We start from the raw sequence: 70189 nt of genomic DNA on the forward strand, positions 1-70189 counted from the left end.
GTTGTTACAAGGGAAATTTTGTATTTGCTGCCATCTGATCTCTTGTGCTCCACAGTCCAGTGATTTCATTTAACAGTTGGGAGGAAATGAAGAGTGTTTGGCACTTACAGCCAAGAAGATACTAACCAAAAGAATTAGGAGGGCAAGCCTCAGGGGCCAGAGATGCTGTGTATGGACTTGGTCCATTCCTGTTTTCAAGAGGACGTGATCAATTTTAAGTCTTACCAGTTCATGATTATTTTTTAGCCAAAAATAAATCTTTGCTAGGCTACATAAAGAAATTGCGTATCTATTTGTGCCTTCCAAATGTTTCTCCTCCCCGTTGCCATCTCAAACGAGTAGAGGAGTAGTCTGCTGAGAAAACGGAAACATCTGGATGTCAGGCACTACCAGACACGCAGAGCAGCTCACGCCGGGCCCTCACGAACGGCTGGAGAGAAGCAGGGAGCTGGAGAGCTGCACGCCTGGCAAGGTCAGACCCGGAGCCCCACGTGTCGGTGGGGAGCCCCTGCGCTCCGGGGCGCTCCGTGGAGCCGGTGCTGGGGTGCAGCCCAGCAGCCAGGCAGCGCGGGAGCAGCGCGCCTTGCTTGGGAGCTGCAGCGTTGGATGCAGCGCAGCAGCATGCGGCGGGGCCGGGGGCAGCGTGCAGCTGCACTGCTGCGGTCAGCTAGGGCAGCACATGCTCCAGCTGCGTCACAGAGGCAGCGTGAAAAGGTCTTGCTGTCTCACAACACCCTCTTGCTGCCTCCCAATACCCACTTGCTGGTTTTGCTTTTCTTCCCCCTTAGCCTTCTTGTCTGCCACATCAAGGCCTCTTCAATTTTCATGTGGAAAAAGGGAAAACCTGCGTGAGGCTGATTCTCTGTCGCTTTTTGTACGCAGAGAGGCAGGCTGGGAGGAAGGTGGAGGCTAAATACTTGAACTTTGTTGCTTTTCTCTTATTTCAGGAATCAGCACATGTGTCTACACTGCGCAAGCTGAAACCCAAAGCTGGGTGTCGCAGCACTCAAGGCTGCACTTTAAATCAACATATTTAACAGGAGAAGTCTCGGGTGCTGTTTTTCCTCTGCTTTTGGGCCCCTTCTGCCCCAGCTCAAGCAAGTCTGTTCTGAATTTGCCATTTTTATCTTGTTTCTCATACTGCTGGTTGAAGGAGACACCACCCGGGTGTTAAATTGCCTACTTGCTGCTGGGATTGATATTGTTGCTGCTGTTTGCTAAGCAAAATATGTAATTTTTACTCTTCCTTTGCTTTGGTCTCTTGAGAGCTGTTTCGGCATGCTGGAGTTGGTTTTGGTCGGTCTTGGTGTGGCTTGGGTGTCATTGGCACCTCCACAGTTGCAGTGGAGAGACCTTTTCTTGCCCTGTCCTTGTCGAGAAGGGTTGCTAACTTGCTTGCAGCTCATGGCTTGCATGTGAATCAGCAAGCTGAGGTGTGGAATTGGGGTGCCCACCAACCAGTGTGCCATTCCTGGTCTTGGTGTATTGGAGGCTGTTGCCATCCTTAATCCAGGAAGGCCGTAGTAAAGGAGGAAGAGGGAATTTTCGGTAGTACCCTGTTTTCATCAGTGTGTGGCTATTGATGGGAAACTAGCCATTCCTTGAACATCCTGGCTAAACAAAATGCTTTGCAGATAGACAGCTGTGGTGCTGGAAAACAGTGGTTTGGAGTTTACATAGGTATTTCCAATGTTTTGGGGGTTTATTTGGGGGTTGGGGGTTGATGATGATGTTTTCTTCAGTCTCTGACCACTCAGGAAAGAGTTAAAAAGCAGAATCTCCTTCATCTCCCAAGGTCATCCTACAGAAACAAAGTATTTCCTGTTCCCATGCAAGGGAACAAGTTTAAAACCTTGGACACTGGGGGTGGCCCAGACTCGTGGGCAAGTGTTTGGCAGGGCCCACCAGCCAGGGAGAGATGAAGGGAGCATCAGCAGGGTAGAGAAGATGTACACGGGAGCAAACCCAGAGAGTGAAAGGAACCAAGCAGCAACTGATGAGAACTGAAAGGAAAATCTGAATCTTAGTATTCCTGGGCAGATACAGAGGAGAAGGGCTGCTGATGAGCTTCTTTTCTTCCCCTCTTGTCCTCTGGCAGAATTCAGCAGAGAGCTTCGGGATGACTGTGGAGAGTTAATCTGTGAGTTCACATTGTGCCTCCTCCCCACAGTTTCGATCTGACTCCCGTGTTGTCACTTTGGTCTGAGCTGCTGCTGGAGTAGCTGCCTTGCTGCTGCCTGCGCGGTCACCAGCGCTGCTTCCCCCAAAGCCAGGTGATTCACCCTGTCCCTCTGTCACTTCTTTCACGAAAGGGCCTAGTAGATACAAGGAGCCTGTGAAAGGGCCTCTGGTTGGCGACTGCATTGTGTTTGTTTGACCTTAGGGTGAGAAGGGGACTCCAAAGCAGTCTGTTTCTGCAACCTTATGTCCAGATCCCTTCTCGTTCTGCCCCTCATCCTCCTTTTGTCCATCTGTATCCCAAGAAAAAGAGAAACCAATGGTGGGACAGAAGTTGTAGTAAAGCCATTGGGGGGCATCATGTGGGGAAGTGTAACTAATGCTGTGGAATCCAAAGGGAATAAAGGAGTCCCTGGGCATCCCTCTCCCATTGCCCACGTAAATGGTGTCAGAGATGCTGCACTGGTGTCGGAAGAAGCCCTCTCCTTGCATGATGTTTTCCGTAGAAAGAGTTCTTAAAATCAGGCTTTCGTGCATCTCCCACAGCATCGTCTGAGATTTCATTCTGGGGAAGTGTGGAGATAGGGGTTATGCTTGGGATGCCTGATGCCTTCCCAGGATAGCCCCTTCCTTCTCCACTGGCAAAGACTGTCTCAGGCTTTGGACTTCTTGAGATTTAGGTGTAGGCTGACTTCTTTTTACACTTTCAGGCAATGCAACTAATTTGGAGAACTATTTCAGCTGGGAAAATGTTACACCCATGTTAACATTTATTTTAAAAAAAGGAAAAAAAAAAAAAAAAAAAGTATCACTACCTTAGGGGTTTGGCACAGGGCTCTGAGGTTTGGCACGGAAACATTCCTGGAGTCAGAGGTGTTTTTTTGCCATCCCCACAGAAACTCTGCCCGATTTGGCTCAGTGACGAGGCTCGGAAAGTCACTCTTCCTGCACGTGCAGCAGAACTCGTTAGCAGCCCCGCTCTGCCTCTGAACGCTCTTCCCTCGCTGTGCTGTGCTCCTACACCCGCTGATCCCTCTGCATCCTCCTGGGTTTGGAGCTGTGGCACCAGCGTTTCCAGAGGAGGGCCTGCATTTCCTGTGCTTTCACTACCTCACCTTATGTCTCCATCATTAAATCTCTCCACTTCCTAAGAGCAAAGCTTGCTGCTTTTCCCGGACACCTGCTTTTCCCTTATTTCCACCTAGTTTCATCCTTTCTATCTAGCAGAGGGCACAAAGCTGCTTCTGTGAATCTCGAAGCTTGTGACTGAGCCAGGGGATCGCTTATGTATTTCCACTCACGAAGAGAGCACAGAGAGGCTTCCCATAGCATCAAAGATGTAATCCCATAGCCATGTCCCTCCGAGAGTCCTAGAAAACACAAGTTCCCCTTTGGGCTTCCAAGTGCAGGCAAAGTGCTGCTGCCAGTCACAGGGAGTGCTGATGTTACTGCAACCTCGTGGAAAGTTTTTCTGTCTGTATTGTTTCATTTTCAATTACTGAATCAATCTAACCTGGAAAAATCTTGTAGGCAAATAGCCTCCTCATTGACAGAATCAAAGCTTTAAATAACAGCGTTTTCATTTTTATGGCTAGCAATAAACTCCTCCCTTGAATATTGTGTTTAGTTTTCCCTTGTGAAAACCAGCCTCGCTGGCTCCTTGCTCTTCTCTAGGAGCTCAACACAGCACGACCCAAAGCTTTAGCCTCCTTCATGGAGCAAAAATAAACATTTTTCCTTTACAAGGGAAAAGAACAGTATTTCTTTGTTACTGTTCCATGTCATATCACATCATCTTGCAAAGCATGATGGAAAGGGATGTGTGACTCACTCGCTTTTTTAGGGCCTTCAGACACAAAATACTCAGCTTGCATTACAGGGCCCTTTAAGGAGAGGTTTCCCTATCAGAAAGATAGGGAGAAACTGCTTCTGTGGGCTCCGCTTGGAGACCTGGCGAGTCCTGGGATCCCTAGGGCTCTTGCCACCAGTAACATAAAGCTTATGAGAATGTGGGTGCCTGTTGTCCCCCCTCTGCCTCCCTGAAGTATGGAATGGTGGAGTCTTCCTTGGTTAATGAAGCCTTTTCTCTTTTATTTATTTATTTTTTTTAATTTTCCTTCAAAATTAAATTAGCTGTAGAAGGATTACAGCATATTTAGTTCTCTAACAGCCTCATTGCGCTTTTATGATTGTGCGGCTGCCTGGGGAAAGGACGTTGGGGACTGGGTGATTTGCACGTGTTGCTGCAGAGCTGTTAAATTTCTTAACAACATTCTTAAACTAAGACCTAATTCGATTTGCACATGGCCTCTAAGGCAGAGGCATTCAGGGCAGTTCCGAATATTTGGTCTGTAGAGTTTACTGCTGAGCACAGGAACACAGGGGAAGGGAGCGAATGAGAGCAGGGTTGTTGCTGTGGGGTTTTTCTTGGTGGCTTTGCTTGGATGTGGTCACTGCAATGTGCTTAATTGTCTGCTTTGAGCTGTAGCTGAGAGGCGGCAGGTACCCGTGTGCTGGGCGGCATCTTCCCTGTTGGGAAGGAAGGGAATGGAGGCGGGGGGGTTGCAGAGCAGCAGGTCGGTGCAGAGGCTGAGCTGTCTAGTGGGGTGATGCTCTGCTCCTCCCCGAGGCGTCAGTGAGAAGGGAATTCAGAGGAGATTGCGTGGAGCGCTCTGAAATCTAGTGTACAAAAACACCCTGAAACCAGAGCAGCTGCAGGGGCCGATTTGGACCCACTCTGAATGTCCCACGTGAGGTTCTGACCTGTTTTTGTCTGTTTTGGAGATACAACTTGTGTTTCTGTTTTCCACTGTGTATTAGAAAGGGAAGATGCTCCTATACCTCACCTCAGAAGGAACTGTATTTATTCGAGTTAATCTGAAGGAGGGGGCAGCTGAATGAACGTGCATGCAGGGCCGCCACGCTTGCGTTTGTACCCGCGCAAGGGTTACGTTTCCGTCTGATTTGTCCCAGGCTAATCCCAGAGCTCTCTGCAAACTGTAAGGGCTCCCGCAGCCCTTTCTCCCACATGTGCTTTTGTGCATGCTCGTGCACTTGTTCAGCTCCAAGCATTCTGGGATGGTTTGTGAATGGAGAACAGAAACTGTCTGAGCAGCCGAGATAGCAGGGAGGAAAGTGGTGATCTCGAGTGCCAGAGCCAGCCTCCTTCACGGGGAAGAGCCACGTGGGATCCCTGGTAACCCAATGTGGCCCAGCTCGAGCTGAAGGAGACTGCCCTTCAGTGCCATTTAATGCTGCAGTGTTAGGATTGAACCCACATGGACACCGAGAAGTAACGGGTCGCCATAAACCCCCTCTGGCCCCTGGGCAGGTGGGTTTCCCGTGACTCGGTGCCAGGCCGGCGCAAGGGAAGGAGGCTGGTTCTTCAGCTCTCCGTTTTATTGACACTGGCTCGTGCTTTTCCCTCCCTGGTGTTCGGATGGATGCTGAGGGAGAGGCAGAGCTGGTTTGACAGATCCACACTTGTGTTACAATCCAGTTCCTGGAGCACTGAACGTTTTCAGCCACGTGGAAACCTTTCAATGTTGTAAACCGTGCTCAAAAGGGCAGCAGTCCTTCCGGATGCTCTTAGCTGTGCACATGTATATGGACTTTAGGGCAGGATGGCACCAGATTAAGGTTTTGTATGTGTGTGAGAGTGGATCTCATGAATTTCATACAAAAAAGGTAGAAAAAAGACCCAGAGCTGAGCCCATTTCTTCCTCTCGGGTATAAAGGGGTCCCTAATCTGTGAATGAGTCACTGAGTAAATACAGGTTTGTTTTAATAAGATGAACTGGTCAAGCACAATATTTATATTGCAAAGGCCAGCCCATATATTCTGAAAAGGTAGTACTGCAGTTGTTTAATAGTAGGTTTCTTACACGGTGAATATGTCAGCTTCAAACTAAGAGTTATCAAATATTGCTGAAAAATGCATAAGATTATGTTTGATTGTATGGCAATCTGCATCCCCATGAAGAGAGCAGAATTAAAGTGACATATCTATTATGAACTTTCAAATGTTATTCCATTACTAGAAAGCCTGAATGTCACATTAATTTGGATTGCTGCATTTTAAATAATTCATTTAGGAGAGTAGGAAAAAAATCTAAGTCTTTCAGTCTCAGCTTAGAATTGCATTTTCAGGGTCAAATTGTGGGTGAATCCAAGCAAAACTTGGAAACTTCATGGTGTCTACCTGAGGTTACCCTGGTCAAGCCTCACTCAAAAGCTCCTGGAAGTTGGCAGCTTCCAGAGGCAGCAGCGAAGTCTTGGCGCTGGCAGTGGGACCTGAAGCCTAATGAAACGCAGATGTTTGATACAGAGGCTCTGCGTATGGGCAGGCTTGCCCAAGAGTCTCTGTCAAACCAAGGAGCGTGGGGACAGTGACTGGTGACAGCCTACATCTAGGAAAGAGCAGTTAGGCTTTTTAAATCTTCTTTTGTGCATAGTTTTCGTGCGTAATGAAGGATTTATCTTGAAACCTGTCTTGCTCATCAAGAAAACAGCAGTGCAGTGTGTGAAAGGTAATGTTTAAAGCTGATGCCAAACCTGTGCAGCCTTGAGAAATAGGGGACACACAAAAGCCATCTGGAAAAGTGTCAAAGAGCAATTAAAGCCTCTGGGACAAGCTGGAAGAAGAGAGAAGACTGGTCAACAGTGCAGACCCAAAAGAGCAAGATAAGGTTGCTGTACTCAGGGAAGGTGGCAGGGCCTTTTGCAGGAGGATTAAAAGTGCCAGAGGACCATGGGAAAAATGTTATGTACCAAGAAGGGGCTCAAGGTGATAGCACGGAGCGGAGGGAAAACAGAACAGAGATTTCTCAGAGGCTAAGAAGTCATTTCTACCAAAAAAAAGGCGGGGGGGGCATTAAAGTGATCACTGAGCAGATGGTCACAATGCACAGCAATAAAAAAGTTCATAAACAGCTACTCTGGTGAGTCTGACACCAGCAAAGTCTGAGCAGATGCAAATACAAGGCCAAGAGAAGAGCACTGAAAGGATTGATGGCCCAGTGCTCATAGCACTGCATCAGTTAAGAAAAGGTTAACAGAGAATTGGTCCATTTAGGAGAATGGAAAGCAGAGAACAAGGGCAGTGATGTGGCAATCAGCACAAATGTTGGAAGAAATATGCAGAAATATGCCTGGTAATAAATCCAGGCCATTCTGCAAAAACATGTGCAAAATGCAGGAAAATGTGCATGCTGAGTGAGAAAAGGGATTGCTTGCATGACGAGGAGGAGGTTTTCTGGAGTATAAGTGATGTTCATATCAAAACATCACTGCTGCAGTTTTTTTTGACCTGCTGACATCAAACTCTCCATGGAGACCATCCAAGTGCCAGAAGGACCCTGAAGAAAGGTGCAGGGATGGTGTCGTGGAACACCTCAGTCACCTATGTGCAAAACGCCGCAGTAGTTGCCGATGAGAGGAGCACAGAATTTGGGAAAGGCAGAAAATCTGGTGTACAGAGGTATGAAGCTCTGCAACCTCTCTGTATAAGCTTCTTTTCAAAACAAAGACAGATTAAAGAAACCAAACAAAACAAAGCCATGGGCTGCAGGATGAGCAGAAAGGACTTGGAGAAGAATGCCCAAAGATACCGCAGTTCATCCAAAGTCAACAAGTCTTTTGCCATCGCTGAGCAGCAGCGCAGGTTCTACTTGGTAACGATAAGTACACTCGACAGTGCATGCTCCATCTGCCAAGACACAGTCTGAAGGTCTGGATCAGGCATTTCACATCCGTGATGACACCATCTGTGTCTCCAGGCGTATGAGGCCAGAGGTGAATCAGGAAGTAACAACAAGGCTGTGAGGAGGCTGCAGGTTATGGAAGGAACCAAAACTTCACATCATTCTCCATTTTTCCACCATAAAGATGGGCTCCTTCAGAAATGCTTTTACCCCTGCACAAAGCTTCATTGCAGAGTCAGGAAGATTGAGCAGCCCCAGGAAGCTGGCCCTGATTTGGAGCAGTGACCTTGCTGGTACCATCTCATGTGCTCTCTTTTTGTCCCCTTCCATTTGGTGCAATGTTCAGTGTGGGACGATGGGATTGTCTGGTTAGAATGGAACAGACTGCAAGTTTCTCGGAAGTGGCCACGCTTGGGAGCAAAAGAGCTGCAAATGTTGCTCAGTGCCCAAATACGTATCTGCTGGTAGGTTTCCAAGAACCGCTGCAACCAGAAAAGGGCCACAGCTCAAGAATAAGGAAGTCCTCTGCTGTGCTGAAATTAAATGACATTCAGGGTGGGCCATCTACCCTCAGAAACCATCAAAACTGGGTTTTGACAAGCATGGATTTTATACTGTAAAGAATTTGCTTATAAATCGAATCTGCAAGGATGAGCCCTAAATGGTTGCTGGCCAGAAAAAGGAGACCTTTAAGATCCTGTGTAGCTGAGTGACCCTGAGCTGCCCTGTGTCTCTGTGCCTGACCAGTCCCTGTCAGTCACATCCCAGTTGGAAATGATAGAAACTGTATTACAGGAAGAGATGATACAAAAAGATGAAAAAATACAGACTCATCAAGAGCACCTACCCCAGAGATCCGACTGCCCAGCCAGGAGGAGGAAAATGAGAAAAGGTTCAGGAGTTGGAAATAATTCACATAATTCACAAAATTATTATGCTATCAGTTCAGAGTCTGAGCCCTCTGTAGCTGGTATGGACACAGCAAAGCAGTAGGACTGGCTGCAGATCCCTGGGAACCTGGCAGAAATATATGTACCACTGTTTGTGGGCAACCTGGAGGCTTATGTTATTTTGTCTGTGAAGAGTTGCTATCTAAACAGGATTTTATGTAAGGTAGAAAAGGTGAAATGGCTTCCAAAAAATGATATAGTTTGATATAGAACAGCATTTCTTAATCTGTGGTCTATGAGACATCAGGAGGTTGGCTGCAAAACAATTTAAATTTATTATTTTTTTAGCCCCCACACATAGATTCCCACACATTCAGCTAGTGGAAATTGCCTAAAATTTAGTAGCATCCTCCAAGCGCTCTCAAGGGTATGTTTATTTCCAAGGAAGCTCTTGCGCCTCTATCAGCCCGTTCAGCTATTTTGGGAGCAATTACACCCTCCCTCTCCAAATGACTTTGTTCTGATGTGACCCGCGCAGTGACGAAACGCAGTGACACATGTGAGCGCATTGGCAAGGGCGTGTTGCCAGTACCTCAAGTGTTATTTCATACATGTAGGGGATGGGGGAATCTGATTCAAAAGTGGACATTCTGCCTGATGCCAGGGCAGCGTGGGATCCAGGTGCTGCTAAACCCGGATCGGAGAGGGTAGGTGTCAGGTTTTGCCTCCTGAATAGAAGGAATGTTTTCTTAGTTCATTTTGCACATAGATTCCTTTTTTTTTAGTTAAAAGGTTCAGCTGGAGATGGTTCTCGCTTGTCAAGCAGGCACCGTTTGCCACGTTTCAGCATCGTGCGTTCAGTACTGCGGTGACGGGGTCTCCACGCTCGGAAAATCCAGCACCAGCGGCCTCCAGCGAGACCAGAGGGATGCGTTTGGCCTTTGGAGGCTCCCTGTGCTGTTTGTGTGCCACCTGGTAAGCTGAGCGTTTATGTGAAGTCAGATTTCCTTCTTGGAAATTTACTTTTGGGTAGAAATCATTGCCATAAACATCAAGCTCGTCAACTTTTGCATGTCTGTGATGGCCATGGCAGGGGAAGCAAAGTCACCTCAAGACCAGCAGCACCGTTAATTTAGCTCTAGAAAGAGGCTGTTACTCGTCTGTTAGGAGGAGGAGCTGAATCAAAGGTCATCTACTTGAGACTCTGAATTGCCAAGGGATTTTTTGGCTATATCGGGTCAATGTATACACAGCAAAGCAATAACTGCAGATGGAGCTTAACATGCTGTCTGGTGATCAGAGGAGGTAGGTTGTGAGGCTCGATTGCTGGTCAAGCTCTATGGGATCTTTGCAGGAAAAGCAATGGCAACTTGACTGTCATTTGGAAGCAGTGAAATGGTGCAGAGTTGAGGAGAAAGAAAAAAACAGGGGCCTCCTGCAGTAAATAACAGAAGGTGATTCTGTTATATCAGTAGTGAAGACTAAAATGTAAGGACTTGGTAATGTAAACGCAGGAGCTTTGTGTTGCTGTGCAGATGAGGTTGCTGCAGGGATCTGGTTGCAGGTCCCGAAACTAAGATCGGATCCTTAGCCACATCTCGGGTGGGATCAGGGGAAGCCATAGCTCTGTTCCTGTGTTTGCTGTAAATCCCTATGTGCGCCGGGAACAAAACGGTCTGGTGCCGCTCGATTCCCAGCCCTGGCGAGGCTTGCTTGTCCCTGCTGTGAGGACAGGGGGAAGCTGTAAGAACATGAGAAGCGGGAGCCTGCCGCAGGCGCGTGGAGCGCTGTGCTCCGTGTGTTGCTGCAGGACAAGCCCCTGGCCTGGGAGTTGCATGGGAGGAGCTGCACGTCCTTCCTGCGCTGGGACACGGCGTCCGGTTCCGTCCCCAGTGCTCCCTTCCTCCTGCGCGGGGCTGGCGCTGGCTCCTCTCCCGCGCGTGGCTTTGCCGGTGTCGGAGGGCTGGGCACTGCGTCCGCTGTGTCCGGGGTGCTTCTGACCCCTAGTGTAAGGTGGCAAGAGGGATTAATGATTTCTGGGCAGCTCTAGCGATGGAGGCAGCAAGGGGCTTTTTAAAGGGTTAATATCTGTGCGCCTTGAGGGCATCTCTGTGCGTGCCACCGCTTGTGCCACAAAAGCCGAGGGCTGTTGGAGCCACAGGAGAGGGAAGGACGAGTGATGGCTGCGAGATGTGGCCGGGAGACACTGAGGTGTTAGGTTCAAGGGCACCTATCCTGCAGGACAGGTGAAGGCAGGGTTGGTACTGCTGTATCGTACTGGAATGCTGTGGCTCCCCTCTTACAAGAAATATTAAATCAGGCAGGGGCAACTATGTGCAAGAAAAGGCTACTGAGATGCTGAAAGAGTGAAGATCCCGTGGAAAGTGAAGGGCTTGCGAGGGCTGGGCTTGTTCAGCCAGGTAATCTGGGATGGAGGAGGAGAGATGATTCCTGCCCATAAATAGAGCAGAAGTCTAAACACAGACAGGCAGGAGAGAAAGTTAAACTACTGGATGATGTTGGAATAAAAGCTAACAAGTTTAGTTGGGGTATGTAGGGGTATACATAAACTTGAGTAAAAACTGGAAGCAGATGGCTGCTCCAGGGTGCCTCAGCTGCTGGGCAGAGGGGTTCTGAGTAAAAGCCCTGGCTCTTTCCTCCCCAGGCATACAATAAAAGCATTTTTTGCCCTCCCCTGAGAAGGGTGAGCGATGTCCCAGGTGTTCCCAGCAGACACATGCCCAGAAGCAGTCTGCATTCATTTGTAGGTCTGCAAGGTCTCCTCCTTTGCCTCTGTGATGGGGATGCCGCTCGTGAGCCTGAGGTTGGCACCCTCTCTCCCGACGCCTCGCCTCCTCAGAGCTGAGCAAGGTGCTGTTTGGAGGAGGTGCAGCCCTGGCTCTTGCGGTGCCTCGCGGAGGCAGGGCTTCGGCACGGCGCTGCGTGCCCGGCAGCCGCTGGGGAAGCGGAAAGCTTCTGCTTCCAGCGTTTCCTCTTTCTGAAACTTAGTTCCTTCCCTGCGGAGCTTTGTTCTCAGGCTGGGGTGGTGCCAGCTTCCTCCCAGCCCTAGGCCCTCTGCTTCGCCAAAGCCTCGTGGGCTGCTGCGTCACCACCAAAAATAAACATTGCCGTGGCCTTTCCCCAAAGTGTCCGGACCCAGATGGGTCTCGGGGACTGTTCGTAGCCCTCAGCCTCGGTCCTATCTCTGGCAGCATCAGCATTTCCATAGCAACTGAGCGCCATGTCAAACCGGCGCGCGTTTTTGGGTGAGAGCAGCAGGAAATGACAAACCCTTCAGAAGCCAAGAACCAGTCTGCAGGCAGGCCTGTCTGATACTGCCCGCCCCATTGCTGCTTAGGGGTCTGATCCTAGTTACGTCCCTGTTTCCTCGCTGTTCCCCGTCTGTCCTACCCACCCGCTGTCCCGTCTTGCCCTCGGCAGTGCTGGGTGTGCTCTCCACAGGGAATGTGCCTGCGCTCCTGAGGACATGGTGCTCTCTTCAGAGCAAAAGGATGGTTTGTATAAAATCTGTTTACCCACAAAGGCTGCACACTGTATGTGAAGCAAATCCTTAAGAGCCCAAGTTCTGCCTCGGCCTCGTCCACGTGCAGGGCTGCTGCTCCGCGCATCCTCCACCCCAGGGGAGCAATGGACAGTGGAGGATTTTGCTTCTAATAGGATCTGTCCATCTCTGTGCAACGCGTTGAGCCAAAGCGCTCACATGACTGAGAGCACTTTGTGGCATTAGGGATTAAACCTGTAACTTGCAACTATCTTCATTTGAAAGACGGACTGCCCCCTGCCACTGAGGGCAGGAGAAACAACATATTGACTCTCAGCACTGCTGAGAGTAGCACTTCTTGGCTCAGGATTTCCTGAACGTCCAAGTCATCTGTTTGGTTGGACTGATCAGGTTCTTAGGCTCCTTGCTCTATAGAGTGGCAAGGCGTGTTACAGGCTAAAGTATGGGAGAAGTGGAGCATAAAGTGGCAGAAGGATCCCTGGGAGTGCTGGAAATGGAGGGAGAGAGGGCGACCCTGCACAGCAAAGACACACGGATTAGTCTCTGTGCCCAGCAGGGGATGGGGTTTACTCCGTTCTCATTTGGGCAGTAGGGAGGCAACCCGCCTGAATTGACACAGGAAGAGGTGAGTTTACTCTCCCTTTTAATTACAGGTACGTCCCTGGCTCGCTGGCAACAGAAGATGCTCTTGCTTTTAATTCCTCAGCACTATAAAATAACATCTATAATCATATATGTACAAAACAAGGCTGAGAGGGAAGAATGAACTGCCAGCTCCCTGGCCCTGCGAACAAAAAGGCATGGCACGAAGCTTTCATCTACATTTAGTGGAGGGCACAGGCCGGTTTCTCTCTCCCTAGGTCTGGCGTTTTGGTGCCAGCAGGATTTTTGGAAAGTAATTTTTCTTTGACCATGGCAGAGTGACTTCCTATATTCTTACTAGCGCAGCTGAGTCTATAAGTCATGTAGAAACTGGTCTTCAGCAACCCCTGCACACTGCACCCTTACACTTGAACACTTTTAGTGAAGTAGTGAGGTGTCCTGCACCCCTGGCAAGCAGTAAAAAGTGTGGAAGTAACCCAGAGCTGTCCATCTTCCTCCTTTTAGGTGTGCACTGTGAGTTCTGCATTTGCTCTGCAGCATAATTTCCTGCATAGGAGAGTTTTCTCTGCAACTGTGTTAACAAGTGGCCTAGGGCTAGACATTATCCTCAGAGCTTTAGCTCATGGTTTGGTTCAGATACAGTGCCAAGAAAGGGGGAAAATAATCTGCTTATTTTTAATCCTAGATAAAAGATGTTGCATTCTCAAGGGCTGAACTTCATCACAGATCCTTCAGGACAAGAACCAGCTGTGCTTGACCACTGCTACCTGTGCAAAGCCTCCTGTTCGTACCATGTTGTATGGTATAATGTGGAATTACAGCGCAGGCTGTATCTGGTGGATGGAAGGTGGTGGAGTTTGTGACAGACCCCTGGAAAGTTAACTTTCCCTTGATTTATCGCAGCATTTCACATCTAATTTATGTCTTCTGATATTAGTGGTATCATGTCCTCTCCTCAGCTTGCACCTAAATGCTTATGTACTTGCATTTTGTTCCCATGGCCCTCTTCCCCAGCACCCCTAGACATGTTGAGGCCAGCACCACATGTGCTTCCTCTGGTAGTTGCCGGCCTGGGCATACCGGGATGTTGCCTATGGATAGGACATCCCGATAGATGGGATGTGCTTTCCCAGGTCCCCTCTGGACCGGGAAAGGCATTGCAACATCAGCCAGGATTGTGCTGCCCCGCTGACTGCCGACCTCCCCTGGCCGCTCCGTGTAAGTAGCACTGGCTTTGACAGGTTTTTTGAGCTGCTTTTTTTCTAGTCTCTCTGAAATAACCCAGTGATTAGGAAGCAATCTAACGAGCCCAGAATGGCTGCTGTGGTGACTAACTGTGCTGCAGCAGGTCCAAACGCTCGGGTGCTGTCTAGCTGGGTGAAGCAGGCAGGAAGACATGAGGCTGGGGACACGTCGGGACCTTTGGGGCACGTATCTGTGTGTGTGTGTGAGAGAGAGAAAACAGTTATTGACTCAACAACCCAGCTAGAAGCTGTGTGTGAGGGCCGCGTCTTAGCGTTATCCACCTTCACTGCGGTGCTGCCTGTGGGATTAACCCTCCTGCCAGGCCTGGGGCAGAGGGAGGATTCTGCCCGGCTCCTTTTGAAGTGGTTTGAAATCCTGCCTCTCCTCAGCAGTTTCTTAGCCAGCGTCTGCGCCACCGAGGCTGGAACAAGGCTGGCTTTCATCCCTTGCTCCTACCAGGGTGAAGACAGCAGCTGTGTTTTGCCCCTCTCTAAAGTTATGTCTCTGGTGTGGGGAACAAGGGAGGAATCTCTTTCTGTGCTGATTCACGAGGCTGTGGAGGAGAGCATGAGACCTCATCTTGTGGGTCGCTAAATAGGAAGCAAAAGCTCGGAGATTTCTTTCAGTTGCTTTGGCTCCTTCACTGCTGCTGGGCAAGACATATTTCCCTCGAGGGCACCAAGGAGGCTGGGCAAGCCGCTCAAACACCACTCCAAGCATGGAGAAAGTGGTTATTCTTCCCCCCTTCGAAGCAGGATTCAAGGGCAGGTTAGTGATGCTCTCCAGCCTGGCGAGTCAGCCAATCTCCTTGTGCCCGGCCCCACGTGGGACCTCCCGCTGGCTGTCCCTGCTCCGGCCCTCTGGGGCTGCTGCCCTCGCTGCCTCGTAGACTTTGCACTGAACAGCTTCACTCAGCACATGGCGAGCGACCCAAGCGCTTCTCACCAGCAGATGTGGAGTCTTCCCCTTTCCCTTTCCAGGATGGGGGAAGAGACTGATTTATTCAGTGTGCTGGGATGGCAGAGGACAGAAACAAATCATGGGTGCTTAACAGGAACAGCGCATTCTCCATCATTATCCAAATCCTGGGGCTTAGTGCCTGCAATCTGCCCCCACGGGATTTCATCTCTCTCGCGAGTAACATTTTAATTTGGACCCAATTACAAATAAAATGTGCAGCATTTAACTTTCTGAGGAAACATTGACAGGCCAACATGTGAGATGCTCCCCGCAGCCTACTGATAAACTGGTTGCGAGAAGCTGTTGGGCCTGTGTGTGTGTTGTGGTTGTATTGCCCTCTGCTTCTCAGAGAGGTCAGGCTGCTCCTGGCTGTCATGTTTTCCACAGTGAAAACGGCTAATGGGGATGTTTCCTTTCCCTGAGCAGTGGTAGAAGGTGCAAGGAGAGAGTGAGAAGGCTGTTGCTGGAAAGGGAATCACCCGAGTCCCACGCACTGCTGTCCTGGAGCCCCAAGCAAGGGCTGGGTCTTGAAACTAATGCTCACTTTTATTACAGCAATGGTTAGAGGAATCAATACTTCTGCTGGGCATGGTACAAACATAATATATGGCTTGTCCCTGCCCTCAGATAACTGATAATCTAGCAGTTATCTGAGGCCAGCAAATCTGCAGTCATGAAACAGCTTTGAGTTTATCACCATAGACAGAAAGAGGCAGATCGCTGATCTCTTGCCTGCTTGGAGCTGCACTTTGCTCTCTCCCACGTGGGCTCTTCCCGACTCCTCCAGGAGCTCTAGGCTCGCTGACCTGCAGGCCTCTGTCCCGGCTTGTCCCCAGCTGTCCGCGTTCCCAGAGCCAAGCAAAGGTTTAAACCACGATCCGGGAGCCCTTAGGAAGGGAGCCTCCTGCCTCTTGGTTGGCAGAGGGGCTGATCCCTGGCACGTGTGCATCAAGTGACATCTTCGTAGCCTTCATCCTTGCGTGGGTTCCTACGCTGGCCCACAGTGGAGCGACCTTCCAGCCCGCCCTCCCTGTACGCGCAGAGCGAGGTGCTGCCCCGGCCACGAGCACGTGCTGCCGCGGAGCGCCCTCGTGCCCGGGCTCCCGCCGTGGGCTCGGCGGGACACGACGCCGTGGGCGCCCGAGCTGCTGCGCGGACCTCCGCCTCCCCGCTCCTTCCTTGCGAGACTGCGGCTTTATTTTGCTGATGTGTTTCCTTTCTTTTGTACCTTTTTTTTTTTTTTTTAGGCTTTTGCTGAACCAGTTCCAAGGAGATGCTGCCAGGACACCGCATTCACCACTGTTAAGATGTTTTTAATTACCTCGCTTGTCTTTTCTTGGCAGTTTGTTGTTTTAAGGGCGTTTTTTATTTCTGCTATTACTTTTGCGGAGGGAGGCATCTGTAAGCCATGCTGCCTGGGCAAGGAGCAAACTGCAGCTCTTTGTGCATCTTGGCTGCAATAACTTGAAGGGTGATGGAGCTAAAAAGACCCCAGAGATGCAGAGCAGGAGGCAGTAGCCTCCGAGTCTTCCTGAGCCCCTTTGGTCTCCCTCTTTGACAAAGTAGCAACACTCCTTTGGCGGATGGGAAAGGCTTTTGTGGGTTGGTTGAGAGAGGCCTGAAATCCTGAAGATACTATTTTTCCTCAGCTTTTCTGTGTCGTGGCAGTGGCAGCTCAGGGAGAAAGCACGGCCAAGACATGGGGCTAATCCAGTGCTGCACGGGGGGCTGTGGCACCTCCAGAGAACCTGGGCATGGAGCTGCTCTAGTTTGCTGCCTGGGAAAATGGGATTCAGGAAAGCGTGTTCTTCCAGAATCCTAAAGCACTGATTGATTCCTCTGTTCCACAGGGAGAAAAAAGCAAAATAAGAAGAAATGCTAGAAAAGCTACAGCAAAACTGAAACTCTCTAAAAAAGTAGAAGAAAACTGGAGGAAATTTCAGCATCAGTTCCTTGGTATCTGCTTCACCAGAGGGTAAGGATGTCCGTGCAGCTGACCTCTGCAGCCCCAGAAAAGTCCTGGAAAAGCATGGGAAGAGGCTTGGCGTGGCATGGGAGGGACAAAGCAGCTTCCCTGCTGTGAAACAAAATCACAAGCTACCAGGAACTGAAATAATGGAGCAAGGAAAGGAGTGGACACAGCGAGGTGGACAGGTAGGTGAGAAGGAGCCTGAGGCGGTCACCAGCTGGCATGCCTGATGGTCTGCAAGCAGTCCTTGGGAGAGGGTCAGAAGGGGAGGTTGTTGCAGAATCAGAGATTGCTCCCAGGCAAAAGATCTGAGTCTCTGGGAAGAGCTGGTGACACCTTCCAAATCCTGTGCTGTTCCAGTAGCTCAGCTGTGCTCAGCAGATGCTGCTGACAACATTAGAGGCGTTAGACATGGCCAGTCTAAAGTACGTAGGGACCTTTCTGACTTTAAATAATGTCCCTGTATGCTGCTGGCACTGGAGCTCAAAGCAGAAAACAGTTTTGTCCTTTTGGTAAACACTATCCATGTCTGAGAAATGCAGTTTTCTCTGGCACCTGCTCATGAAACTCCTGTTAGAGCTGGTTACAAATCCCAAGTGTACGCAGGGCAAGGTAGTGTGGCTAGGAATTTGGAGCATATTTGTATAAATATGTCTTGTTACAGAAGGAGCTCCCAGAATACCAGCCCTAAACACACTTTAGGGACCCTAAATTATTTTAGGAGTGTTTGAGGTCTCCTCCTCTTCCCAAGAGCCTTTCCTGTGGATCCGTCCAGGCCCTCAGAGTACTGGCCTCCCTACCTTTCCAGCCTCTTTTCACACTCAATTTTCAAATTAGGAAGCCAGCTATTTGCCCCTTCAGGTTCCTAAAGTACTCCAGCCTGACACCCTGCCTTTCCAGCCGTGCCAGCGCTGGGAAAGGGGCATCAGGAGCTGATTTTGGTAACTTGGTGGTGCAGAGGCCGAGCGGGAGGTGTCCAGGCAGCTGCTTGCCTCTCGTTGCAGCACTGCTGGATGCATTCAGACAAAAGGCAGCGACGGGCGCTGTGAAACCATCGCGTCCCTCGCCTGGCTGCTTGCCAGGCCAGCCAGGCAGATCACATCCCATCACATCTCGGTGCTCGCTGTGACGTGATGCCCAAAAATGCACTTCTCCTGTCCGTGCTCTTACCTGATGCCTGTCTCCTAAAGCAGCGGCCCGTGGGAATTGGCTTTGAAGCTGGGGGTGATGCTCAGCTGGACTCTTCTGTCTTCCGCAAAAATGAGTATTTCTTTATGCTTCTTTAAAATAAAAAAGTCAGGGACAATATAAAACCACCCCTCTTCTCCCCAAAATGCTGTTTAAGTGGGACTGGAATCCACTGTGGTCAATGGAAATTGTTCAACCAGCTTCGGGTTGGGTCTATGCCAGCCAGGAGCAGCAGCACCTGGCAGATGAGATGGGAGATGCTGGTGAACAAGTGCAGCCCTCTGCCCTGCTGTGCCATGCTCCCTTTCTGCTTTCCAGCCAGCTCAGTGCTGCCTTTGCCCTTTTTATTTTGTCAAAGATCTCCTCCGTGTCTCCCCCCAGCCCAGAAGAGCAGAGCTGGGAGCATCCTCCTGGATGCTGCTTCCCCCGCGGCAGCTCACGAGGCGCTGCTGTTACGTAAGGCTTGGCCTTTTTCCTCCTCCGCCTCCCATCTCCTTCAAACAGTCTCCCAAATCCCGCAGACTCATTGGTTTCCTTTGCTGTGCACCCCTGCAGAGACTTCCCTGCTCCAGCCGCAGCCTGAAGGACCCTGCCCGTCTCCTCTCCGGCCCCAGCACAACTTGTGGGGGCAGCTGGGCCCGTCCTTCACAGCCCACGTTGGCAGCTGCTCGGGACCGGCCACACTGGGTGATACAGAGCCCCACTGATGCACAGAGAAAGGGGAGACACCTGAGTAGTCCGGATGTTATTCAGTTAAAGAGCTCGTAATTCCTGTGCTGGAGTCCTGCAGCACTGAAGGAGTCTCTCACTGGCACAGCTGGATGCCTGGTCTACAAACACAAGTGTTGAGGCACATTTCCTAGGCTTGGGTAATTTTTAATACACCTAAACAGCAGCTAAGGTTTGATTCATTATTATCCCCCAGCAAGTGGTCTCACGTAAAAGGAAGAGAGCCCTTTTTGCCATTTTTTGAAGCAGTGTGGCTTGGCGGGCCGGGTTGTTTCCCAGGAGGCAGGAGCTGACTCTGCTCCTTGGCCTCCTGGGTGAACACAGACCCAAGGAACCTGCCTGCCGTCCTGCGTGTCGCTCCCCGCGAGGAAGCCCTGCTTGTGCACAGCTTTCCAGCAGGCAGTTGTCCTCAGTAATCCCAGCGGATAGCGCTGCCTCCCAGGCTGTGCAGCACAGGGGTGCTCCCCTTCATGAACGGGATTTCTGCTCGAGTGGGAGTGCGGTGCCCTCAGAGCCTAGCAGTGACTGATGAAGCCAGAGAAAACTCTGTGCACTTGAGGTGAGGGGAAATGCAGCACTCCCTGACTGCATTTTGCACGTCTTTTCTGTCAGCTGATGCTAAGTCCACATTAGTGAATAGTGAAGGGGGAATAGTTGAGGTCAGGTCTCCCGTGGGGCTGCCCGTGCCCTTGCTTGCAAGTTTGACCGTATTGTGGGAGCCCTTAAAGCCCTTCTGTTTCGCTTTGGCAGCCGCTGCGGTCCGGCCCCGAGGGACAGCCCTCGCTAGCTGAGCTGGAACGGGATTTTATTGTGCTGCGGCTGAGTCAGCTAGTTTACAGGGATGAATTCAGAGCCTAATTTACCTGCTAATGTTTCCTGAGGTATCGGGGGAGTCAGAGCACAGGAGCAGAGCATCTGTCACCCCCAAGTCAGAAGGAACACTTGCAAGTTCACTTGGAAATTGCCGTGTTGGTAGGCTGGGGTGCAGCCTGGGGCTCCCGCGCTCGAATAAGCCCGTATGGATCGGCGTTGGCAGCAAGCAGCCGCCTCGAGGTGCGCAGGCCGGCCGCAGCGCGCGTGAAGTGCACGGCCATGCGCAGGGATGGCCGGCGCCGGGAGGAAGCCGCTGCGAGAAGGAGCACACGGCTCTGCAGGGGCATCGTGTGTCCTCGGTGGGATCCAGCACCAACCCACAGCAGGAGGCAGGATTGCCCTCACCGGTGACCTCATTCCTATGGTTAAGTGACCGCTCCTCCTGCCACCAAGGAGCTGAACCAAAACGTGGCCGCAGAACCAAGAGCCCCAAGACACCAGCAGGGATTTTTCCTGTCACAAGCATCAGGGCTGCAAGGTGAGAAGAATTATTTTGAGAGGATGGCAAAACTTGTGCATCACTCCTGGTTTGGGGGCTTTTAGCTGTGATGTGACACTGTTGAGTGCAGGAATTGTCAGGGTGGCTTCTGAGCAATGTTTGGTTGCCTCCTTTTCTAGCACTGCCCTGACTGGGATGAGCAAGAGGGGTTAATTAAAGAGGATTGAGGTCTCCCCTGCTCCACCTGCAGAAGATGTAGGGGTAGAGGCAGTAAAAGGTGAGGGCTCAATTCAGCTGTGGCTGCATCCACAGGAGCCGTTTGTCCCCTTGTGCTGTCAGACTGAGGGTAGCAGGAGGGGCCTTAGTGGCCAGGAGAGAGTGTGGCTGGAGACTCAGGAGGTGATTTTAAGCCTGGGGTGGCACAGTGTGATGATAGTCCTACCCGGAGCAGCTTCCCTATGAAAAGTTTGCTGTGAAATTTGCTGCCTTTTCCTTTAGGACTAGAAAAGAAGCTGTGTGTCTTCCTGCTTTCTCCTCAGTCGTGTTAATTTGTTTAATGCTGCTTCTTCCTGCTGACCTTGGACTGTGTGTGGATATCCTGTGTGTGGCCTCCTGCTAGGCATCTGAAATACTAAGGTGGTTTTTCTTTCTCCCCTCTTTTTCTTCCCTAACCCGAAAGTTTAGGGACATGCATTATTGCTGCTAGGTAAAAGCTGATGTATCTAAAGCCTTACGGACTTAGAAGCTGGAAATCCACCCCCCAAAGCCCCGCTGTGTGCCCGTGAAGTGCCTGGAGCTGGCAGGGTGCAGCTGAGGCAGGCCCAGGGCCTCTGAGCTGCTTTCCGAGATGTTCCCCTCCTCAAGCTCCTCCTCGCCGTTCCCTTGTCGCTCCGCCGCGTTTAGATGTGCGGCTCCAGGCTGCTCTGACGTGAGTGATCCCGATTAACCACGGAGAACGGTGCAAGAAGACAAAATCGGCAGTGATCCCTAGGGATGGGTCACTAAGGTAGCAAATGCTGGCTTCCCCTCAGGCTTGGGTCTCTCCTGGGGATGCTGGGTGAGGAGGAGGAGCGAGGGAGGAGGCAGGCTCTGGTGGAGAGGTCTGGAAAGCACAGACATGATCTAAACACACTTTCCATGGTAATTTATTTAAGATGCATGAGATCCTATGAGATGAAACGCTGCCCTCATTAACTCACTTTCCTGTTCTCTCCTCGTGCTGTTTGGATGTGTTTCTGCGCCGGGAGGGAGGCCAGTGCAGTAAAGCAGCTTCTTGGTGTGGGCAAAATGGTTCCTTTCACTGCAGCAGAGTCTCTTTTCCCCCTCGGTCCTGAATAAATCCTTGGACCTTTGCCAATGCTGCATGTCCGCAGCTCCACTTCTGCCCTCCTGTGCCTGCACAGGCAGTGCTGCTGCTCCTCTCCGCTCCCACAGCTCTGCTGGGAGCCGGGGATCCCGAGGGCCTCCTGCCTCCAGCCCCGCCGCCTGCTCCGGAGGCAGCCCAGAGCACGTGGCGTGTGCGCGGGATGCTCCGTGCGGATCTGTGACCCACGGCAGTGCGTGTGGCTCTGACTTCTGGCCCCTGGCAAGCAGCTGACACCAAACTAGCAGCAGTCAGGGTGGCTGCTAAATAATCCCGTGCCCTGGGATGACATCGGGAGGTGGTCATTCTGGAGGGCAGAAGAAGGCAGGTTTCTTCAAGAGACTAAAGATGGTAATGGACTTTCTGGTACTCCATGGGTGGGGTGGGCACCCCTGAGCCTGGTGTTGGCAGCAGGTTATGCTGCCTGGCCCTGCAAAGCGGCTGAAGTCCCAGGGCATGGAGAACTGTACAGTGAGCAGTGCTGTCTCTAGCAACAGGCTGTTGTTTTTGGCTCATAAACTCTCCAAGCCCTTTCAAACTGTGTTACCACCCCTCTTGCAGGCTCCAACCTGAAGGAGGGTCTTGCTCTGAAAATAACCAGCCTCTATCTTGGATATCATGTGGTCTGAAGAGGTGAGACTTTCAGGAGGTGGGAGAAGCAGAGAGAAGAGCTGAAGCAAGGTGAGGTGGCTGCAGTGTGCTGTAAGTGAGCTGTGCTTGTGAGTTGTGTCTGTGGGTACCTGCTTCCCCCAAACTGGGCATGTCTGAGGCACCTCGAATCAGCAGCTGAAACCTCTGCTGCCTTTGGGAATGCTTGGCATGAAAGGGAAGTGGGAGATTATGGCAGATGGTAACTGTGTTGTGAACCAGACGTGGGGCTGCTGAGTCCTGAGCTGATAAAGTGGGCACAAATGATACTGTCTTCTGAGTATCTGGAAACGTCACACTGTTTACTGTGTCTGTCAGCAATACAGGCAGCCTCGTCCAAGAGCTGGAAAAGACCATGGAAAACTCAATAAACCTTTTTGAGCTTCTCCCTTTTCCTCAAGCTCTTGAGCCCAAGCTGTGTAAATTGACTTCTCCCTATAACATGTTCCCCTTTCATCAGGGTGTAATAGGTCTGTGTCCGACCTGTGGGAGCAGTGCCCTCAAACATGTCATCTTGTAAACCCTAGGGGCGCAAGGGCTCGTTTATCTACCTCTTTTCCTACATTCCTCTGCACAGTCTGCAGTGGAAGCACATTTCTCAACAGCACTGTTTTCCCTTTCCTTGGGACTTTGCTTATCCATAACACAGGGCAGAGCCACTTGATCAAATTTGATTCCTGCTTTTCCCCTGGGTGTGCTGAGGGTGTTGTGTGATAGGCATTGGTATCTTCTGTGTCCTCTTCTCTTAGTGTAAAATTACATGCAAATCCCGAATCTCCCGGTTCCGCCCTGCAGCTGCCGCAGGAAGCCCAGCCTGTTAAAGGCACGTTGAGGAGAGCTGGGCCAGGCCAGAGCACAGGGGAGCTTTGCCGTGGGATTTCTATCACTCTGCTCTTCCCAATGCGTTTGAGTGGGAGAGGGGACCCTGGCAGCCCTGTGAAGGGAAAGATGAAGCTCCTGTGGAGTCACAGTTGCCTCATGCTGGGCTTCTGCCCAGAGCTGCTCCCTCTTGGCCTTGCTGCTTTACCAGGGCCCGTATTCAGCAGTCAGCAGAGCTTCTGAAGTTGAAGTTGAGCTTCTGGTGGTCTCCAAAGCCTGTCTGCTGCTCCTGCACACATGAAGGGAGGCAGCTTGGTGACGTGCTGCTTTGGGGAACGTGTCCAGCAAGCAAAGCGTCGTCCTCACCTCACCTTTAGAGGCCTCTTAGCCCTTTCAGAAGGGAGCTGGTGGCCCATGAACTGGAGGTGGGGTATAATTATTGCTCTGAAGAGTGCTGGCCTTCCCTTGTGGGAACTCTGTTCTTACAACAGTTGTAGGTTATTGGTTCTCTTGTTCCAGTCTTCCGGCATCTGTAACCACCTCAAGGTTAATGGATTTGGATCGTGAGGCGTTTTAGACATGATCATGAAAAAAGTTCAGGTTGGGGAGGAGCACTGGTTCTAGTTTCTCTTTCTGCTCTTTAGTGTTATCCAGAGATAAATTATCATTGGAAATTTTAAAAGAGTAAAAGAAAAAAAAAAATTATCCTCTAAAAACTCTAGGAGGTTTTATCCGTCACTCTGGGTAACTCTGCTTTTGAAGTATTCTCTAACTTGTGTGTTCTGCTAGAGGTCTGATGTGGCTTGAATGATGTAGTGAAAAACAATTGCTGCACTTAGGCATTAATGAAAAGAGCCATGTATCTCACTCAGCTCATATGTCAGCACAGGCTGCTTTTTTTCTTTTCCTTCTCCAGTGTGTTACGCTGTTACTCAGTGCCTTGTGCAACTGCACGGTGTGTAGAAGGCCTGCCCCAGTACCTGGCTAATTCACATAGCATGGTGCCAGCCTTGGAGCAAGGGAGCTGAGGAGCTCATGCCGGGTCAGTAGTTTGTTTGTATTGTTCCCAGTGCCAGCAGCTGTGAACGTCACATCTGGTCAGAATTAGTGATGAAACAACTTCTGTTTGCTTCCTTCTGCTCACCGAAGCAGCAGGGAAGTAGCAGGTATCCGTATTGCTTCACAGTGGTAGAGGAAAGAGCCTGCAAGTTTGTTTGCTTAAGTTGTTTTGTTGTTTTTGTGCTGTAGTTATACTTGCCTTTTTTCCCCCCTCTGCTTTTGCAGTATGAGGGATGCTGAGGTCTCCCTTATTTCTCGCTGCTGTTGGAATACGTGGAAAGTACCAAAGGAGAGATCAATGTACAGCAAGGATTCAAGGCTCTAAACCAGCTGCCAGTTGCCAGATCTGAATAATTCCCTAGTTCCTCTTCCGGTGCTCTCCCTAAATAAAACTCCAGGATATGCAGACCTCTGATAGGAGCTCCACGGGAGGTGCCACCTGCTCCTTCCTCACCTGCTGCTCTTTCTCTCTTGGCATGAAATGTCCGGCTAAGGTTACTCATGCCAGGGCTCTAAAGTGGCTTATTATCTACCAGGAAAGGAGCTGGGGAAGTAGAGGGATCAGTCATTTATTTGTATCTTTTTCCTCCTCTCTTCTGACCCCCAATCTGGGAAAAGCCATGAGAGTAAAAGGCAAGAAAAGGAGATTTGTTTGAATTGTTGGCTCCTACCTCCTCTTCCCTCAAATGTGGGATCTACAGGGCTTCTGCCTGCCCAGAGGTGGTTGTTGGTGTCTGAAAAAACTTTTCTTCTACACCAGTGGAGAGTACAGCTCCCTCCAGTTAGCTAACATTCTTCATAGAAACAGGCACAGAACAGGCCATAGTGCATCTCATACATGGGAGACAACCACATCTGTAATTGCTCTGCTCTTTCCTCTTAACTCATCCCCAAGTTTTTAACCCTTTTTTTTTTTCAAAAGCAAGGCTCTGGATGTTTGTGTTCATGTTTGCTACATCTCTGCCCAAGACACTGCCTGCCTTATTCTCCTCTCCACTTCATACTCTTTCCTGTTGGTCTGGGACAAAACTCCTTATTCCTTGGTATCCTTCCGTATGATTATATTAGGAAGGGTCTTGATTGGATGGGCCTGCAGCTAAGTAATCCAGCCCATGACTCATGGTTGTAGACACCCCAATGTAGCTTGCAGTTTTTGCAAGCTAAGGGTTTTTGCAGTATATGAACCACATGGCAGTACTGTGCTGCCCTCGGATACAACTTTCAGAAACACAGTATGATTATTTGCCTCTTCTTCCCTCTATATCCCCTTCTGAAAATAGAGTTAGTCTGGCTATCGCAGCATTCCCTGCAGACCTGACTGACTTTGGTATAAGAATATTTCTTAGGGAATCATTTAACAACTCGTGGTTAAGTTCTTCTTCCTCTCCCCTCACATACTTGACTACTCTTATTTCTTCCTTCAATAGAGATTTCCCTCTTATCTCTAGCCACTATCCTTTGAGCAAGCCAATGACATGGGTGAAGAGCGAGCCTGGATCAATGGAGTCTCCACACTTTAGTTTGGAAAATACAGAGATTACCAAGGAGCTGAGCCGGGAACAGCAAGCAGGAGAGTTTATGTGTTGTCTAGATCACAACAGTGAATGCAGTCCAAGGCCCTGGCAGAGCAGTCCTTTGCAGAGCACGTTGCTGGATCCGAAGGACAGAGTAAAGGAGCAGTAGGTCTGGTTCAGAGCTGAGGGGAAGATAAGGGTGTCCCCAAAGGCACCCTGCGCTTTGCACTGAGAAGATTGGGCTCGCTGCAGGAGGGGATGGTTCTCCACCCTGTGCTCCTTGTTTCTCTCTCCATCCAGCAAATATTCTTGCCAGGCTCAGGACATGTGGTAAGGCGGAAGCGGAGAGTGTCTCTGTCTCCGTATTGCCATCTACTGGTGAAACTGCCAAGAGGCCCTGGAAGATGACCTGTCGCAAGGACGTTGAGACCACTGGGATATTAGAATAGCCTCTACTGACCTGGCTGAAGTCCCTTGTCACGAGCCAATAGGTCTGCCTGCCAGCGAGGAGAAGTGTCCCAGGAGCAGTGGTTTTGGGTAGACAGACCAGAACGCTTTGTGCTGGTCAAGTAAAGAGCAGAGATGGGCCTGCCCTAGAGGTCTGTGACAGCCAGGGGCTTACTGAGTCCCTCTGAAGTGACACTGCTGAGCAGCCCACGTGGCCGAGCGGTGCCTGTGGTCCAGCCAGCAGGAGAGCCCCTCATCGAGCAGATTTGTGGGTTTGTGGAAGGATAGTGGTGATACTGGGAGGGCAGCTCTGTGCCCCCTAAGCTGTCACCTGTGCAAAGTGGGATTTCCCCACTAGGGACATCTCTGTTGCCAAAGGAGCACAAGGGGCAGCATTTTCCAAAGACACTAATTTTGTCTGACATCATTGCAGTGGATTAATCAAGCAGAAAAGCAGCAGTGAGGAGAAGAAGCTTTAACTCTCCTCTCTCTTCTTGCAGCCCTGGAAAGGGGAGGCAGTCCCTCTGCCACCCTTAGGTGTGTGTGTGCACCCTGTAGTCTAGCCTGCTTTGCAGTAAGTCCAGCTCTCCCGATGGTGTCCTGGCAATTTCCATCTACCATCCCTCTCCTTATTCTAAAATAACTTTTTTTTTTCCTTTAAGCACAACAAACCAGAAATACTTCTGTTCCAGGCTGAGTGTTTGTGCTGAGTTCCTGTTCACCTCACGTTTGAAAATACAAGTGCTGGGTGCTGGGGAGGATGACATCTCGCTGCAGTGCCACCGGCCGTGTGCCTGACAGCAGCGCTGCCAGGCATTGCTGTCATCATCTTTGTCTCTTTCAGTTATGTAAGTAGCTACAGTCTCCTCATTCTTTGCCTGTCTGGAGGCAGGAGGGTAATAGCTCAATGGATGCTATAGTCAAAAGATTAAAGAAAAGCAAAATCCATTGGCAAACCCAATGCCTGCAGATGGTGTGGCTGGAAAACTCAGATCTGCAGTGCCGTTTGCACAGCATTTGGTTGGCTCCGGCTTCAGCTGCCCCTAATCTCCAGGTTTCTTGGCATGGGATCGAGGTCCTGTTTTGTGGTGGGTATGGAGGGAGCAAGGAGGAGGTTTGAAGCAGGAAGCATCACATTTGACTTGAACGCATCGCGCTCAGGGGGTTGGGCAGGGCACAAAGTGCTTCCTGTCTGATGGGAAGGTGGCACACGAGCTTGATTCCTTGTTGAGACTGATCTCCTCAAAGCTGGAGAAATTCTGCTTCAGTGCAAAGAATATGCACTCAGGTCCCAGGTTGTTGTTTTTTAAGCACCCTTTAGTCTTTTAGGTCAAAACTCCTCCCAGGACATCTCTAGGCAAACATAGGATTTGCTGAATGCTCGCATTATTAGCATTATTATAATTTTTTTTTTCCGTCTAGCTGGTGAGTCGCCGTTTCCTTCCACTCAGCTCATCAGCACACTTGGATTCTAGCTTATGTTACTTGTCCAAGTTTTCCTTGCTTGGAACTGCATCTTATTCCCAAATACATCCCCTGCTTCCATTTGGGCTACCTTTCAAAACGAGAAGCAGCCAGCACAAAGCATCCCTGAATGCCTGTGGAAGAGCTAAACCCAACTGAGCAGAAATCAGGTCAGTAGCAGTTCTTATGAGGTTTCTACCTATGTCCTTGGCATGACAGGGACTGTCTCTTTGCCAGCCTTTCTGTGCATGCTCACACATGTGCCAGGAGGAAAGGTGTGTTAGATGTGTTTAAAATCTTAGTGTGGATAAGCTGTATTAACCAAGCCACAGTGTCAGCTATGATCTATGTCTGCTAGTGCACGTCCAGCAACATCCTCCATGCTGCTGCTTAGCTGTGAGGAGTTAATGTAAGTTCTACCTTGTGCTTCAGGGATTCCCACGGCAGGAGTTCTGGCCGAGAGTGCTATCCATTTCTCGTGATGAAGCTGCAGTAAAACGATGCCAGCGGGACAGCTGTGGGAGTTTGAACATAACCAGAGCGTCCTGGTGGGTCGTGAGTAATGTTATATCCGTGGCAGTACCCTGTGGCAGATGCCTAGAGCCAGGAATGTTGAGCTGTTTGCGTGTGTTCTGTTGAGTTCAACTAATTCGATGCTCTGTCCTATGACCAGATCCTTAATTTGGTGCACATTGCTACAACTGTGATGTTACATGAGAATCCAGGCTTAAAAATAAGTTTATGAAGAGTATTTGGGATATTAATTATGAAATACGACTTGTAAGTGACAACTGTCAGGGAATGGGGGCCCCAGTGCTCAGACGTGAGGAGCTTAGCACACTGAAGGTGACACTTTCTGGCATTTCTACATTTAGGGACACTTGCTTTGCATTTCCAGACCTTTCCTCGCCCCAAGAGCATTTCAAAATGATAGTTGAGATTCTCTTGCAACATCTAGATTCAGGAAGCTCAAAAGTTCAGAAAACACTCAGAATCCGAAGAGCTGGCAGCAATCATGATGTGGGGGACTGGATTCAGGGCTGTGCAAGATGCAACACGAGAAATGAACTGTATCCCTTAAAGACTGTCATGTCGTATAGGGAGCTGCCATACAGTTAGCTGCAGGAAGACTCTCTTTCCAACTGAAATGCTCTTTGTCTCAGCCCAGGGCTCCCTGCTAGGAAAATCTATACTGCTGCAGTACCAAAATTTTGCACATAGTGACTCCCAAGCAAGGCAGTCCCTTTCATTCACCTCATTATCTTGAAAGAAATAGTCCCCCAAAGAACTAGCATGTTCGTTTTTTCTTTTCAAAATACCATTTTTATTAGTAATTTATTCAGCCCAGCAGATGCCAACATGCAAACTATGTGAAGAACAAATCTCTTCCACCAAGTGTAAATATTTATAGAACATATTCAATGGTATTTAGTACTCTGCAAACATATTGTCAACAGTTCTATCCAGACTCTTCCCTAATTGCAGCCTGTGAATTGGCAGAGGCTTGTCCTCTGTGAAAAGATTATGAAAGAAAAAAGAGAGAAAAACAATGGACTAAATACAGAGGACTAAATAGGCTCTTGGTTTATTTTGACTGGAGTTATGTCAGAATCTGGCCCATGGCAACTTATAGTAACTGGTAACTATTGCAGTGGCTTTCCATGCCTCTAGGGAAGCAGGAGAACATCTTTCTGCTCCTGCCCCAAGGCTGGGGGCCTTTCTCATCACCTCAGTAAAAAGGCTGTTAAAACACAGGGCACAGAGGCTCAACCTTCCATGTGTTTTAGGGGACTGAGGTCCATCTTTTCTTTTATGTTAACAGGAGGTAGGTAGGACTATTCGTTGCATTGCATCCACAGCCTACGTTTGTTTGAATAGCCCAGAAGAGCAAACATTGCATCTCCCAGTCACCATCTGTGTTAAGATACGCCACATTTCTCTTTTAAAGACAGACCTGCCTTTTGGTCTCCAGCTCAGGCAGTGCAAAATCCCTGAATGGGGGATGTAGCTTAATAGCTTAACTCTACGGTAACATCTGTTTCACCAATATCCTCAAATTTCCCTTACGGCACCTCCAGCCCCCTCCCCTTTGATGACTTTGACTTTTGTCCCCAGAAGCTGCTTGTTCCCTGCTACCCTGGGGCTCATCTGCACCCCCGCCCCTTGCTTGCGTTACGTGCTCCCTTGTTGTGCTTGACCCTCTCCCCTCAGATAATCCCGAAACACGGCGCGACCGTTAACGAGCGCGCGGCGACCGGTGGTGACGCGTCCCAACGGCCACTTCCGCCGCGCCGCGTCGGTATTTCCGGGGCCAGACGGGGGCGGGCGTGTCCGGCCGGCGGGGCGGGAGGAGGGCGGGCCAATCGGCGGGCAGGGGGCGTGCCCGGGAGGCGGGGCGGGAGGCGCGCGGGCCAATAGAGGGCGGCGGGGGGCGGGGCGTGTGCCGCGGCATGTGGCGGGGGCGCCGGGCGGGCGCGTTCCTCTCGCCGCTGGGGTACGGGACCGGGGCCCGGACCGGACCGGACCGGGACAGTTCGGGGTGGCCCGGGCCTGGTCTCGGCGGAACGCGGCCGGTTCCCCCCCGACAACCGGCGGCCTCCGGGCTGCGCTGGTCGCGCCCGGGGCCCGACACGTAGCGTCCCGGCCGCCCGTTTGGAGGAGCGGCCGCGCGCGGGGAGTAACTCTGACTTGTGCTTTTTTTTCTTGCCGTTTTAGAAGCTCTGTCTCAGCGCCGCTGCTGCCAGCCAAGGTCCCCGCCGGTTTTGCAGCGGGTCTCGGCGCCTCTCGCTTCCTCGCCGGCCCCTCTCTGGAGCCGCGGTGCCTGCAGCAGGTAACGCTCGCGGGTGCTCTGAGAAAAGCCCTGGTGTCCAGGCGAGTGCCGCGGAGATGGTGACCCTGAGGTTGCCTTTGCAAACGGCATCCCGTTTTCAACAGTGTCTTGCGGGTGTTTTGCCTCCCCTCGTGCCCAGCATCGAGGTTTTCAGTAGATTTAACTGTGCCTTGGGTTTGCTGTGCAGCTGGACACCAGGCAATATTGTGCTTTCATCAAGCTCTCTGCCTTGTGGTTCCCTTTCTGGTAGGTTCAGTGATTCCTCTGACATTGATCTTTGCGCTTTCTCAAACTTTTTCTTCTAGGCTTGGTGGAGTGAAGCTCTCTTTCAGGAGACTTTCAGGGGAGGTGCCTTGATGTCCTGCAGTGCTTGGCCATGCAGGAGCTCTCCTGCTTCCTGATAAAGTGAGTTAGCTGGCTGCAAACTGGAGGAACTAGCTCCTCCTCCCTACAGAAACACGAACTCCCCACTTTGAGCTGAGCTGCTGCTTTGCCCTGAGAGGTAAGCTCGGGAACGCTGAGTGTTTGGTGTCCCTTGGTCTCTGGAGGGTTTTGTAGCTGCTCACTAGCTTTGAAAACCAGGCTGTAAGGTGCATTTCATCACCTGGCAGGGGTCTCTCAAATGCACATTCTTGTTCTAACCGTGCTTTATCCCCTGTCATCATTCTCTACTCTATATGTTAATGCTGTCCATTACATAGTAATGGTGGCTTTAGTAGTGATTTCTCCATTTTTATTAGATTTCAAATAGATTAATGTATTTGCCATGCGTGTCTGCTGCTTAGCTCCAGTTTAAAAAAAAATACGTGTATATATATATATACACAAAAGCACTCATACAGTCTTTTGGTAATTTTCTGGTGGAAATTTCAGGCTGTGTACCCCTTAAGACATTGGTGCAGACATCTTCATTTTTAATTTTAATTGGAAATTCCCTGCTGGACTTAAAATCATCTGCTGGAAAACAGACTTTGTGTCTGGTTATCTGCTATTGAAATTCAAATTGGAATTTCCATGCAACCTGCAGCATTGGCCTCCCAAATTAAGTCTCTTGGCACAGGCTTTTCAAAGGTGATGGAAGTAATTTGCAGATGAAATTTCAAGCTTCGCTGATGAAAAACATCCATGCTCAGGGCCTGATAATGCATTTATAATCTTTGGCTGCATTAGGTGGATTATAGGACACGTGCCTTTTAAACGTAATGACTGACTTTTCCTGGAATGTGGGACTGACTAAGTTTTCAAGGTGAACTGTTGCAGGAACAATTAGGACTGGAGGGGCTTGTATTTTAAGCAGCAGAAATATTCAAGACTCTACCTGAAGAAATTGGGAAGACGTGATTTACATAGATTTTTCTTGCTTCTTTTTATTTTACAAGGGTACAGACCAAACTTTTCTCCGTGACGCTTTAAGCATACAATTTTGTTGACATCCCTGCTCACTCTGACACCAAGTAAAACCACAATGTTAACTGGGCGTGCTCTGCCCAGCCTCGTGCACCTTCCAAACAGTTTTATGGATTGAAAGTGCTATAAAGCAGATCCATCCAGGATTGATGCCTCCTTATTTTCAGTGGTATCATGGGGGAGCTGGACATGAAAAGACTGAGCCTGGGCTGGATGCCCCATAGCTGGATCCCACACGCGAGCATGTTCAGACAGGGTTTGCGCCTGTTCTAGAATTATTCTTCCTCTTAAATTCTTACTTTATATTACATGCAAACTCCTGATAGCAGGCACAGTTACTCTCAGGGAAAACTGGAGAAGGTGGTGAATTCGCCAGCGCTTGCGTGCAAGTCCTTGGCTGCTGTAGATTGTTACAGCTCTCTTGCAGAGCAGTGACAGCCTGCACCCGCTCTCTGGCTGCCCTTTGAAGTGTGTGAATCGAGATCAGATGTCTTTGTGAAAGAGATGTTCATCCCTATTAACGCACAGCTGGCGCAGAATCTACGGGGTGGGTGAGATGCTCTCCCCCACACATGAACACACTGAGTAATGGCTGGATGAAACTCTCTGGCTTGTGCCACACAGGAAGCTGTCCTAGGTGATTTGCACGGCTTTTTTTTTGTTTGTTTTTTCTCCTACCTTTACAAATCTGTGTCTCTAAACATATAAAAAAAATGGAGTCGGTGAGAGGTAATTCTGGAGGAGAAAAGTGGTTCACAGCAGTACAGATAGCTGGGAAGAAGCTTCAGTGCTCTGATTCATTTCTTCTGTGAGCTTTGCTCCCTTGGGCTCCCTTCCTGTGAATTGGATGTGCAGGAGTTGGTGGAGCTTGTAAAGCTGGTGAATTTGGCTGCTAGGCTATAGGGTGAAAGTGAATGCAGGTAGAAGCTCACTCTTGCTTTGGAAACGTCGCTCCTAGTTCCTGCAACTTGTGACTGCTCACAGTCTAAGAAGGTTGCAAAACAGGTGAGACCCCAGGGTACCTGCAATGGGTTGCTATTTTCTGGGTGAAATGCTGCACCTTCCTCCAGTGGGGTGCAGAGGCCTCATAAGAATCACCTACAAGTAATAGTCCCAAGGTGACTTTTTCTTGCTGAGAGTCATGAATCTAGGATCTGTGGTTTGGGCTGTGTCACCGGGTTTCCAGGGGCCTTTAGCCCAGCAGGATATGGTTCCCCCAGGAATTTACTGTGACTCGAGAAGTCTCTGCACCTGTGCTTGCGACCTTTCCAGTGCTGCTCGGTGGCATGGTGGGCTGGTTCAGGATGACGATCTAACTCCAAAATTCAGAGGTCTCCTTTTTTCCTTCCTCCCATTATGGCACGCTCCTGTGAACAACTAATCCAGGCTGTGTCAGCAGGAGCAGGTGACAAGAACTGCAAAAGCGACTTTTCATGTTCAGTGCAGCTCTGCGTTCACCTCGCTGGTGTGCAGGGAGCCAGCACGGAGCTGCTTGCCGTGGTGCTGCCGTCCCTAGGCTTGTTCTGAGGAGCCTTGTGCCCAGCTGCTGGCGTGGGTCGTTGCTGTGACCCCTGAAACAAGCGTCAAGCCTGGGATCTGGGCTCTGCACAATGGGTTATACACGGAATAAAGACAAATGTGAGAGGCCGCATTTCCCATCGCGCCCTTCCCGCCCTCCCCGTCGGAATGGGGACTTGCGGAGTGCTGGGAAGGCACATGAGGCACTTTCTTTCTCCATTGTTCTGCTGGGACAATGTGGTGTGAAGGCAGGAGTGGGGCTGGGAGCCAAAAATAGGGGTTCTCAGCCCTGTTCTCATGCTGAAGTGCCAACAAAGCCAGGTAGGGGCACTTAATCTTTTTGGCAAAGTCTGCATTTGCATTTTCCTCCTTGGGCTGCCTACCTCTGTGCTATCCTGGCAGGCAGCTGAGGAGGTGCCTTAATGAAGCGTGGGAGTCTTTCTCCCCTGCTGTGTAGCTGGCTCTGAGGGCTCTCTGCTGTGTGGCCTCAGGAGCTGCCTGTAGCTTTTGGGGTAAACAGCAGGAAGAGTAATGAGGTGCACGGGCAAAGAGTCACTGCACAGCACGGTGATAGAAGAGGCATTTTTTTGGACTTGAAGTCATTGCCCCTCAGTGTTGCTGCCAGAGGGAGATGGAGAAGAGCCCGTTTCTGCAGCGCTGCCGACGGGGGCAGTTTGCAGCCCGTATCGGGTCCGTGGCTGGTGCACGTGGCAGACCCCTTCCAAGCGCACGTCCCACGGGCCGGGGAAGGGGAGGCCACGCCGAGCCCTGCCACTGCTCCTCCTTCCCCCCATGTCCTTGTCTGCTTTGGCTTGGCTCACATCGGGGTTGAGAGTCGCTTCTGCAGAAGGGCAGCGAAACACTTGGGCACGTTACCTGTGCTGGAGCGGCGCGTTGCGCTTACAGCCCCCTTGGGAGGGGGAAAATAGTAGTAACCGATGGTGAAGTGGATGAATATCCGCATTGGGTTTTGTGAATATGTTTAGGGTAGCTTTATGTTTGTTTAGCTTGGGGAGAATTTGCACCGCTTTAACTAAATCTAGGTTTAAATCCACTTAAGCTAAACCAATACAACTTTTGCGTGGAGGCCAGGCTGAAATCTCATTAATTTTAATAGGATTAAGCATGTTCTTCTTGCCGAGTCTTCTTCTCTATCTTTCTTTGTCTGGCTTCTCTGTATTAAAAAGCAGGATAAACCTCTCTGGTCCTCTATCCCTTTGAAACGGCTTTGACAGTCTCAGTGGAGTAGCTTTCTGGCTGTGTACAGTAGTATTTCACATATATACTTTTTTCCCCTATGTTTCAGCTGTAGCCGTTCTGCGTCCAGTCTTCTGTTGGTTTTTGTTTCCCCTAAATGTTCCAAAAATCCTCCTGCCAGCAAGAAAACAAGTACAAGTGTTTGCCTGCTAAGTCTCCACCCTCACAATGTTTGTTTTTTATTTTGCTCCACCTGGGCTGCTTTGAAATTGCTCTGGAACAAGCCCATTAGTAAAGGGAAGCCTTGCAGAAGTCAATAGGAGCAGGGGATGTGCAGATGGCCGAGGGAAGAATTTGTCCCTGTTGATGAAGAGGACCAGCATTCGTGCACAGGAAAGAAAGGTCATGAAAGGAGCATCACTGACTGCAAACTGCTTGAAGCGAAATAAATATTGTGAGTCTAGTTAAAAGCAGTTGTCCATTCGTGGGAGAGCAGGTGACTTGGTGCTTCAGGCAGGTCGCTGGGTGTTCCCATGCCCCCTTTTCCCCACAGTGACATGAGGGAGGGTCAGTCTCGGTCTCACCTACATTCTGTTGTTTGGACTGACCTGGGTTACAAAGATCACGCTGGCATATCTGTGTCAGCAGCTCCACGTGGAGAATTGCCTCTGTCGTCAGCATGTCTTTCCTGGGGCCACAGTTAAGGTCCTTGCCACTCTGGCAGAAGCCCCACTGGCTGGAGCACCTGGACCTAATCTCGCCCATCTAGTACAAGCAGAGCATGCAAAAACACTCCTGGAAGTAAAACTCTCCCGTCTTTACCTGAAGCCTACCAGGAAATTTGCTCCCTGAAATAGGTTAGGAGTGGGAGTTTCTAATGGAGGAGAGAGGTTCTGGGATAAACTGAAATTCCTCATCTCAGCACAAAGGACATATCTGCATAAACCTTAAATCTCTACCCAGGGTTTTCTGGATGCTTGTCTGATTGTTAACTTGAGGCTAAACCATAAGCATTAATCTAAACTTTTTTTTTTTCCTTTTTCAGTTGTGTTGATCCAGAGCTGTTCCTACTGAGACCAGTTTTCTTTTGGGCTATGCTTTCTCATGCTTCTGAAACTGTTCCTATCCTAGTTGGTCTAGAAAGACATCCTTGCCAGCAAGAATTTTTAGTAGCTTGTGTGAATCTTTGTGTGTGTTTCTGTCACTCTTTAACCTACAGAAGCTTTATAAAGGAGCAATGTGCTTCTCTGTTTTCTTTTTTTTAAAACAAGTATACTCAGATTTTATTTATGATTGCTTTTGTTTGGAAAATATTTTATTTGCGAGCACTGGGAAGACTGCTGTAGGCATTCCCAACTGGTCTGAGTGCGAAAGCTTCATCAGCTTTGGAATGAGCAAGCATGCTTCTCCCCAAGCACTTCTCTGGCATTGGTCCTTTCTGTAAGTGAATCCCGATTGTTATCTAGAGTATTACGAAATGCACCACATGTATTTAATCTTTTCAGTCTCTTTTATAGTGAAGCTTTTGTGGGATGGGTCTCAGTAACGTCCTCGGCTTGAGGTAGACCTGATGTAGCTTCTTTGTGCTGCTTTTTTTGGCTGACATAGGACTGTTACTTCTGAGGTATCCTCAGGAGATTTCCATGCCTGGCAGTGTCTTTCCTTGCAAGACCAATAGCTCCTGCCTTGTCTCAGTGTGGTCCTGCCTTTTGGGAACAAAAAGCTGTGCTGCCGTGAGAGGAGGCAACTCCTTGTTTTTTAGCGAGGTACCCTCTATGCCCTTGCACTTTGCAGCTTTTCCTGACATGCATTTAAGCCCCTGTGGCCATTGGTGCAGTTCATATGAATTCTTGACTTCTGCATTTGTTGACGCTTCTAAGTTTGGGTTGTGACTTGGGTTTTGGGAGGAGTTGATGGGGTTTTGTTTGGTTGGTTTTTAATGCAGTCTTTATGAGGGAAGCCACAGTGACTGATGTGTACACAGAGGGAGTGTGTTAGAAAGGGCAGGTTTAAGTTCCTGTATTTTTATTTACTGCTAAAACTAAAGCCCCAAATAAAGCTGCTTCACCACTATGCAGGTACAGGAGCAAGTCTCAGTGTGCTGTATTTTATTTATTTCAAAATGTGCAGACAGCTTCTCTAATGTCTAATTAGAAGTCATTGCTCTGCCAAGCCATTTGGTGTAACATGAAGTTAGTTTAGTTGCTACAGTTTAGCTGCACAGGACACAGTCAAGAGCTATGAGCGAGTGAACAGGGAAGAAGAGGGGTTATACTTTCCCTTGCCTTGGCATCCAGATGGCTGCTAGGATCTTGAAGAAGCTGATAATCAGGTTTTGACTTTTGTTGCCTGAATTATACGTCCGCACTGCTGTTTCTGGACCTTTTTTTTTGTGTTGCACTGTACTTTGAGTCAACGTCGTATAGGACTGCATTATCAGTCAGCTTATTGTGCCATCTCAGCTGACGTTAGGAACTTGAGAACTATCTGTGTGCAATAAAACCAAAGCTCTGTCTAGTCTAGTATTTGATCCTCAACGGGGATCACTCATGGTGGTAGGAGACCTCGTCCCCTGGCATTTGATATCATGAGACCCTTTGCAATTCAGTTAAAATCGAGTATCCTCTTGCTGTTCCATTTCTTTAGAGATGATGGGTGTGTTAAGAGCATGAGTCCCTGGAGTTCACTGGCAACTGCTAGTTTCAGGTGCCATTTCTTATGGTGTGTGTGAAAGAAGAACCATAATAAGTCTTGATTTGTTCTTTTTTTGTTCCCCAAAAGGATCAAGAAGACTCCTGCACGGCTAAATAACTTGCATATTGACATGAAAATGAAGTGTAGTGAACCTGCCAGCAGTCGTGTGGCTTCATGCAGTTCACAGGTGGCATTGGTTCTGCTAGGCTTAGTCTCATGTATGGAGCTAAACATACGCTTCATCTTCAGCTGGAAGAACTGGCACCCAAGGCAAAATGCTTGTGTGGAAAGAGTGATAATGTCCTCCTGGGGCACTTGCTGCTTGAATTTTAAGGGAACATGTGGCCTGAGTGGAGCCTTAACACCTACTGCTTTTGCTACCAGATTACTTCAAAAGGAAAAGTGCAGAAGTTGGGGTGCACGGCACTGATCGTATCTTCTGGTTAGCAAACAGCTTTTGACCGTAGTGTGCTTATAGATTCCCACTCGTTGCTCTTCCATTGATTGCAAAGGGGACAGGAGTTTCTAGGCTTTAGAAATCTTGTAACATCTGGAAGCTGAATTTGGGGGTGTTCTTGATTGCTACTTTGGAGTTTTGCCCTGAGATGGTAACCATATCCACAGGTGCGTGTAAGGCACTGTACGATGCTTGCTATGTATCCAATACCTGGTACTCAAGCATGTGAAAGCTGTTCCGGGAGCACGAAGCTGTAACAGAAAAGGGTTCCCATACACTGGTGACCCATTCCCATAGGGGATGCCTCAAAGAATGGGAGATTTCTAGAATTAAATCCAAGCAAAAAATACTGATTTTCCTTTGCCTCCACCCTGCTGCTGGAGGGTTTAGTGCTATTAGCAAGTTCATTCTTTCTCTGTCGTGGGCTCTTCAGTTGGTCTTTGACCTCTCTGAAACCAGAAACAGATGTTGTACAAACTGCTGTGGAGTGGGAAAGTTGTCCCCGGGGAACTGGCTGGAAATTGCAAACCCTTGTGCTGAACGAGCTCTTAGGTTATTGTCTATCTTGGGAAACGTTCATTTATTTGCAAAGCCAAATTGAAAGGTGTGAGATTACACCTGAGTTTTTAAAGTATATGGTTTAAAATTGAGATTCCTTAGGTAAATGTCTCAGTACATTCAAGCATTCACACTTGGAATCACTACAGTGGCAGATGCAATGTATTTAATCCAATGAACATAAAGTAGTAACTGAATGAATTTCGTATGCTGATGATTCATCTTCGTAAAGGATGAACAAAGGGGAAAATCTAAGTAAAATGCATGCTCAACTTTATTTTAGTGTTTTCTATAAGGTGAAGTGCGAAAGTGGCAGAGAGGCCCCAGGCAATTTTATTGCACTTGTGTGTATGTTTCCCTACGTGTCTTGTCACCTTGATAACAAGGTTCAGGTGAAGAGAGTCAGTGAGCAAAGAAGAAGAATTAGGTGTAATAGCTTGATTTAGCATTTTTTTTTTAAGGTAGAAACCCTTGTATTAGACACAAATATTAAATCTTAACCTGACAATACCAGTGTATTTCAGACCTGCAATGACTTGTGTGGCGGCAGCTTGGAGGCAGTTTGTAATTCGAGTCTAAAGCTCACGGTTTTATTTCCTTGGGCCCCTTGGTGCAGACACTGCGTACCACCCACTTGTCCTTAGCCCGTCTGGCTGCTCCCCAGGTGTCTGAAGGGCTGAAGGTGAGTGCTTGCAAGGACGTGTGCTCCCTTCTGACCCTTGTGCTCCAGAGACATGGAGACGAGTTAGGGATTTGTCTTATGGGACCTGGTTCACTTTTTCCTCTCGCTTTCTGGAAGGCTAATGCAAGAAAAAGGTGCGGGATCGCTGTTGTGCAGCGCCTCTGAAAAGCAACATCTGAAAGCGTGGCCAAATACTTTGAGGGGTTACAGATTGTAACCAGGAGCAGCTGCTGGGGACGTGGTGTCTCCTCCTTGGAGCTGCAGCCCTGTGTTAGCTGTGTTGGAGATGGGGGAAAACTTCCAGTAACTTGGGCAGGGAGTGGGGGAGGACAGCACTGTTGTATTGTCTCCAATCTGAGGCGTTTCTCTTCCAGCCATGTTCTGCAATTGCAATTTCCCCGCAGTATGAAAAAAAGAAAAAAGAAAAAAAAAAAAAAAGCTTTCTTGTTCTGTGTTGATGAAATCCACTGAGCTCTATTTGTCTTGGTGACTGTTTTTTTTTTGCAGATCAGACTCCTTTAAATGTGCTGTAGCTTTTAAAAAATGGACCCTCTCTCCATGGATGAGGGGGATGGATGAGTTGCCAAATTCTGCTGTGCTGAAGCAAAGCTTGTAAGGCAAAGTAATACTGTTTATTTCGTCGTGCAATACAGTTGGGATAAGAAAGCAGGCAAGATTTCAGGGATATCGATTCTCTTTATATATTGTGGATGTGCTGTTGGGTGAAAATTGAGGACTGAGGTAAGCCTGGAGTCGGGCTTGGAAAGGGTCGGAACCTGTTACTGCCTGTGTGGCTGCTCTTCCATGAATAATGGACCAATATACTGATTTTTGTACAGGAGCAGCACTGAGGAGCTCGGGTTCAGAGCAGCAGCCGTGGGCGCTCAGCACCAGCCTCCCTGCCTGCCCGTACTGAGCCAGGCTGGAGTGGTTCTTCAGCTGCCACCCGAGCGGTCGCAGATATCAACAAGGACCGTGTTCACGTTAAAAACGTCAGGAATAGACTAAGGAGAGCAGAGGGAGAGGAAGATGTTTTTCCTCTAAGTTAAATTTAAGAGGCTTCTCTGTGCCTGGCTCGGAGAAGACTCCTGTTGGCTCTGAGGAACCTACGGCTGGTGCAGGCCACAGGGGTTGTGAGAGCTGCTGTTGCGTTCGGGTCCCTCTCTTTGGCTAAAGCCAGCTTGGCTATGCATCCCCCACAGCCTGCCCTGTGATTTCCACATCTTCCAAACGGTGTAAATGACAACACGGGGAGGCATGTGGCCAGCAACCCTCATTTGTTACTGCTATAAATGTCTTTCTGGCCTTGAGAGCTTGGGTGGGATCTTCTGATTTGTGCCAAAATATGTATGGTGAAAAATTCCACAGTATAGTGCTACCTTGTGATAAGCTGCAATGTCGTCTTGCTGTATCTCATCTGACAGCCCTATAATATAAACCTGCTTGCTTTTTTTTTTTTTTTTTTTCTTTTTAAGTAGGGTAGTTTAAAAAGAATCCTATCATCTGGGTATCTTCAAGTTGTTTTATTTGGGAGAATAACTGCAGATGGAGGCAAGTATCTTTGATTCAGTTCTGTGTATTTTCAAGATCCCGCTTCCCTGCAGAAAGGAGAAATGACCAAGAATGATCCACAATGTCTTTGCTCCCAATTCTTCTAACAGTGACCAGAAAATCTCTTCAGTCCTTGCACTGGGACTGTGTTCAGGCCATTTCCACGCTGCCTAAATTTTCTTCTCTCTTTCTGAGTTCTCCCCAGGGTTCCCTTTTGCTTTTGTGTTGGAGCTGGCCATCTCTTCTGCGCATGGCCCTGCTCAAAACTATGCACAAGCTTAAATTCCTGAGCAAACTTGCTGCACTGTGGGTGGTGATGCCTCCTATGTTTTTAAATGCCCCAAATTATTAATGCATCTGTATGAACCCATAAAGGAGCTAAAGGGTTTCTCGAAATTCTCTCAACTGAAAGATAGTATTTGAAACTATGAACTTAGTGAAATTTAACCTCATCTGTATTTCCAGGAAATTATTGTCTCTGATGGTAGCGTGCAGGGCTGGAGTAAGGTGAGGTGACCAGACTTCAGTGCGTTTTTGGTTTTATTTGCTCCAAAGTAACACTTGCTTAATTGTGCCTTCAGGCTGCGATGGCTTCTTGTGGAGGCCTCTGCTCGCTCCAGACTCGGCAGTTTGGGGTTTAACAGCAGCGTGGAGACAAGTTGCTGTGCTGGGAGCGCGCGTGGTGTTTTCCCTTGGGAGAGCTGGTTCTTGCTCTGATGCCGTGTCCGGGCGACGCGGTGCAGGGCGCAGAGCATCTGCTTCTGCAGATGAAGCCCAAGTCGTGAGCCGGCCTCTTAGCCCACCAGCCAGGATCCAGCCAACCCAGCATCCTCGCTTGGTGGCCCCGGAGCCCGTACGGCAGCCCGTGGGGGTGCTTCCCTTGGGGGCTTTTGGTTCAAGTCGTGTTTAATTGGAAACATGCAGTAGAAAATGCCCTACATGTGATCTCCTGTTCTCCTGAGACAGGAGCATGTCTGAAAATTTGCTAGCTGCTTTTAGTGCAGATCAGGCCAGAGAAGATTGCAGCTGAGCCACAGTGCACATTTTTATTCCTCAGAGGTATTTGCGTTGACAGATTTATTGTCCAATCCTGGCTTTATGCAGTTAGCCTTTGGCAGCCTATTTTTCTTTATATTAAAACTGGGTTGTTTCAGATATTCCAAAACAAGCCACATTTTCATAAATGAAACAGCTGCCTGGTCATTTTTCACAGGGGAAGTGTCCCACTGAGTAGCACTTTTCAGTATGAGTGCAGAATGTAGATGTGAGCAGAGATGAGGGAGGGTGATGGATGATGACGCGGTGGTGGTCGTGGTTGTTTTTTGGGCCTTAACATTTATTTTGTCAGAGGCAAAGGGTGATGGGCATGAAGCCTTACTGATGTCAGTGAACTCTCTGCATCCGTGGCATAAGAAAAGTGAGAAACTTAGCACTGAGGAAGAGGTGTTTTCTCATCAACTTGCATGTAAAGAGTGGGAATCGTCACTCCTTATTGTCCATCCATCCTGGCAAGCTGTTAGAAGGACGATTGTGGGGGCTTTAATAGCCCAGGACCACTTGTGTGTCCTGAACCAGGTAGGTTGAGAACATCGTCTTTTTTCCAGTTTTCTTCTTTCCTCAAACTGCTGGGTATTTGTGTGGATTCTCAATGACCTGTTCTTCAAAAACCTTCTCTCAAAAAGGCATCATCTCCCTTTTTTTTCCTTCTGCCACACATGTGCTCCTCTCAACTCTCCGCTATCTGGTGGGATTTTCTTGGTTTTGTTGCTTGTTTTGTTTTGTTTCCCTAAATGCACTTGTCTTTCTCTAGCTCTGTGAAAGAAGTACAAAGGGGGAGCTGAGTCACAGAAAGGAGGAGACAACCTGTGATCTGGGAGATGGGGAAAGTTGATAAAGCATTTTCAGAACAAAACTAACTAAAGCAAAAACCGCCCACAAAAACCACCACAGCTAAATCTGTGTGAGGTTTGAGAGCTGGTTGCCCTGCATTGCTTCCGCAGGAGGCTAGAAGTGGAGAAAAGACCTGAACTTGGCTCTTGGCAGTTGTTAGACACGGGGTCTGACCACCAAAACCTCCTTCCTCTCTGCCTTCGTGGTTGGGAAGGAAGGTTGAGCAACTCACTGAAAACCCTGAAATGGAAGGGGAAGTACTCCAGCCTCTGCATGACCGAGGTGGGCTGCTGGGTTTGCAAGAAATCCGCCCGTTGCGTGGGAAAAGGCTTTCCAGGGCTACTGTAGGTTCGTGGTAATACTGGATTGTGGGATGCTTGTGCGGATGCTTCTCCCAGTCAAGGTCCTCAGGGAGCGTGGCCCTGTGTAGGGCAACGTGTCACCACGGGAGTCCCCAGTGCCCTGTAGCCATGTCGCCCAAGTCCCGGTGCACTTGAGCAGTTTCCCAGCACGTCTCGTGAGCCGCTTCACCTCTTTGAAGGAGGCTTTAGGCGTTTATTCTCATTCTGTTTTGTTTTGCTTTTGGCATTTGCAAGCAGAAGAAAGGATTTTCCTGCATAAAGTAATATATGGCAGCTGAAGAAATACTGATTTTTAGCAACTGTGGACTTCTTTCAAAGAGCATCACTCCTATCCTGACCTCCTGGGGATGCCGCGGCAAGAGCAGCCTCCTTGCAGGTGGTCTGCTCCATGGCGCTGGTTTATCCTCGGCTCTCTAGCTTAATAACTTCTGCCTAGGGTGGGCCACGTGAATGCAGAGCGTGTGGTGGCTGCTCCGGCCCGCTGGAGCACGTGGCGGCCGCCGCTCGTGCGCTGCGTGTCGCGCGGATGAGCGGGACGCTGGGCCGCAGGCAGCGACTGCGCTGCAGGCTGAAGGAGGTGGCCCTTGTTTAGGGAAGCAGGAGGTGTCTAATTTTAAGGCTACCTAGTTAAAATGTTTTCACTTGGTTTACCGTTCACCTTATCGGATTCTTCTTGGAGTTTCTCTGGGGGATCTTTGGCTTTGCAGAATTTCTTTTCGCATTTTTGTTGTCGGGCGCTTCCCATAGCGGCTTAGGAAGTACTGTCCAAGGAACTGTGCCCAGACCAGCCACCTCCTCCGTCCCCAGTAAGGCTCTGCCACCCCCGTGAATCTCCAGTGTGACCTTTGCTTCACGACCTCTGCTCAGTTTGTCCTTTGCCGTTTGTAGCAGGTGACCCTTGGTAGAAACACGTGGCAGGTGAGTCAACAGGAGAGATAGGGAGGATATTTTAACAGCTGTTTTGAATTTGCAGTTGAAGCTCTGAGGCACTTCTCTTTTTTTTTTTTTTTTTTACATAATGTAGTGAAATCATTTGCAAATGTTCCGAAGGGCCAGCTATTTTTGCTTTGAACACTGTAACATAGTGGTGGTGTTCTTGCACATCCCCAGTCAGCCTGGTGTGGCATTGCATTGCATTGGGGCCGTTATAATTCATGTATATGTGGTGACAGGTACCATTGCAGAAAGAAATTGCTTGTAATTATACAAGGCACTGATTGAGTCAGGAGAAGTGATTTGTTAGTACGAATTACAGCTCTTGCTCTGGACTTGTGCTAAGGTGGAAGAGGCAGAAAAAAGCCTTCTGGTACTTGATACAGCATCCAAAGTGTCATCTGGACTGCATTAAGGTGCGACTGCATCTGATTTTCCCTGCATTAGACTTAGAAATGAGGTGTTTGCTCGTCTGTTGTATTTATAGCCCATGTGCTGTGTTTGTGCTGCACATGCGTGCTCTTTAAAAAATGTAAAGGAATTGCTATGATTTGCTAAACAACCTTTAACATTATTTTGGGCTTGTAAGCATGTGTGAGTGCCAAGGGAAGGGGGGAATGACTTGGAAAATATGCAAATTGTACATTAAGGCAGTACTTCCCAACAGAATCACTAAACCATCTTCATTAAATAGGCACTGTTCTGCCCTATCTCCAAACTGCTCCTTGTTTACCGACTTGTGAGTGCCTGCAGGTGTGAGGAGGGAGCACCTCTGCCCTGTCTGTCTTTAGTCCCCTGCTAGCAGAGAGTGGCCGTGGCGCTTGTGTGCGGATCAGGGCCGCTTTGTCCTGTGGGTCCTCAGGAGCTGTGTGCTGGCACCTGGCATGGTCACCACCTCCTGGAAGGGGATGAGCATTAAGCCATGGACTCATTCCAGCCATTTAACCCTCAACGATTAGAAGCTCCTTGGCCGTGTTTTCCCTTTGAGAAGAGCTCGTTTTGGACGAGGTGTTCATTTGGATTTGCGCTTTTCCCAGGAAGGTCTTTCAAACCTGACTGAAGCTCAACTTGGGTTGTGGTGATGGAAGAGCTCTCATAAGCTGCGTGTCTGTCCAGCATTCGTGGTAGGCAGGAGAGATCACAGGACAAGAATTCTGTGGGCATCTGAAGCTGTTCAGACAAGAGGCAGATCGCAGGGCTTGGGATGCTGATGGTGGCTTTGCACCTGCTTTGTTGCAGAGGGAGCTATCGCACCTCCAACTTGAGTGAGCACAGGGTGTGTTTTGCTGAGTATGAGCACAACATTTCTTAGGACATGGACAGTGCTGCATGAGGACAGAGAGACTTCACTTCATAGGCTATAAAACATTATTACACATACAAGTCCCAGGTCGCCTGCTGTCAGTTGAAGGATCTGCAGTTCAAAGCATAAATTTGGTGTCTGTCAGGAACAAGGATCTGTCGGCACGAGGAGAAGGTCTCATTCCTGCTGCTGCAGGCTGGCAGGGCCAGGCATTTATGCCACTGTGAGTGGCTCTGCAGCCCTCATTCCCATGTGGAATGGGAGGGAGGCTGGTGCAATCCCCAGCACGCGGGGCTAGATGGGGCTGGTGAGCTTCCTTTCCTTGCAAGGCTTCTCCTGCCAAGTTGGAATTGGAAATGTTTCCAGCTGCCAGCTGGGAAAACCAAGGCACGAGGCTGCAGCTGGAGCGGGGGACCTGTGGGAAGCTGCTGTTGTTTCCTCCAGGGAAAAAGGCTCCGAGCAGCGTGCAAGCCAAGGTCAGTGGCACAAGAAGATGTAGAAATGCTCAATATGTTTTCAGGGGCCTTGGGGAACAGAATAGTCCCTGTCTTTTACCCCTGTAGTCCGATGTGGAGTTGTGTGTCCTCTTTGAAGAGTGGAGTAACCATTTATACTTTGCTGTTTTCCAGGCAGGGTAGTTCTGAGGCCAAAACTCTGTTACCCCCATTCAAGACTTTACAAAGCAGGGCAAAAATAAAACTTGGAACCAAAGTTCACTGGTTGAGATATCAAAATGTGGGAGGTTGGAAATCAAAGCTGATAAATATTACCTGGGCTTTACTGGAATCCAGAAGCTCTAACTCGGGTCAGATCTTCTTGCAAGGATTGCTAAATCAGGGTCTTAGTTCGCCCAAGAGACTGGGTGGTTTTTGCTGTGTTATTTGTACTATTCGTATGTGCTGCTCACTGTGTTACAAACTGTACATCTCCTGCAGAGTTCTGTACCCTCCTGAGCTGTCAGGCAAAGCTGGACCCCAGCTCTCTTCAAAAACACTCTTCTTCCCAGCTGCAGGGTGAGGACTGAAGCTTGCCTCCGTGAGGAGGAGGAGGGGAGTTGTCCTTAGAAGCCTCTTAGAGAAGAGACTGAGCAAATAGTCTGGTTTTGAAAAGTCTTGAAAACATGGGGGTAAATCCAGGTAGCAGGTGAGGACCTGCTCTGAAGAGCACTGAAGTTGGTGGGAACTGCTCCATGGACTTTAAGGGCGAGAGCCCATGTGTGGGGACAGAAGTGTCTTCTGTGTAGTGGTAATGTGGAAAAGACATTGTGTTTTTATTGTTTTATGTGGGGAAATGAAGACCACTGTGGGTGTGAGACTTCCTCAGCGACAGCTGCTGCGTCTGTGTAATCACTTAAAAGACATGAATTATTGGCTTCTGCTTGTTCTTTTATTAAGAGTTTTTGGTAGTTTGTTTTACCATCAGCAAGAAAATCAAAGCAAGAATGAAGCAAACCTGGTGCTTGATCAGCTGATGTGGTGTAAAAGCAGGGACAGGTGTCTAGGTATATTCCAAGCTTGAGGGACCCCTGGATTATCAGTGTGCTCAAGCTGGTGAAAACCTTTCTGCTGAACCTGCGAGCAATATTTCAGAGCAACTCAAAGCTGTGCCTGCAGCCTGCCTGACTCCAAAGCCCTGATCGGCCCTGTGCGGTTCTGCACCTGCATTAGCTGCCTCCTATTTGTTGTATTTGTTGTCCTGAGGTGTCACTTAACATCCCAGAAAAGTCTGAAGCAATTTCAGAAGAAGGCTCCTCTTTCCACCCTTCACATGCTGCTGCTCCTGCTTGTGCTGTTCTGTGGCCCCAGTTGGATTTGGTTTGACAGTACTCAGGTAGATCTTCCAAATGAAAGTGGAGGAGCAGAACAGAGCTCTCTATTCTTGAGGGTGTTATTGACTGTAGAAGATGCATCATGTTTCTTTAAAACCTCTTCACCTTGGGATCTTGGAGAAACTAAAAGGAAGACAGTACAACCTACTGCCTGCAGCTTTTGAATTAAGAACTGGCTTTGTCGGGGTCTGAAGGAAGGAGAGCAAAGTGCTTTTTCCAAAGAAAGATTCTCTGTGTGAATTTGGGAATAGTCTTTTCTGCTGTATGCTTCATTGCTAACATATGCTTGCCTTTGTTTTGCAAATGGATAGGAGTGGGTTCAATAGAGCACTTCAGATGCAAACATTTGGTATTAATTGATGATTTTCTTCTTTTTTTTAAAGAATAGATATATTGCACTGGATCCAAGAGTGATATAGGAAAGAGCCCTCCTCTACAGGCTCCTGGGAAGAGCAGCTTCCCTGCAAGGCCGGCCTTGAAGATGTGGACTGCCATCGTGTTCTTCCTGCTGATCTCCTTCTGTATGTGTGAGAACAGAGTTTCTGTCCTGAGAGAGAGAGGAGCCCGCGTGGTGCGAGTAAGCAGGCTGACCACAGAAAAGCAGTGCCGGCGAGCTTGCAAGGGCCCGGCTGCTTCAGGTGAGGCTGCTGTCCTCCAGCAGCAATTCCAGATGGGTTTTTTTTTTTTTTCCTTTCTTCTATGAAGGTCTCTTCTGCTCCTCGACAACTATTCTTTTTAACTCTAGCTGTTTACAGACATTTACAATTATGGCTTCTGTGTGCAGTCCTGTGGTGCTAAGTAATTTCTGACAGCTTTAGTTAAATTGAATCCAGAGGAACCATTTCCCAGGGCCTTTCCAGCTTCCGTAAGAAGCAGCATGCCGTGCACACTGCTAGCGTGCAAATGGGGTAAGGTCACTTCACTTAAAGGCTGATGGCTCCACGCTGCTACGTGTTTGCCAGTGAGCACTGCAGCAGACAGCTGTCCTGGAATCAGTAGTGTTTGCTCACTGGCGTTTGTGCCTGCCTGCCCTAGAAAAAGCCGTAGTTAATTATCCTGTAACTGAGCTAGGGGTTAAACAGGACCCTGGGAGATTAGAGTCTTTCTCTAGTCTCCCTCTGAGATGTCTCCCTCTGAATTGTCTTTAGAAAGCATTAAAGTGTTAAATGAGTCAAAGGTGCTCTTGGAAAGGTCTCTAACTTGCTTAGCTACATGAGAAAACTTGTGTTCCCCACAAAGGGTCAGTCAGACACCTGTGGTACAGGTGAGAATTTAGCTCATGCGGGTGAATGTCTAGCATTTCTTTCAGAACTCAGATTGACAGGGCATCATCATCAAGATGTCTCTTTTTTAATGCCCAGAGTTTTCAAACCTTTGTTTTAAACATACTGTCCTTTTGCAGTGGAAAGCACCTTCGCGAATGAAGCTTCAAGTTTAGGAAGTTCAGTATGAATGGGTTTGTCTTCCAGGCGCTAGAGCTCAGAAAACTTTAGCTTCTGCTTTTTCAAGTGGTGAACCATACAGAGATGACGTGTTCACACTGACTCTACTGACCTTTAGGGTTTGTAATACTGGATGTTTGTATTTTCCTCCTTAGAATATGCAAACACTGTGCAAATGTCATCGGAACCTCACGGTGTCTTCATGAGGGTAGAAAAGGTGTTATCGGCCAGTTCCTCCGGAGGAGGAAGCTGAGGAAATGGAAAGTTGAGGACATGAGGAAATTAGTCACAGGCGGGAAGGGAGAAAGTCCAATAACTTCACCCTCTTGCTGACATCAGCTGTTTTTTTCCCTACTCTTCATCCCGTTCCCTCTTGGTGTAGGAAGCAGAATGAGTCTAGGCGAGTGTTGGTCTCGTGCAGAGCTGGATAAGCATTTGGAGGGACAATTTAAAATTAAATTCCAGAGTAGAGCCAGCTCTCTGCTAATTGTAAGTGAGCAAAACTGCTCACTTTTCTGATGGTGAATGGGGTGGGTGGCCTGTTTACGAAAGACAGTGAAAAAGCAGAGTTACTGAATGCCTTCTTTGCTTCAGTGTTTACCAAGGGCAGCCTTCTGGAATCCCAGACACTAGAAACCAGAGAAGGTGCCTGGAGAGAGGAAGACTTGCCCTGGGTAGAGGAAGATTGGGTCAGAGAGCTCTTAGGGAAACTTGACATCTACAAATCCATGGGCCCTGATGGGATGCACCCCAGAGTGCTGCGGAAGCTGGCGGATGTCATAGCTAAGCTGCTCTCTGTCTTCGAAAGGTCCTGGAGAACGGGGGAGGTGCCAGAAGATTGGAGGAAAGTCAATGTCACACTAGTCTTCAAAAATGCCAAGAAGGAGGACCCAGGCAACTACAGGCTAGTCAGCCACACCTCCATCCCTGGAAAAGTCATGGAGCAGCTCATCCTGGCTGTTGTCTCCAAACATGTGGAGGATAAGAAGGTGCTCAAGAGCAGTCAGCATGGATTCACCAAGGGGAAATCTTGCTTGACTAACGTGATAGCCTTCTATGATGGAATGACCAGCGGGGTGGATGTCATCTATCTCCACGTTCACCAAGGCTTTTGACACTGTCCCTCACAACATCCTCCTGGGCAAGCTCCGGAAGTGTGGGATGGATGAGAGCACAGTGAGGTGGATTAGGAACTGGCTGGATGGCAGAGCTCAGAGGGTGGTGATCAGCGGTGCAGAGTCTAGTTGGAAGCCGGTGGCTAGTAGAGTCCCCCAGGGGTCAGTCCTTGGTCCAGTCCTGTTCAATTTATTCATCAATGACCTGGATGAAGGCACAGAGTGCTCCCTCAGCAAGTTTGCTGGTGATACCAAACTGGGAGGAGTAGCCGATAACCCCAGAGGGCTGCGCTGCCATTCAGAGGGACCCGGACACAGTGGACAACTGAGTGGTGAGAAACCTCATGCAATTCAACAAGGCCAAGTGCAAGGTCCTGCACCTGGGGAGGAATAACCCCAGACACCAGTACAGGCTGGGGACCGACCTTCTGGAGAGCAGCTCTGCAGAGAAGGACCTGGGCGTCATGGTGGACGACAAGTTGACCATGAGGCAGCAGTGTGCCCTCGTGGCCAAGAAGGCCAATGGAATCCTGGGCTGCATTAAGAAGAGCATCTCTAGCAGGTCGAGGGAGGTGATCCTGCCCCTCTACTCAGCCCTGGTGAGGCCACATCTGGAGTATTGTGTCCAGTTCTGGGCTCCACAGTACAAGAGGGATGTGGAGCTGCTGGAGAGAGTCCAGCGCAGGGCCACAAGGATGATCAGGGGCCTGGAACATCTGCCCTATGAGGAGAAGCTGAGGGAGCTGGGCCTGTTCAGCCTGGAGAAGAGAGGCTGGAGGGGACCTGATCAGTGTCTATAAGTACCTCAAGGGAGGCAGTGAGGAGGATGGTGCTGGCCTCTTTTCAGTGGTGGCCACTGACAGAACTAGAGGAAACGGCCACAAACTGAAGCACCAAAAGTTCCACATGAACTTAAGGAAAAAATTTTCAACAATGAGGGTGACAGAGCACTGGAACAGGCTGCCCAGAGAGGTTGTGGAGTCTCCTTCCCTGGAGATCTTCAAAACCCACTTGGACGCAGTCCTGTGCCACGTGCTCTAGGTGACCCTGTGTGTGCAGGGGGGTTGGACTAGATGACCTCTAGAGGTCCCTTCCAACCTTAAGCATTCTATGATTCTATGAAAATGAGACTGGCTGGGTGACACGTGTCTTTCAATGGAGATAGAACTTGGAGCCTCAATCCAGATCTGTGCCAAGGGGATGTCTGCTCAGTTCAGCCGTAAAAAGGTATTTGGTTGTTCTGGGAAGCAACTGTGAAATCTTGGGTGGTTGGATACAGTCCTGATGGCAGCAGAACCTGGGTTCTGCTTTAACCACACTGACCCCATTGTTTTCTTGCCTTTCTGAACTGTGTTAGATAAACCAAAACAGAAGAAATGCTGCTGCGTTGTTGTTGTTTTTGCCTTCTCGAAGGAGAACTGACATGATTTACCACGGACGGCCTGTCGTTCTGCACTTGCATGGCTTGTGGGACAAGGAGGTGGCTGGGAATAAGAGCACATCTGAACATATTAATTTCTATGAGAAGTGCATTTTAATTTATTGAAGGCTGCTGGTCTGTCTCCTGCCCTCTGCAGCTGTTGGAGTTCTTCATTTTATTGCTTTTTGACTTTTCCATGCCCCTTCTTAGGGGGTTTCAGTCACTTGCTTAACCTTTTCCCAAACCAGTAGAATTCCATTTGCCTACTTTCCTTAGGAAAGAAAGGCTATCGAAGCCAAATGCAGTTGGTGGTAGGGGGATCTCTCAAGTTCATTTTCCAGAAGCACTTTTAATAACTGTGGTGATGTAAATGTTTTATTGTGGAAAGTTCAAGCTCCCTATAGCTTTAATCCTCAGTGAGGGTAATGTGCCTTTGTAGATAAGAGCTTTAAATATAGCCATGTGTACCACATGTGTGAGTACTCTGCCCTTTCTCACATATCTAACAAGGCAAAGATGAATTTCCCCTGCTATCGTACACTCGAGTCCCCCGTAATCCACGGATGGGTGGCCAGTTGGACGCACATCTGCTTCGTTCCACACTGATCGCTGTGTCGTTGTCTCCTGTGTTTCCTTGTTACAGCACGTGTTGCTTCCTAGTACCAGAAATTAATTATATGCTGATAAGATAGTGCATAGAATCACAGTGTAATTTAGGCAGGAAGGGTCTTTCCCGAGTCTCTGGTCTCTGCTCAGAGCAGAGCTGACTTAGATCAGGCTGCTCAATGCCTGATGCAGAGTGTCCACCCTCTCTGGGCCCCTGGTCTAGTTTTGACCTCTCGGGGATGGAGGCATTTTCTCCCTTATGTTTATCTGGAATTTCCTGTGTTGCGACTTGTCGGCTGCCTCTCCCCCTGTCCCTGTGCACCATCACCAAGAGCTGGGCTTCAGCTCCTTTCTTCTACTAGGTGGCTGGGGGCAGTGATGGGGTTTACTCCTCACCTTCTGTTCCCCAGGCTCATCTCCTCTCTGGCTCTTTTTGTCCCTGTTGTTCTCCAGCCCCCACAGACATCGAAGTTGCCTGTGCTGGACTCACTCCAGTGTGTCAATACCTTTTCCTATTTTTTGTTTTCTCGTGTTGGGGAGCCCAAAACGAGGCAGTGTTTGAGATATCATCTCAGCAGTGCTGATTAGAGGGGAATCAAAGTTTGGTTGTGTGTGTGTGTGCAGACACATGCTGAAACAAATTAACAAATTAGAAGGGATGCCAGGAAAGGGGGCTCCTGCTGTGGTGACTTATACACGAGCTGATTTAGCTCATGTTGGGATCTGACATACTGCAAGACAGTGTCTGCGATGGCACCCCTGCCAGTGACAGCAGATGAGGAGTGAATTTCCATCCAACTCCGGACACTGAGATAAGAGCCCTCTCCTATGGAAAGAGATGGGTGTCACCTCAGGTTAAACTGGCTTCCTCTTTTCTTCTCATGAGGACATTTCAGATAAGTGCAAGCATTTAGATGGGGTCTATCCAGGTCATAGTGCTCTGTCTCTTTGTCTCTGTGCGAGCAAACTGCTCTCTTTAGGGGCCGTTTCTGCCAGGAACACAAGCAGGGATTTCCGTAGATGGACTTGAAGCTGCTGTGTTGATTTGATTGCTTTTCTGCGTATTTTCACCATGTTTGAGTCAGAGTCCTTTAAAGGCAGTCTTCCAGCTGCTGGCTTTTTCATTCTTCAGGTTTTTATTGGCATCACAGCCGTTAAGCAAAGTGTGGTTACTATGCTCTGTGTAACAATCCATTTTCTGATTTTGACGGAAGGAGTGTTCTTTGGTCAGGTATAGTTTTTAATAGTCCTACTAAGGTAAATGTTATTCAGGCATATGAGATTTTGGGGGTTCCGTTTCAATTAGCCACTTATTTGCTCTCTGCTTTTTTTTTTTTTTAGGTAATCGCCACTGCAATTGGTCTGTGCCCTACCAGAATCGCTGCCTCCTCCTGCGGTGTCGCAAGTTAAGTGTGTGTCAGGGTGCTGGAGAACAAGACATCAACGATCTGCTTGGAGGTAGGGTCATGCTGCAGGATCCTGCCAAATTTAAGGTTTGCTGCCTTAAATGCCTACTCTTAGACCCTGGCTAGCTCCTAGCTGAAGGTTGATTGGTCATGAAATGCCTGCGGGATGATTTAGTAGCTAGAGACAGTCCACTGGCAGAATTACTCTTCTAGCTTTGTTCTGACTCTGGCACTTAGACACGAGTATCTGCGAGTAACTTGTATTGGCCTCTCTGTGTTAAAGACATCATTCATTCATGCCATTTGCACCCTACACTTCGTGCTTTGGAGAATAAAGGCCTAGCAGATATTGATATGTCTTTCAGAGAAAGAGAACTGCCTTAGCATTGGTTTTCCTGAGATTGCCAGGATTGTTGTGCCAGAGGCAGCAGACTGCTCATATGTTCAGGGCAGAGTTAGTAGCAGTTCCTCACTGTGACTTTCCATACCCAAGTTTTCAATGTTAATTAAAAGTGACACAATAGCAGAATGGAATTTCTTGGTAGCAGGGGAATCAATCTCCTGAAGTACGTTTCAAGAGTATACAAGCTTTAAAAACAAAAATCAAACAAGGGAAACCATAGAGCTTGTTCATGATTCTTTTGACTTGGCAAAGGCTTCTCTGGGACTTAGCAACTAGTCCTGTGATAAGTAGATGGGATTAGAAGCACAAATCACTAATTCTGAAGAAAATTCTTCTGAAGCATAAAGATGTAAGTGGAAATTTCCACTCAAATTTGAGGCAAAAAGGATGAATCTAAGCATGAAGGCTATTTTGGTGCTATGTAGCTATATGAGAGCTTGAGGTGTCATCTCAAGAGCTTTCACAGGTAAAATCAGCATTTGTAATGCTGCTGCTGTTGAGAAAATTCTTCAGTGTTCTTGCTCTGTAGCTCAGTGCACCCCTTTTGGGAATTAATTCCCAGTCTGCATAAATGCCAAAGCTCTGTGCTGTAAAGGGTAACCCAAAAAGACAGGGGTCTGTGTTTTCATGACATTGCTGACTTAAGGACATGCTTTTTCCAATATTACTGCGTCATCTTCAGGAGGTCTGTTCTGGTTTGTATGTAAGTATGAGATTGGATTTGGATTGGATTCTTCTTTTGAAACTCTTTGTTTTTGTCTTTTTAAAGAAATTGTCCTTAGGAAAAGGAGAACAGACTTGTTTCACCACCAGAGGTATCCAGAGCAGATGGAGAAGACAGTAAATGCAGTGGTTGACCAACACAGCACAGAAAACCTGCTTTCCTCAACAACTTGGACTGTCAGGATTCACTCAAGGCAGTTGCTCAATGTGGAAAGTGGTGCTGGAACAGCAGATGCAGGAAAAACAACTGCAGTCAATGCAGCCACCACCACAGACACTGCCAGCACTGCTGCAGCTGTAACCACAATCGGTACAAATGCTTCCGTCTCCTCTGCAGTTCCTGTAACAAGTGTTAAGGCTACAACTGCCCCTGTTGGTGGTGCCCCTAAATCCATATTTTCCACTGCCTCTTCTCTAACTCACAATACCATCACTGCTTCCGTAACCAATAATGTCACTAAGCTTGTGACCACTGCTGAAAAATCAGGAAATAAGAGCGCTGGGTCAGTATCAGAATCCCCTTCTCCTCCCCTTGCTGCTGAGCCTGGAACGGGCCCTCAGGCGACTCCAGAGCAGCGCTCGAGCCCAGCTCCCAGCACAGCCAGCGCTTCCCGCCCTGGGAATGCCACCGCGGCCGGAGGGCACTCACAGGTACCGAGCACAAGCACAACTGCAACCACCCTCACCCCGCTGGATGCGCAAACGTCAGCGACCGCTGCTGCTCGTGCTACTGCCCTCGCTACCTCTGTGAGTTCACATTCCAGTAATCCAGCACCTACCGTCACGTCACCAAATCCAGGGCCAGAAGGAGGTACAGCCACAACATCCTGGAATAAATTGACTTCTTTTCTGAGTTCTACAAGTGCAATGGTTTCAACAACTGCACCTGCAACAGAAGCTACGACTGGACATGAGACAAAGTCAGTGTCTCTCATCGCCTCTACTGGGCAAATGACAACAGCTCCAGCAAACGCCCCTGCAACCACAGCTCCAGCAAACGCCCCTGCAACCACAGCTCCAGCAAACGCCCCTGCAACCACAGCTCCAGCAAACGCCCCTGCAACCACAGCTCCAGCAAACGCCCCTGCAACCACAGCTCCAGCAAACGCCCCTGCAACAAGAGCTTCAGGTCGTGCTGGAGCGCAGGGCACCGATGAGGAGTATCTTCTCATTGCTGCTGAGCCTCTGACTCACTACCTGGTAGACAAAAGTTCGCTTCTCGCAGTGCTTTTATTTGGTACAGTGTTTTTCATAACTGTTATAGTTGTCTTCCTTATGCAGGCCTATGAGAGCTACAAAAAGAAGGACTACACACAGGTGGATTACCTGATCAATGGAATGTACGTGGACTCGGAGATGTGAACGGATGGGGATAAAACACAGGGCAGAGAGCTGGAAAGGAGATGGAAAGCCTGTCTGACTTGTTTTTCTTTCCCATTTGCCTATAAGACAAACTGAAAGTGCTTCCAAATTTACTTCTGGTGCAATTTAGGAGAAATGCCATGTACTGTATTAAGAACTATATATATATATATATTTTTTTTTTTTTTATTCAATCTTGCAACAGGTTGCGGTAAACTAATAGTCATTTATAAAACTTTTCCATAATGCAAAATAGCTTTGGCCGTTATATTCCACTGCAAAACGACCACAACAAGAGGTGAGCAATCATCCTCTGGGAATGCCGCGGCGCTTTTTCAATGGTTTACACTGTAAGTTCCTTGTGATTTATAGGTATCGCGTGCGCTCCCCTCCGTGCAACAGAGCGGGGGAGCTCTCACTGTCTGTGACATGCTTTGAACTGGGCAGATAAGTTGTCTGAAGTATTGCTGCGACAGGGAACCTTTACTGCGGTGTGCATCGTGTTTCAGTACGCTTCCTGCTTGTAAAGAGATCTGTTTACAAGGTGCTGTAAACACTCTGTTTACTGCTAAGCCAAGGTGGCTTTTCACCGTGGAGCGGATTATTGTGCCTCTGCACTCACATGATTATTTTTGTATTCACTCAATAAAAGGGGCCCTGGGAAGGGCATATCTTGTTGCAGTTCTGTTTTCATTGCTCTCCCTGCCAGTTTAGAAGCAAAAATGAGGGATTTGGGGTTTGCACAAACTAGCTCTGCTTTAATATTCCAAGTACAGAGGCTTTGAAGACAGCACTGGAAGTGTGGGCGTGTGACAGATGATGTTTATGATTTTTCAAGGTTGGACTTCTGTTCTTTGAGACCAGAACACTGCAAAGTCTTCCAGGTATGTGGATTCACTCACCTTAGCATAGCTTATTAATTTTCATGCATAGACCATCACACTTTTTTTTTTTCCTCCCCTTTTTTCTATTTTTCATCCTTTGCAGTACTAGCTCAGAGTTGCTAGTAATTGGAATCCCTATTGCACACAAACACACACACCCCAGCTGACCTCCTGCTAAGATGTGCAGTTGCGAGAGAACAGAAAACACTTAATTCTTGGCAAGTATTCTGTGCTGATTAATGTGTTTTATTTGAGTGAAACACAGATATAAATAGCAAAAGACTGGATTAAGGTGCTTTGTGTGTGTGTGTATTTATATATGTATAACATATATACATATTAATCAGATTTGGTAGCCTTTATTTCTCTGAATGTGTTTGCTTTTTTTCTACTTTAAGATGTGGAATCAGTTGGTTTTGGTTCAGTTATTTATCTCAAAGCTGTCAGTGGTTCAGAATTTGGGTGGAGATTTACCCTGGTGGAAGCTCTGTTGTAGGTTTCTAGTTCATTCTCAAGCAGAAAGTGCTAAAAAGCCTGCTGCAAAAAAGCATAAGCAGAGGAAATGGGTGGGAGGTAGTTTTCTGAATCTTTCCCAATTTAAAGGGCTGCTTTTTATCACTTTTTTGGTTTGGGAGACAGCGTTTTAGGAAATGGAGTAGGGGGAATGTAGCTGAAAAGGGAAGAGATGGCTTTAGAAGTGAGCTCACCTAGTTGTCCTTGTTGGGTTGTGTTTTTTGGTGCTCTTGCACTGGCCACATCCACGTGCCTACAGCTTGGAGCATCTTTGCAGGTGAAAGGATAGGGTGGTTTTGTGAGCCTCTCTTCTCAGAAGACTTGGAAGGGTAAACCACAAAATTCACATCATTTTTTTCCTGGAAAAAACATTTGTGTGGACTGAAAATATATATTAATATTTATTTATTGTCCTGTAAGGCTGTTCTGGCATTGGTCCCTGTTCTCTGTGGCGGAGAATCGAGCCTTGGCTTGTCCAGTTTTCCAGGAGCTGCAGTACCCGATGTGGGAGGAACATCCCTGCGAGCCGCTGGCCAAGGAGCCCCGTCAGGCCGCCGCTGCCCTGCGACCACGAAGCCCGGAGACCCACGGGTGCGTTACAATGTCAGGTGTCACCTCCGTGGCATCACTGCAGCAGGTGAGGCGCTACCCGCAGACCTGGGCACGTGCTCTTTGCTCTCCGCTCCAGATACTGAGATAAGAGCTGACTCCTCGAGTCCCTGCTGTCTGCCAGGAGATGGGTGTTACCTCGGGTTCAGCTCATTTCTCCCTCCTCAATTAGGGGTCTCAGATAAACGTGCGTAGGTGGGGTGGAACTGGGCAAGTGCTCTGCTTGTGCACACTCTCCTGTCTGTGATTCTGTGAATTCCTCCCTGTAGGAGATGCCTTTCTGGGAGAAGCCTCAATGCTGCAGCTCCTCAGCGAGTGCTCCACAGTAACTCTCTAAAGTTATCATTCCTGATTGCTTATCCTTGAAACAGGAAACTTTTGTATGAAGTCTCTACTAATTTAGCCTTATTTCTTTGGGTCTCCATGGATTTCTACATAGCAGAAGACCAAAATTTGGACGTGAGGTTCTGCGGAATTGAGCAGAGGTTTGTGAAATGGCAATGGTTTGTACTTTCCTTTCTGAGGCAGTATCAGGTGATACCAATGCTGAGATTTTGGGGAGAGAAGAGGTAAAAGGTGCATTACTTCAAAGCAAACCCAACCATTTGTTTAAAACATCTTCCAAAATGTGTGTGTGGTTTTTTACACTTAAAAAAAAAAAAAAAAAAAAAAAAGCTTCAGGAATGATTTGAGTTTGTATGATGTAATTATTTACCTGGACTAGGGTTACAGCTCTGTTTGCAAGAGTCTTAAGGAGTTTCTCATGGATCCAGTGAGAACATTGCAACTGCATCACAGCTAAAAGAAACCACCACCATAAATATCTTTGTGGCTTCTCGACAGGTCCTTACAGGAAGGTGAGTGCTCATGAGAAGCTTGTTGCAGTTCTCACAGCCCACTGTATGTTTACAACTAGGTCTCCCGTGCACATACTGGCACAGCCTGTCTTTTTTGGTTCTTATTTGCATTACCACACTTCCCGAGGTGGGTTACTGCCTCAGCACAAACTGAATTTTTCGGTGCAAGGCTGAGCAGCAGCCCATATCCTGCTTCTCAGGGCATTTCTGCACACAGGGCAGAGATCCTCACGCTTACCTCAGTGATGGGCTTTCAAGTGCAGTGCCAGCTGGAGAAATCCTAAGCAGGCAAATGATGGCAAATCTGCATTTCTTGCTCTGTTGTTGCCATGGTTAATAGCTTGTAAGAAATGCAAGGAAAAGCAATCACTTTGAAAGTTCCTTCGCTGAGGAGAAACGGGAGGGGATGGATTTATTCAGCTGATGGGGAAAATGCTCACATTTAGAGGTGACCATTCATAGATTGCTTAATAGCGTGGTCAATATTTAACAGAATTCCAGAGTTAATCATAAACTCTGCTGCATAGCCTTGAGACTTCATCTGCTGCTAGTGATTAGAAGGTGACAATTGTCAAAAGTGTCCAAAAAAAGGGAGACACAAAATCCCAAAGTTATTCTCTAATTTCTACCAGGTGCCTACCCTTGCTGCAGACATATTTCTGAGCAACTTCACTCACTCTCAATCAATGCAGCTAAGCCTAAGGGTCAGGGCCAGCAGGGCCTTACAGATATTTCCCTCCAAATATTGCTCCTATTGCTTATGAACAGAAATACAAGGGGGAGGGAGGTATTTTTTTTTTCCTGAGAAGTAATAAGCGAGTCTTGTTTTGACCCTTTTGTGACTTGTTTTCCCTTAAGGTTTATGTTGCTGTCTTAACTTTTCTTCATTTCTGCTGTTTTCCACCTTCAGAAGCGATAGATTTACATGCTCATGGATTAGCGGCTCCAACGCCTGTGCTCGTGCACTAATGCAGCAGGAATCTTGTTTCGCAGGAGCAGGTAACTAGGAGTGGACGAGTCCCTGGGAGTCTCCACAAGCCAGAGCTTGGCCCTGGAGCTGGAAGAGTATCCAATTAAAATTGCTGTTGGGAACAGAAGAGAGATCTGTGTTTGTGCAGGTCACTCCAGGAGGAGGCAGACTGAATTCAACAGTCGGGTGCTGATGATGATTACTGTAAATCCTGTGGAAATTCATCATGCTGTTGGGAAATGGGGAGCAGGGAGGTGCACAGTGCTGCTAGATGGGGACTGTTCCCTAGCAGTAGGATAGAGAAGTTGGAGTAAGAAGGATAACCCAACGTGGTGTGATCCAGTAGGCAGCTGAGCCTGTGAAGCTCCAGGGAAATCTGCTACGGGAGGAAGCTTTGGCAGTGTCAGTGCAGGGGGTGCTACTGTGGAGGAGAAGCAGGAGTCCTGCCGATGTCTTTATTCCTCCTGGGTGGGTCCTGCTGGATCAGGGAGAGATCTGCAGGGATGCAGGGGATTCAAGGATTGCTGAAATGTAGTAGTGGATGAAGGCTTTTTTTTTTCCTTATTTATTCCTAAATGTCTTCATTACATATTTTACATATTCCTAAATGTCTTCAATGTTTGGACTGTGCTTAGGATCGGCCTCACAATTCTTGAGGAAAACTGCTCCCTTTGGAATGCCTCCCTGGAGCAGGTCACTCTCCCCTGGAGCTCTCCACAGACCCCAGCCTCCTGTGGGGACCCGTGTGCCCAGCGCCTCAGCAGGACCCAGGCAGCTCCGGAACTGCTTCAGGAATTGCTGTGGAAGGGTTTGCACTTTCCTTTCTGCTCCCGCCTGAAAGGAGGGGGAGGGAGACCCTTCTGCAGGCCAGAGCAATCTGGTCCCCAAGCAGTCCTGGTGACATGCAGCGAGCATCCCATTTTGGAGGAAATGGCAAACCTCGTTAACACGGGCTCCGTGCTTCTCCTGGATCACAGGCAGCTCTGGGGTCTGTTTGTAGCCGCACATGGAGCTTTTTCAAAAGATGATCTCATCCCTTTAAAACCACACGCATGTGGAGCCGGGCAGGAAGGGGAGCACAGCTGGCAGGGGCGCAGGGCCACACATGGGGCGCACATGCGCCGTGGGGCTGGCGCTGGGGCCACCGCGTGTCCCTGCGGCGGTTCTGCCCACCAGAGCAGCGTCCCCCTCGCTCTGAACGGTTGCAGCTTCCCTGCAACCCTGGAAAAGGTCAGGCTGTTGCAGGAAGGGCCCTCAAACTGTGCTGAGGGTCTCCCACGAGAAGAGGCATGAGCCCTGCAGGAGCTCAGACAAGCAAACGGTCCGGTGAGGGCGGCATCGGGAAAGCCCTGAGGATGAAGGAGATGAGGAAGCCTGGGGATTCGTTACCTGCAAAGAGGTAATGAATAATGGATTCAGCTGGAGAGAACTGTGTATATGTTAGAGAAACAAAGGAAAAGGCATTGCCATGAAGAGTAGCCTTGTTTTTCACTTTTTAGTTGTACTGGGCTATTGGACTTCTGTGCCTCAGGGCATCCCAGAGTGATACCCCTCTGCATGGCCTGCTGAGGAAACTGAAAGTCTGACCAGAAACCTTTTTTGAGGTGGCTGATGTTAGTACTGAAGAGACATTGTTAACCCCATGGACTCAAGTTGCTAGCAAATATACTGGGTTCTGCAGATCGCCCCATGCAGCGGGGGTGTAGAGGCTGTTTCTGGCTCAGTAAAGGCTTCCTGTGATACGTTGTCCTTCTCCTTGCTCAGCTTTCAAGCACCTTCTGCTTCCCACCAGAGAGAGGTCCCTGAACAGGAGAGCTGCTGCCTGCTGCGTGGGAGCTGTTGGCCCAGCCCAGCTGCAGGGTGAGTCTGTCCCCGCTGTGGCCACCTTCCCTCGTGCACCCGTTGGTCTAGGAGCTGCCATCCCACAGCAGCTCCGAAGCGCGTGCACTTCGCCCCTTGCCAGCACACGTATCCCTGCTTCCTTCAAAGGAAAAGGAAGGTCTTTCCTATATAAAAAAATAAATGCACGTGTGAGATCTCTTCCACATCTCCAAGTGTGTTTGGCTCAAGCTCTGAAGTGTGAGGTTTAATGTTCCTTCGTATCTTGCCGCTTCCTGCCAAAAGTGACCAGCAAGGTGCTATGGGGAGGCTAAGCCTGGTTCCAAGCCTGCATTATACCACAAACTCCCTCTACTACTGCTGATCACAGCTAAACTGCGCTTAACCGAGTGACCAGATGTGCTCTGCAGGGCTGCCATAGGCAGCCTGTGTGCTTGCTCCCTCCGTGGGCTTCCTGATCATCCCAGGGAGCCAAGGAGGTCCTGTTGTAGATCAGACTAATAATAAACCTGCCCTAAAAGCAGCTGCATCACGGAAGAACTTTAAACCCAGAAGAAAAGCAGGCAGGGACAACTTCAACCACATCACGCTCTTTAATTGCAACCTGGGTCGGGACTGACCTGCCTTCTTCGTGATGCTGTGGGTTGGGTGGGGATTCAATCTGCCCTGTTAACCCCTCCCTGGAATATTTACATAGACGCTTTTAGCCTCTGACAACACAAATAATGATTTCCGTGCAACATTTTGGCTAGGGCCACCCACGTGCCATGGGAGAGAGGAGGTCCCGGGAGCACCTGCATTCTCCAGCCAGCAACATTTCTTCATCCGGGTTCTCATGCTCATGACAGGTAAAACAGTTGCCACACAGGAGAGAGTAATACCTCAGAGAAAGGTGTATTTTTAATTCGCGTCACCTCTTCCTTTGCCCTTCCTCTGGATAGGGCAGCCTGGCACCAGTGATGCTTTTTTTCCAGTGCAGATTCTCCTCTTTTCCTGTGCTTTCCTCAAGCAGCCAGCCTGGAGCTGCAGTGGCATCGCTGGAAGGACAGGCAGGCAGGCACAGCACAGAGGTACCTTGGCAGACCGACGGGAAGCCTGTGGCCCCGAGTTGGCCGCTTTTTCCAAGGTTTCCAAAGCACCTGGCAGCACATTCCAGCTATGACTTAGGCATTGGGGATGTGATGTGGTATCACCTGTTTGTGAGCCACCAGAGCCGAGAGGAAAAGGGAAGTCTTCTTAGGAAGTCCACCCTGGTGCAGTCTCTGGGGCCGACTTGCCAAAACAGCTTGGGAAAATGAAGATTTCAGGTGCCGACTGCTGGGCTTTCGCCGTCTCCGTGGGGAATGTGGGCCACGAGCTGAGGCAGAGGTTTCCCAAACGCGGCTGCTGCCCTGCTTTGCGCAGGGGCACGCGGCAGCTCTTCCCTGTTCCTGGGGCCAGATAACAGCTTCCTCCTGTCATGTGCACCGGGCCTCGGCGCCTGTGGGGCCCGGGCTGCCGCTGCTGCCTCCCCCTCGCGCTCTCCCGCTGACCCAGCTGTGTGTGCAGATAGGGTGGGCAGCTGATTTTTCCAGCTGGGATGCCAGGTGAGGAGGAGAAGGGGCCAGGAGGAGGAGGAAGGTGCTGAGGGAGCTGCTCTTGGCTTTCGGGCTGGGGGGCAGCTCAGCAGGCAGAGGAAATGCTGTCCTTGCTCTGCAGCTCTCCCAGCTGCACTTGCCAGAGTTGGAATGAAAGGCAGAAAGCAGGAGTGTTCAGCGAGTTGTGATGAGAGTAGGAGAGCAGGAGCAAAAAAAGAGACAGGTCCTTGAAGTTTCTAACTGAGCACCCTGGCTACCTGCCGAGGAGGAGCCCTCCTTGCAGAGGCAGGAGAAGGGGACCCTGGCTAGCTGCATACTGTGGCAATCAGGTGCAGATCTATATGGATGCAGGTGCCTGCAAGTGTGTGACGGGTGAGGTACACGTGGAGCAAGGGAAGCTGGCCAGCTCCTCCAGACCAGTATGGCTTTTCTCAGTCAATTGTTACTGATCTTCTAAAAAATATTTTAGCCATGCTTCCCATTCCATCAGTCCAGAAGTTTATATGTATTGAGAGGGTGTCCCTGGCTTGAGGAGTTTGGAGCCTGCAGTGACTAGACAGATGCAGGGTAGAGACGAAAGTGATATATGAGAAAAGTGGTAACAGATTTGGAGGTAGAGGAGAACAGTGGTGAAGTCAAAAGAAGGGGATGTGCCTCTGGTTTCAGGATCACAGCTTTTTCTTCCCTGGACTACATGGCTTCTGGTGGTTTCATGCAAGCAGAAAGATCAGTGCCGATGGGGGGAGAAAACAGGAGCTCCCGTGCTCTAGAGATGGGGTTGGTTCTGCTGCCGAGCTCTCTGTGAGGCGTCAGCTCTCCGTCAGAGATGTCAGCTCCAAGTAAACCCCTTCCGGGACGTGTGCTCGGCGTGCTGCTCTGCAGCGGGCTGCGCTGGCTGTGACACTGAGCAGAGCACTCGCAGCAAAGCGGCTGCCAGGAAACGCCTTCGTTCTGCGGCGGGCCGGCAGAAAATGTACACGGGGCCGCGGCTGTTTTGCTTGTGAGAAGCGCTGGGCATTTTGATGAACCGCAGGAGAAGCGGAATGTGGTACCGAGGCTCAGCAGGCCTTAAAAGGACAGTCGTGAGATGGTCTGCTGAGCACAAACTCCCTGAACAGAGATATTTCATCAAAATCTCTTACTGACTTCGGCTGGGATTCAGGGAGCAAGGGGCAGGGTCTTCTGTTGTCTCCTGTCTCCTCTCCTCCTGCTAGCTGCATGAAAAGTGTCTTGGGTTCGACACATGCTTTTGCGCTGTGTCCTGCCAGCTGTACATCCAGTTAGAGATTATTTATACGCATATATATATATATATATACACACACACACACACAACATCTGTCACCATCGCTGCTTATTGCGTGGTTATTGTTCAGAAAACTTACCTGGGGGTTTGCTCCTAGATGTGAAGTAGTAGGTTTGGGGTGGTTTAGCGCAGCAGGCATTGATGTGATTCTTCTCATGAGATGTCATTTCACTAGAAAACACTTAAGTTCCTGCCTGAGACAACTGTAAATGTTCTCTCCTTCTGGTGAAGTGCTGAATTGCTCAAGACAAGGTGACATTTGAGGCGGGGTGGAAAAAAAAAAAAAAAAAAAAACTTTTAAGTACTGGCAACAGTTGTATTTTTTTCCCCACCCACTCACTGCCTTAAAACTGGAGAACAGCTGAACTGAACTTTCTAAAAATATTAGATAGAAACCAGAATGGCAAAGCTCCAGCTGAAAGGTTTAAAGTCTAACAAAGTTGCTAACAACCAAAGAAGGCTGTTGAAGAACAGAAATGATTAGGTGACCCTGATGAGAGCCGTCCATACATGCTTTTCGTGTTATAAATATTAATAGGAATGAGTGCTCAGAGTACCAAAGGGTGTTTTATAGGCATTCCAGCTACCTAAGAAGATGCCTAAACTCTTGTCATGCAGACAGGTCTTAAAAGTATACGACAGCATTGCACAAGAGCTCCTCAGAAGTGGAGAAAACTGGCTCTGGTTGCAGCTTCGAGTTGCCTGTAAGTGCGTAAAGGGAACTGTAATTGCTCCAGCTGGAGCATGGCCTAGCCAGGAGACGTTTAACACCTCGCCAGCTGTGCAAAGTCAGGAGCGGACAGGTCTGCTCCGCCACTGGTGCGGGAGAGGAACCTCCACGGCAAGACCTTGCTCGGCCCCGCGCGGGGGGCGGCGCTCGGCCTGCAGCGGGATTCGCCTGCTGGGATGCAAATGCCACCTCTGGCAGCACTGGGTGTTTTTGGAGGCTGTTTATTCAAGTGTTGACTCAGCCTCGTTTTTGAGATCTGATGAGATTGAGAGCCCTAAAGGGCTATGGCCATGGGCGTTAATAAAGCAATCTTGCTAAGAGATAATTAAGTCACATTTATTAAATTCCTCATTAAGAAGCCAACTGTAAGCTTGCTAGGTGAGGAATGCTCGGTTGGGATTGCTCGCTTTCCACACCCTTGCAAAAGGTTAAAATGGGGGGAAACAAAAAAAAAAAAAAACAAAAAAAAACAAAAAACAAAAAAAAACAAGAAAACATCCCCCACCCTCTGAAATCTAATTTATATATGAGGTGCGGTGTCTGTGGGTGAAGCAAAGAGCAGAGCCCCTGCCTGGCTGAGACGTGCTCGTAGAGGAGAGGGGCAGTGACAGTGCAGGGGAGCGGGCGCTACCGCAGCAGCAGCGCTGCCTGGGTGCCCCTCCTTGGGAATGAGGGAATGCAAGTGCTGGCATGGGAAGGGATTGCTTATTCCCTCGTTGCTTTGCCTGGTTTCTTAGGCAGCTGGAGTTCAGCTCGGCTCCCCTGTGAACCTGTAACCTGGCTGCTCTTCTAGTAGTTTCTTCAAGTTTTAACTAAAATGAGACCAGAGTTGAGCTGCAGGCTCTGCAAGCTGGTTGTGCAAAAGGCGAGTGGAGAAATGATGTATTTTACTATTTTACAGAGGAGGAGAACCTGGGCACATCTGGAATGACCTAGGAGACCACAGCTGAAAAATCCACATGGACAAGTTATCCTTCCTCCTTCTAGATTGACTTGTCTTCTGCGTGGGACATCATGGTGTCCTCAGAAGCTTTCTGCTCTGGTTTCCCGTTTACTTCAGCTTTTCTCCATGGAATCCCAAACCAGGTCTATTTTCTTGGGTAAAATGCAGAGGGGGAGAGGTGCCAGTATTACCTTGGTGTGTGTTTTTCTAATTCCTTCCCCCTTTGGCTCCACAGGGAGGAGGGTGCCGGGAGAGGGCTGCAGCGGCGCAGGAGGAGCCCTGGGGCGGGCGCAGGGCTGCAGGGCTGCCCCTTTGGCAGCGGTGACACCCGGCACGGTGGCCTGTGGCCCTGGGCACTGGGACAGGCGTCTAGGTGGAGCACTGTAGCCTTCCCTTCCTGCTCCTCTTTGCTCCAGAGGGCAGCCGGGAAACTCTTCTCGGCCGCTCCTTGGTCTTCCCAGCCTGTGCTCCCTGCCTGGAAGCGCCTTTGGAGCCCATCGTTGTGTGTGGTGCCCCAGGGTCCCCTTCCCTCCCTCCTTTACATCCGTCTCTCTGAGAGATGGATGCGTTCACAGCCATAGACAGCTTGGCAGCGATGGCATCTCATCCTGGGCTAACGTGGATCTGAATCCGAGCTCGAGGGTAAATGCGACAGGCACGTAATGTACCTCATGATAAATGGTTTCGGGATGGTCTCTGTTCTTGTGTCCCTTCAGCCTTACCTAGTGCCTCTGGTTTTGCTCCTGATTCTGCTGTTTCAGGCTCTATGACCTATAACTGAATCTGTATGATATTTTCAGCCAGAGCCAAGTCTGCTCCTTGCTCTCCTGAACCCAGTAAATTGCTGTTGCCAAGTTTCAGGCCTTCTCTGTCTTGCAAAATTTTGAGAGACTCATTTTTTCCAAGAACCTTACACTCACAGGCTGCTGCACCCGGAGTGAGGTGACCGGTGTTCAGCGTAGTGCTTCCTTAAATGTGCCATGTCAGGGTCACGTTGCTACCCCAGTGTCTATTTTCATTTGAGCCAGGCAGGAGAGCAGTCAACGCAGAGGTAGGATCTTGCGTGGACTCGATCTCTTCACCGATGGCTGTTCAGAGGCAGAAATCACTCTGAAGATCTGGCAGTGCCCACAACATTCAGTCTGGTCTCCTGTAGTGATCTAGGGCCAAGGCTGGATGAGCACGGAGAGCCTTGAGTAGAAGGCAAAGTTGTCTTTGCTGTGACATGAGCACCAGCCGAAGCTGAAGCCTCCCTTCCCGTGGATGTGAATGTATTAATCTGAATTTGTGCTGGCAGAAATTGCGGGTCAGCTGGGAAGCTGTGCATTCACAAGCACATGCTCACTTTTACGTGAAAACAGCACATTTTCTATTTTCTTTTTTATTCTGTTTATTTTTCTCCACTCAACTGCTTCCTTGTTTTACCCCCTTCTCTCGCCTATTTCATGGACCAAGCCAAAATATCTGTCTACCGCAAGAGATCAATGCCAGATTTGTTGTGTGGGAGGGACTAACACTGAGGAAGGGATAACAGCGCAGAGAAAATGGATGCATTACTAAAATTAGGCCAGCTGCAGAAAGCAGAAACTGTTTCCTCATGTTGAAGCTAAAGGATAATTAATTGAGCAATTGGGATGAATTTGGAAAATGGCTCTTGGCGAACCACATCCTTCCTGCTCCATGAGCGTGCGCCCCGAGGGGCAGGGTGACGATTTGGAAGCGGGGGCAGCGGGGGCCGTGTTGCGGGCGCCAGTGGCCGGAGCCGCTTGTTGCGAGAGGGCCCCGTGGCGGTGCCCGAAGAGCCGACGTTTGCAGCCTGGCCTGCTCCGTGCATTGCCCTGAGCAAGCTGAAAGGAGCCAGGTCTGCTCTGCTGCTCTCCTCGGCCCATGGGGCCCCCGTTCAGAGAGTGCCCAGCGCTCCTGTTAGCGCGCAGGCGTCCGTGCCCCAGGACAGCAGGCACTGTTGCTCTGCTCCCTCCAGGGATGCTGAGATTCATTTAGACTAAATCCACGCTCTGCGCTTTGGATCAGATGGTGACACTTAGCTGTGCTATTGCGTCTGCTGAAAAAATGCTCCGTAACTTGGTCTCTTGTCCTGTAGCCCGTGGTCTTTGCCCATCTGACTCTGTAATCACTTTTGGTGTGGGGTGTTCTCATCATTTTTTTCTACGACAGACCATAGCACCTGATTACTGAGGCAGCACCTGCTGTTTCATTATAGCTGGTGGATGATGAGCTGGAAGCATCACTGTTGCCAATGTGAGGAAAAACCTGTGCCAGGCAAAAAAAAAAAAAAAAAAAAAAAAAGCCATTCCTGACACTAGGGAACTGGAGGCTGCTTGAGAAGGGGGAACATACCTGGGTGACTCTAATTTAGGTGAGAGCAGGGGGGAAATAACCTAAAATGTCCTCAGATGGAACTGCTTCTGCCTTGTTTTTCTGATGGTGTCTATCATAAATTCGGTCACATATGTGATGGGATGACTGCAAGGAAGAGGGATCCAGCTGCAGTGCATTTCTTTCTCAGTTAGGTAGAAGCATAACCAGAAATGGGAAGCATGAGGAAAGATGTGGCCAACAGAAACCGGTAGTTAGTCTGGTCACTGCACAAATCAATTTTCCCTGTTTGGCAGCAATGACAAACTGGGAGAAGACTTGACTTCTCAGTGGTGGCCGTAAAACCACTGGATAGGCATGAGAGGAACACAGATTGATGTTAGTACTGGGTAAGAGACCGGCAGAACTTAGTCACAGTGCAGGGTTTATAACCGTTGTTTTTAATGTTCTTACGAGGTTTTAGAAACAACAGCCTGGTCATGTTTACTGTCCTCCAGGAGCAATTCTGACTCTCCCTGTTTACTGCCTCTTTGCTTTGCATTCCTTGGCCTTCACTAATTTTGTTGCTGGCATCTTGAATCCATGAGCATCCTAGGTGTGTAGGCTGGGGAGGAAAAAAAAAAAAAAAAGATAAAATCATGCAGCACTTTGCATTGTGCAGAGGTTTTATCAAGCATACCTAGACCATCCCATAAACTGTCCTGACAAAAATTTGTCTAAACCTGTTCTTGAATACCCTACCTGAAGAAGAGTCTACAATCTATTTAAAGTTACCCTTTGTAATGAGTAACTAATTTCAGTTATGGAGATTTATTGTACTGATCAACAAAAATTCTACTTATAAATTTAGCCTATTATATTTTGTTCTGTTCCAGATGGAGAGCGGCTTGAATGTTGTTCTTTGATTTATAAATGGTATGTGTTTATATATATATATATATATATATATATGAAATATAGTATATATATATAGTATATATATAAAAGTATATATATACTTTTTCATGTATTCTTTGCTCTTACTGTGTGAGGCAGAACAAGCATGTTTTTCCTGACTTTCTTGCTGGTCATACTTTCTAAACAATCAGCATTATTTATTTTAACTAGCTCATGTTTTGGATAAGCGAGCGAGTAGGGGAAGGTGAAGATTTTACTAAGGTAAAGCTCTGTAATTGCAGAAAACCACTTCCATACCAACTCATATAAAGCAGTCCCGGCCAGGATCAGGTGTCTCACAATGACAGGTGGTGATTGAGGGGAATAAAAGAATCGTGTTGTTGATTGTGAAAAGAAATACTGAAAATAAAGACTCTGTTACTCTGTAACGCTCTTTCCAGCAATCAGCAATTTCAGAATACCCTGTACTAGAGTTGCATCTGTATCTCTGTATGTAATAACCCTGATGGACTAATTGAGTTGGTTGAAAAAGAGCTTAAACAAATGTGCATGGTTAATCTTCAAAGCATCTGGTGACACCAAGTTTCTCAATATATGTGCCGTCCCTGCAGAAAAACACCCTTCCCACAGCTTGTCTCGGTTATGTTTGCCTGGCAGATCAACCACTGCGCTCCTGCTGCCTTCTCCCCCGTTAGCTCTTGTGCTGTGAGTAGTGTTGGCACCTTTATTTTCCGGGGCCGTGTGTGCACCGCTGTTGTAGTCCTACAGTAGGACTTTGATGGCGAAACTGTGGCAACTGCTCTATGCTCTTGTCTCGGCCTGTGATTTAGTCCATGCTGACCCTTTTCTGCAGTGCCGCGCCTGGACAGTCCGTTCCCTTTCTCTCTTGGTGCATTTGTTCTTCCCTCAGTGCAGCTCCTTATCCTCCTCTGAATTACTCCTTTTGGGATTCAGGGAATGATCCTACAGGTGGAGATGCTCAGCAAGCAGCACTGTGTGTCTTCCTGGAGGGTACAACCTCGTGCCCCAGGAGCCAAACTCTGCATCTTACAAAATGTATTTAACCAACATCTTGCTTTGGAGTTCCCCCTTCCTAAACTGTGTGTTTTGGAACAGAAGGAGTATTTCTCCCTGAAAAAGCAGCCTACACCAAATCACTTCATCTGTGCCAGGGAAGAAGAGCTTGCATCTGGACAGCTACAAACACAGCAATTTGATTACATGCCTGGGCTTGGAGAGTTCAGGGTTATTAACACTAGCTGTTAAAATCCTCTTTTGTCCACTTTGATTAGTGTTTCTGCAAGAAGAAGTGATGATTAAACTCTGGCAGAATTAGTCCGCGCTTACTTGCGTCATGTTTGGTATTTCACCTTCAGCACTTCCAGCCAACCCCAGGAGCAGGGTGATCATGTATGAGTCAAAGCTTT

The 70189-nt window shown here is 48.9% G+C and overlaps 1 protein-coding gene across 1 annotated transcript; it reads left to right on the forward strand.

Annotated features, from left to right (window-relative positions):
• Positions 1 to 30809: 30809 nt before the first annotated feature.
• On the forward strand, positions 30810 to 55981 carry CUNH11orf24 (chromosome unknown C11orf24 homolog). The gene is made up of 5 exons (XM_088525914.1): positions 30810 to 30848; positions 47212 to 47461; positions 52748 to 52864; positions 53985 to 54924; positions 55060 to 55981. The coding sequence occupies exons 2-5, from the start codon at positions 47305 to 47307 to the stop codon at positions 55298 to 55300; spliced, it is 1455 nt and encodes a 484-aa protein (XP_088382040.1). The 5' UTR covers positions 30810 to 30848; positions 47212 to 47304; the 3' UTR covers positions 55301 to 55981.
• The last annotated feature ends 14208 nt before the right edge of the window (positions 55982 to 70189 follow it).

Source organism: Tinamus guttatus, unplaced genomic scaffold, assembly GCF_059628265.1.
Source record: "Tinamus guttatus ecotype Peru unplaced genomic scaffold, ASM5962826v1 Tinamus_guttatus_pri_ptg000240l, whole genome shotgun sequence".
Lineage (NCBI taxonomy): Eukaryota > Metazoa > Chordata > Aves > Tinamiformes > Tinamidae > Tinamus > Tinamus guttatus.

Bases quoted from the DNA above. Each gene is read 5' to 3' on its own strand.
- CUNH11orf24 (XM_088525914.1), top strand. From the start codon at position 47,305: ATGTGGACTGCCATCGTGTTCTTCCTGCTGATCTCCTTCTGTATGTGT. The intron at 52,865-53,984 runs GTAGGGTCATGC...GTCTTTTTAAAG, and splicing joins CATCAACGATCTGCTTGGAG to AAATTGTCCTTAGGAAAAGG. The intron at 54,925-55,059 runs AGCTCCAGCAAA...CCCTGCAACAAG, and splicing joins GCAAACGCCCCTGCAACCAC to AGCTTCAGGTCGTGCTGGAG.